This window comes from Ovis canadensis, chromosome 13 (genome assembly GCF_042477335.2).
Source record: "Ovis canadensis isolate MfBH-ARS-UI-01 breed Bighorn chromosome 13, ARS-UI_OviCan_v2, whole genome shotgun sequence".
In the NCBI taxonomy this organism is placed as follows: Eukaryota; Metazoa; Chordata; class Mammalia; order Artiodactyla; family Bovidae; genus Ovis; species Ovis canadensis.
The window spans coordinates 75,143,324-75,204,618 of record NC_091257.1 but is presented as its reverse complement, the minus strand read 5'-3'; the positions used below and the strand labels follow the sequence as shown (position 1 = coordinate 75,204,618).

Below are 61,295 nucleotides of genomic sequence, written 5' to 3'. Positions count from 1 at the left end.
GGCTCCCAAGGCTTCCTTGCAGCTGTGGGTGTGCTGAGCAGGTGAGCAAGTGGAAGGCGCAGCCCACGGGATCCCTGGGTGACCTTGGACAAGTGCCTTCTCAGCCTCAGTCTCCTCAGAGGTACAACAAGCAGGAGGAGCTGGAGGGAATGGAGTGGCCTAGAGAATCTCGAAGTTCCTTTCAGCCTGCATGGCCTCTTCTGGAATGAGCTGGGACGCAGGACATAGGTGACCAGGGGCTCGGGAAGCAGGGCCCAGGGCACCTTGAGAGGGAGGGTGCTGAGGGAGCACTGCTGCGTGCAGCAGGCAGCTTCCAGAAGGGTGGACTCGGTACAAGTTTGGCTGTCTGGCCAGAGGCCCCATCCCGGCTCCTCCATGGCCAGCTGGGGTATCCAGAAGCCCGAGGAGCCTCTTCCAGGGGCTTCCCAGGGAAGCTGGGGGCTGTGGAGATGCCTCTAGGGATTGACTAGAGCTGGAGGCACCCATAACTCTGGGTTCCGGAGTCTCCTCTGGAGCGGAAGTAGGGACTCTCAGGACTCAACAAGCCTGCCTGGGCTGTGGCCCGGGCCTCGCTCTTAGAAACACCTTCTCTGCAACGGGGCTGAGGAGGGTCCGGGAAAGACCTAGAAAAAGAGGTGCGCTTTCTTTAAGGAGGAATAGAGAGTGAGGAGTTGGGGAGGGGGCGGGGTGCACAGGAGTAGGTCTCTGTCTTAGTGTGTGCGTGGTGGTGCTGGGGACACAGTGAAGAAAAACAGGAGGAAAGGAAAAGATAAAAGGAAAGCCAGAAAAATGAGAAAAGGAAGGGTAGGAAGGAGGGGAAAACCAAGGTGGCAGAAATGTAAGAAATGCAGGAGAAAAGAGAGAGGAGATGTGAGCGAGAAAAAGAGAACAGGGAAGGGAGAGGAGGGGGAACAGCCAGAGAGTGAAGGGGTGAGAGCGAACTCTTGAAGTGGCCCACGCCTTGGCTGCGGGCTGGGCGCCTAGGCGGGCGCTGGCCGGGGCCTCCCATCCCCCCTGCCGTCCAGCTTCCGGTCCTTGCGCGGGCGCCGCCCTCTCTGGCCCTTCTTCCGATTGGGGTTTCTCTCTGCAACAAGAGCACAGAGTATTGTTGCTGAGGCCATCCTGACAGACGAGGGGTAGCCCCACTCCCCGCAGCAGGCTCCGAATGACACAGGGGTGCTGACCTGACAACCACTCCTTTTGAGCGTTGGGACGGCAGCATCACATACCCTAAACCGGACACTCTCAATTCCTTAGGGGCTGAAGAGGGCACTGACTTGTGGGGCACCACCCATGCTGGGCATCTGCCTCATTTAGGGCTCGAGGTCCATGTGGGGGCCCCTTTGTCAAGAGCTAGGGTGGCTTCGAGGGCTGGAAGGAGTTGGGGAACAGGATCCACCCACGTGCACTCATGGCAAGTTTTACCTGGCTCTTTGCTGGAGACGCAACACCTTTCACCAGGGTCTCAGCACCAACCTCCCCACTTTGCTCCCGGCCCAGCTCTGCCCTCAAACAACAGTGACAGCGGCATCTGGCTGATGCTTCCGCTGTTGCCAGCTGTGGCTCCAGGTGCCCTGTGAATCTCATCTCCAGGATATCCGCGAGGCAAGGGCAGCCCGGATGCCCCATATGATGCTGTCACTGGCGTCTGTACCCACTGGCTCTCCCGCCATGGGGAGTGGATGAACACCCCAGACCTGCCAGGGAATCCTGACCCCACTATGCCCCCCGCCCCCTATGGAGCTGGTGTGAGTGTCTAACACAAACACACAAACAAGTCCCATTTCTCAGGTGAGGCAACTGAGGCCCAGGAGGGCCCTCACTTACTCAGAGGCACAGCCTAGGCTGGAGTTCTGGGCATTACTTTTGAGTGACTCCTGGCTCACCTGGAGCAAAAGACCACGTCGTCTCCATGGCCTGTACCCCAACCCCCGCCCTTGTTCACACCATCCTGGTCAGTGGCAGCTTCATCCACTGCCACACCCTCACACTGGCTGTGCCCTCTGCCTGGAATGCTGTTCCTGTTGCGAGAGATTATCAACAAGCAAGAAGACGGAGGCATGGGTGGGAGCAAAAAAGTGAAAGTTGCTCAGTCGTATCCGACTCTTTGCATGCCCATGGATTATACAGTCCATGGAATTCTCCAGGCCAGAATACTGGAGTGGGTAGCCTTTCCCTTCTCCAGGGGATCTTCCCAACTGAGGGATTGAACCCAGGTCTCCTGCATTGCAAGTGGTTTTTTTTACCAGTTGAGCCACCAGGGAAGCCCAAGAATACTATCCCTTCTCCAGCAGATCTTCCCGACCCAGGAATCGAACTGGGGTCTCCAGCATTGCCGGCTGATTTTTTACCAACTGAGCTATCAGGGACTCTGGTGGGACCAAGGACAGCCCTAAATTTCTGATTTAAAAGCGTCTGCACATCCAGGCCACCTTCTTGCATCACTGGCCCCACACTCTTCTACAGGAGCTGTTGGGGGCGTCCCCAGGTCTGGGGTATCTTCGTTTCTCTGGTCCCATCTCAAACTCATCCCCTGTCCCCAGCTGCCCACCATGTATGGGACAGTCCCCCCGGAAGAAGGCTCATCCCATCCAGTTCCCTAGCGGCTGCCCTAGCTTCACGTGGTAAGGAATCAGCTCGCTCAGAGCTGAACTCTGTCTCGTGTGTGAATGAATGCCAAGTGCTGTGGAACACTTGTCCTGTTGCTGACTATTCTAGGGCCACCAATGTGCTGTCAATCAGGAGGTGAGACAGCTCTGTTGGACTTTACAGAGAACTGGTCGCCATTTGGGAAACTGCGTCTCTGATGGCAACATGGTGGTGACTGAGGCCCTGACTGTGGACGGCTACCGCCTTCACTGTGATGTTACTTCAGTCAGTACTCTGGTGTGTTGGACCCAAGCACGGCCATAATGAAATTTGTTTCTCCTTATAGTTAGGCACTAGGCGTGGGTGCATGCTAAGTCCCTTCAGCTGTGTCTGACTCTTTGTGACCCTATGGATCATAGCCCACCAGGCTCCTCTGTCCATGGGATTCTCCAGGCAAGAATACTGGAGTGGGTTGCTGTGCCCTCCTCCAGGGGACCTTCCCTACCCAGGGATCAAACTCTCATCTCTTACATCTCCTGCATTGGCAGGCACGTTCTTTCCCACTAGTGCCACCTGGGAAGCCCAGCTAGGTACTATACTGATTTTTATTTTTTAATGACCAGTGCAAATGGGTCACATTATTCATAACTTTGTTTCAGAGTGTCAAGGGGAGGTCCCCAGTCCTTTATTATAGGAGGTATCAGTCTGAAGGGGTCTCAAACCCCTGCTGGAAAGGACAAGCTTGGTCTTCCTAAGGGGTCTGAGGCTGACCCTTGCAGGTGGATGCTGGGGAGGGCAATGCTCAACACACAGGAAGCTGTGGCTAGTGGGGGCCTTCGGGCTGTGCTGTGCTGAGTCACTCAGTTGCCTCCGACTCTTTGTGACCCCATGGACGGTAGCTCACCAGGGTCCTCTGTCCATGGGGATTCTCCAGGCAAGAATACTGGAATGGGCTGCCATGCCCTCCTTCAGGCGGTCTTCCCAACCCAGGGATTGAACCCAGGTCTCCTGCATCGCAGGTGGATTCTTTACCATCTGAGCCACTAGCGAAGCCCTCAGGCAGCCCTACAGGGACGCTTTGTGGGGTCTGGTCCTGCAATCACTACGCCCTGCCTGTTGCCCACCGTGTCCACCCTGGTGCTCACCTCCTGGGCAGGGCCTCCGGATGGGGCATTTCCTTGACTCAGACAGCACCTGGCAGGTGGCTGCCTCCTCCCGCCCGGCCCGGCCGGTCTCCCGCACGCGGGTCTCCAGGCCCCAGGCCGAGCCGCAGGTCTTCCCGTTGTGTGTACAAGGGCTCCAGCTGCCCCAGGGGCTCAGCTCACACTCCTCTGGGGGAGGGGAGGGGAAGACAGACAGACGGATGGGGTCAGTTGGCAGTGAGTGTCCCTCAGATCAAGTGCAGGGTCTGAGGAGTTCAGCTCCCTGAAGATACCATCTCCAAGTGTTAGAGTCCCAGGCTGTCATTAAGGAGCCAAAGGGGAACGTTTAAACAGCTACTTATGAGATCCTGGGATGAGAGTGGTACTAATGCAAACACAGGCCGTGGCGGGCCGGAAGCCTGAGTGACTGACTGTGTGGCTTTAAAGGGGAAGGCTTCCCTGAGGAGGTGACATAGGAGCCAGAGGAAGAGCAGACTTATCAGGCAGCAGCGGAAGGAAGTGCATCCCAGGTAGGTGTGCACAGCCCTGGAGGCCTGGCCATCCTGTGTGGGGCACGAGGATGCTGTAGTGAGGGGCAGAGGGAAGGTTCAGGATGGGAGGGACAGGAGACAGGCTGCAAGGTTGGCTGGGAGGCCCTCAGGGCCAAGACCTGGTTTCTGAACCTGATCATGTGCCCCTGATAAGTTTAGGAGGTGGGAGTTACGCTGTGCTGTTGTGAGGAAAAATGAGGTCATGGACAGAAAAGGCAGGGAGTAATTTTTTTTAAATATATGAATATATAATATATAGTATTCTTTCACATTTGGTTCTTTTAAGAGCCCTGGAAAGGTAGGCAGAGAATAGGGAAGCTCTTAATACCTCCACTTTGCAGATTAGGACACGGAGGCCTAGAGCAGGTAAGGGGTAAGCTGAAGCTCCAATCCTTTGGCCATCTTATGTGAAGAGCAGACTCATTGGAAAAGACCTGGATGCTGGGAAAAATGGAGGGCAGGAGAAGAAGGGGGCGACAGAAGATGAGATGGTTGGATGGCATCACTGACTCAAGGGACAGAGTTTGAGCAAGCTCCAGGAGATGGTGAAGGACAGGGAAGCCTGGCGTGCTGCAGTCCATGGGGTCAGAAAAGAGTTGGAGACGACTGAGTGACTGAACAACAACTAGGGAAAAGAGGCGCTTGCACAGCAGAACAGCAAGTGTTTACGATCCAGCAGGGCCCAGTAACCAGGTCTCCAGATCCTGGAACTACGGTCCTTCACAGATGCATTCATCTGGGAAGCACAGCCTGATACCTGCCATGTGCCCCCTGCTGTGCGGGGTGCCCGGGTGAGGCAGGGAAGGCATAGCCCCGGTCTGCCTCCCAGAGCTCACCGTCTACAGCAGTGGGGCTGGAAGGGCAGGGTGCTTGTCCAGACCTGGGGAAGCCCCGGCAGCAGTAGGAGACCAGGGGGCCCCATCCCTAGCCACCTGGTGGGCTTCCTAGAGGAGAAGACTCCTGACCTGAGTATTGAAGTGGGCATGGGGAGGTCAGCCAGATTCAGGGAGGGGCAGGAAGGACAAGTGCTCCAGCTGAAAGAAATGAAAGTGAAAGCGTTAAGTTGCTCAGTCGTGTCTCTTTGTTGACCCCACGACCATAGCCCGCCAGGCTCCTCTGTCCATGGGATTCTCCAGGCAAGGATACTGGAGTGGGTTGCCATTCCCTGCTCCAGGGGATCTTCCTGACCCAGGGATTGAACCCAGGTCTCCTGCATTGCAGGCAGATTCTTTACCATATGAGCCACCAGAAAAGCCCATAGTTGAAAGAAACACCCCAAGCAAAATCCCCAGATGACTCTGCCCTCCGTGGGGAAGCTGGAGCACAGACTCAAATGGGGGAGGAAAAACCTGATAGGGTTGGAGAGGTGGCAGACGGGGACCACATTGCCCACAGCCTAGGGAACAATGGGAGCCACTGAGGGGCCTGGAGCAGAAGAGAAACCTGATCGGACTGTCATTCTCAAATCATCGCTCTGGCTTCTGGAACGAGAGACAGTGTGGGCTGCAGGCAGTGAGACTGGAGGCAGGCATGTGGGCAAGAGTCTGTGGCCAAGATCCTAGCAAAGGGTAGAGAGTGGGGAGAGAAAGGGATGTTTGGGAGTAGGGTGGGGAAAAGGGAAAGGAAGGCTGGGGCAAGTTCAGGAGATTTATCCTGCTTCATTTCCCCCAAAGTTGTTTTTTTTTTTTTTTTACCACCTAACATCTGTATTTATTCTTGTGCATCTTCTGTCTCCCCTGTAAAATGTCATGTCTACAAGGGCAGAAACTTTGTCTGTTTTGTTCACTAACATGTCCTCAGCAACTTGGAAAGTTGCCTGGAGCATAGACAATGCTCTAGCAAATATTTCCTGAGTGGATGAAGGAGATTGGATTGGATGCAGGATGACAGGCAAGAGTCCACAGTGATGCCCATGCTTCCAGGATGGCCAGCCTGTGGGTGGTGGAGCAGGTCATTGACGGAGGAAGCCCAGAGGAAGCACCAGGCTGGGGGTGGGCACGGAGGGAAAAAGGCACCCACAGGGCAGGTGAGGATGTGAGTCTGCTGCCTGTGAGAAAATGAAGCTGAGGAGAGCGAGTTAGGAGCCATCAGTGTTTGGAATGACCGTGAACATGAGCCCAGAGAGACTGTGTGGGCAGAGATATGTGATTCAGGTGAGAACGCTGGTAAAGAGCCTCATAAAAGGACAGATCACAGAAGCGGTCCTCACACAGGAATCTGAAAGGAGTAGGGGGAAAAGAGAGCAGTCACGACGACTAATATGACAGGCAATAACAATGACATATATTGAGCACTTACTGTGCCAGCTACTGTATTAAGTACTTTAAAGTGTATTAATTTACCCCTTACAACAACCCTCTCCCATGAAGTAGATTTTATCTCCTATTGTAATTTTCTTAACATTTGGAGAAACTGAAGGACAGAGAGCTTAACTGACTTGCTCAAGTTCACTAATGGGTGATTTTTAGAGACAGCATTTGAACCCAGGTCTTATTCCAAAAGCAATACTCTTCTTCTGGGCTCTGCAGCCGCCCTTGGCAATAATAATGATGTAGATGTTGATAGTAATAGTAACCATCACAGTGGTGCCTATGATGGGTCTAGTGTATTGAAGGGTTCCTGTGTGTCCCTGACATTGCATTGGGTTTCCCATCATCAAGTGACATTCTGCTATGGTTTCTTCCAGGTCTCCTGACACCCCTCACCAGCCCCTGCTCCAGAGAGGGAGGGGACAGGGCAGGGCGAGGATGCCCCCACTCACCCTGGCACTCCCGTGTGCTCTGCTGGGCGGCAGTGCCTGGCGGGCAGGTGGGCAGACACTTTCCCTTGTACAGGTAAAACCGCCTCTTGCATTGGATGCAGAAGTCCTGGCTGAAGCAGCTTTCACATGTGGCTCCGCATTCTGTAATACAGCCAGGACCAGCCTTGGTGAGGGGAGCTACCTGGGGAGGGGACCCTCTGGGACTGCCCAGGACTGGGGAGGGCCTCTGAGTGACCCAAGCTCTGTAGCATTGGGGTCCAGATTCAGTGTGTCTCTGGAGAAGGGAATGACAACCCACTCCAGTTTTCTTGCCTGGAAAATTCTATGGACAGAGGAACCTGGTGGACTACAATCCATGGGGTCACAAAGAGTCAGACACAATTGAGTGACTAACATCTCATTTGAATCCCAAACTTGTCCACAAATGGGGCTGCATTTCAGAACTCCTTTTCTCATTTGAACTGAGGCTCAGTGGGGGCAGGTGTCATGTCCAAGGTAACATAGTTATTTTGATTCTCTTTATCATTTGAACTGAGGCTCAGAGAGAGCAAATACCTTGCCTGAAGTCACACAGTGAATCTGGGCTGCAAGCAAGGACTCCCTACTCCATTTCCACCAAAGCTCAAAGATAGTCATGATTTGCCCAGCTCACAGTGAAAACCAAAGTTAGGAGTTAGGACTCCTTTTCCCATTGAGCTAGGCCCAGGGAGAGTGAGTAGCATGCCAAAGGCCACAGAGCAAACAAGTGTAGAGGTGGAAGTTCCCTGCCCTGTTGTTAGTGTTGAGCTCAGAGAGGGAACTGACTTGCTTAGGGCTTCAGAGCCAGCCTGAAAGCAAGCATATATCCGAGTCTGGGCTCAGGCATACACTACTTCCCCAGGGGCTATTGTGTTAGGTGAGAGGTGGGATGTGGACCAGGAGTGCGCAGCAGCGCAGTGCTAGCGTAAGATAAGGAAGGGGCCACATACTTTTGCACCTGTTGACTTCCTGGCCTCGGACGCCGAAGTAGCCGGGGGGACAGTCGTGCACACACTTGCCGTACTGGCGGATACCTTCCCGACGGATGAACAGGAAGAGCCTCTGCTGGCAGGTTGAGCAGCCGTTCTCCTCTGAGCAGATAACACAGCCTGTGCAGTTGCCCCCCAGACCAGTGCCCGCTGCCAGCCAGACCAGGATGGAGAGTGGGGAAAGGGAGAGAGAGATAGTGAAACCACAAGTGTCAGCAGCTCAGACTGTCTCATTGGGATAGAACAGTAATTGAGCACGTGGCTGTCCAAATGACTGCACTTCCGATGCAACTATATCATGTGACTTTGGTCATGTGACCAAACCCTGGCTAGTAGGTTATAAGGTAAAGCAGTGTGTGTGCAACTTCTAGAAAGCTTAAAGGGCAGGGGCGTGCCCTTTGTCATCCCCTGATCCTTCCTGTTGTGTGGAATGTGAACACAAGAGCTGGAGCACAAGCGTCTCTTTTGGATCATGTGTTAAAGATGTTGGAGAAATAAGATTAGAAGTCGGTCACTCCCTGGCATAGTTAATCTTCACTAATACAGTGTGTATTTTTGAGTGTGTTTCTGGTGCACATGCATGAGAGGGTGGGAGAAGACCCTCGTCTCCCTGCTGCCTTTGTGAACAATACCCCATTCCTCACTGACACCATTATCAAGGGCTCCCAACATCCTCAAGTACAGCAAGAAAAGGGAAGGAACTTTTTGTTCCAGAAGTGGCAGCCAAAGCTGGGGAGAAAAAGGTGAGAAATACCCTAGGAAGAAAGCTCCTCCAGGGCTTACAGGGAGTCTCTGCAGTCCGATTACCTCTGATCATGCTGACACCAAGACAGGAGGACTCAGGAGAGTTAGGAGCTGTCAACTTGGGGAAGATGGGGTTGCTGTGGCTTCCTCTCACTTTCCAAACCCCCAAACCAAGTGAGAGGAGATGCAAGGGTACCTCTCACAAAGACTGTTGCCTGCATAAAGGGGGTGACCAGCACCTCACACCCCGGTTGGATGTTAGCTTGTGTGGCTCTGCTCCTTCCAACACCGCTTTGAGCACAGAAAAGAGACCAGGAGAGGGAAGGGCCAAGCTGAGGGGGAAGGCAGCAGAAGAAATTGCACATCCTTTATGGCCAGCATGAGGGGTTCTCAGTGGCAGGTCTCCCCAGGAGTAGTCAGGCTCAAGAAGCCTCACCCAAGAAGGCTGGTTTCTGGCAGGCACCTCAGCAAGAGGCAGGACGGTAGACCACTGGGGGTAGGTGGAGCTGGGGAGAGTCAGAAAGTAACCGGGTGTCATTAAGGGACAGGAAAAGGCCAGGCAGCTTCATAGAGGCAGAGATTAGGGAAACATGAAACTGTTGCATGTTCATAACTCACCAAGTTCAGCTTGTTTAATAAACTAGTTACCTTGGCACTATGTAAGCCCACTGGCCCTGCGATGTGACCCCACCAACAAAGGGCAAAGAGACCCTCTGTTGGCTTGAGGCGATCTCTGCCACCTGGCAAAATAGGACTCAGATTAGAAATTATATTCAATGACAGAGAAACAGAAGGGTATTTCCTGAAAACTGAGTTTGTGGTTGGAGACAGCCTGACACAGGCGTGAGTGGTATTACCCATTTTGGAACTAAAGAAACAGAGGCTCAAAGAGGTGAAATGACACACCCAGCATCCCCCAGAATCAGTGGTGCAGGGACACACGTCAGTCAGCACCACACTGCCACTCAGCGCATTTGCTCGGGGGCCTCCTCTGTGTCAGGCAGAGCCTGGGGCTGTAGGCATGAGCAACACGTGGCCCTGCTGTTCTGGGACCTTACAGCCTGGTTGGGAGGGTTGCAGCCCACAAAAATGACTGTAATAGCAATGCAGATGGTGACAAAGCGAAACCCTTATTAACTGTTGTCTCTTGGAAGAGTTTAGGGATCACGCAGCCCAATCCCTGCAGCTTCCCTGGGGACTCAGAGGCCAGAGAACATGGAGCCTTCCCCAAGGTCAGGCAGCCAAATAGCATAGAAATTCCAATTAGAGCTACTGCAGTGTTTGTAGAGTGAGATTTCAACATGCTGCAGAAAAAACAACCCAACAAGGACTCACCTCTGACCTGGGAGGGTGTCAGTGTGTGCATGCATGCCTGTGTGTGGACAGGTGATGGATCTCAACTACCATCATTCATCACCACCTCTTTCAACAGCTGTTGTCTCTGCCTCTTGCTGCATCCCTGATCCCAGCCGTTGGTAGGGTGCCCTCTAGTGCCTTGCTGTTGTAATGACACCCCTGACTTTTTGAATCTGATGGCCTCACTCTGGCTTTCATCACATCTCTATAACTCATAGGAGATTAGTCCTGAATATTCTTTGGAAGGACTGATGTTGAAGCTGAAACTCCAGCACTTTGGCCACCTCATGCGAAAAGTTGACTCATTGGAAAAGACTCTGATCCTGGGAGGGATTGGGGGCAGGAGGAGAAGGGGACGACAGAGGATGAGATGCCGACTGAACTGACTGACTGACTATCAGTTCAGTTCAGTTCAGTTCAGTTCAGTTCAGTCACTCAGTTGTGTCTGACTCTTTGTGACCCCGTGAAACGCAGCACACCAGGCCTCCCTGTCCATTACCAACTCCCAGAGTTCACTCAAACTCACGTCCATCGAGTAGGTGATGCCATCCAGCCATCTCATCCTCTGTCACCCCCTTCTCCTCTTGCCCCCAATCCCTCCTAGCATCAGAGTCTTTTCCAGTGAGTCAACTCTTCACATGAGGTGGCCAAAGTATTGGAGTTTCAGCTTCAACATCAGTCCTTCCAAAGAACACCCAGGACCGATCTCCTTTAGAATGGACTGGTTGGATCTCCTTACAGTCCAAGGGACTCTCAAGAGTCTTCTCCAACACCACAGTTCAAAAGCATCGATTCTTCGGCTCTCAGCCTTCTTCACAGTCCAACTCTCACATCCATACATGACCACTGGAGAAACCATAGCCTTGATTAGAGGGAACTTTGTTGGCAAAGTAATGTCTCTCTCTGCTTTTGAATATGCTATCTAAGTTGGTCATAACTTTCCTTCCAAGGAGTAAGTGTCTTTTAATTTCATGGCTGCGATCACCATCTGCAGTGATTTTGGAGCCCCCAAAATTAAAGTCTGACACTGTTTCCACTGTTTCCCCATCTATTTCTCATGAAATGATGGGACCAGATGCCATGATCTTCATTTTCTGAATGTTGAGCTTTAAGCCAACTTTTTCACTCTCTTCTTTCACTTTCATCAAGAGGCTTTTTAAAAGTTCTTCTTTACTGTCTGCCATAAGGGTGGTGTCATCTGCGTATCTGAGATTATTGATATTTCTCCTGGCAATCTTGATTCCAGCTTGTGCTTCTTCCAGCCCAGTGTTTCTCATGATGTACTCCGCATATAAATTAAATAAGCAGGGGACAATATACAGCCTTGACGTACTCCTTTTCCTGTTTGGAACCAGTCTGTTGTTCCATGTCCAGTTCTAACTGTTGCTTCCTGACCTGCATATAGGTTTCTCAAGAGGCAGGTCAGATGGTCTGGTATTCCCATCTCTTGAAGAATTTTCCACAGTTTATTGTGATCCACACAGTCAAAGGCTTTGGCATAGTCAATAAAGCATAAATAGATGTTTTTCTGGGACTCTCTTTCTTTTTCCATGATCCAGTGGATGTTGGCAATTTGATCTCTGATTCCTCTGCCTTTTCTAAAACCAGCTTGAACATCTGGAAGTTCACAGTTCACGTATTGCTGAAGCCTGGCTTGGAGAATTTTGAGCATGACTTTACTAGCATGTGAGATGAGTGCAATTGTGCAGTAGTTGACTATAACTCATTAGAAAGGGCAATGCTGTTCCTCCCATTTTCCCACGGTTACAGATGTAGAGACTTGAGTGCTAATTTTATGAATAATAAGTGATGACAGCTAGAGTTTGTACCATGTTGCTTTAGAAAGATCCAGACTTGATGGCTTCTCAACTTGACTATGCATAAGAATCTCCAGGGAGGCTTGTAAAGCCTCTAGGCTCAGGAATGTACATTTAAACAAGACCAAAATAGACATAATTGGCATTTTGTGTGTGTCTTTTCTTGCTCACAATCTTCTTTCCCTGAGAATCAGACCTGGCAAGTATGCTTGTACAGCTGTACCAAGGCCTGACAAGTCATCCATGCTGGGACCATTAGACCATCTTTCTAGAGAATTTTGACTGTGGGTGGACAGACCATGGTTTAGGATGGCCTCTTGACCTAAGGACATTTGCAGGAGGGCAGGGTGGCCTGTTCCAGTGTATAAGTGTGAGAAGCTTTGGTGGGCACTAACACTCTTTTCTAGCAAAGGCCCATCTCTGACTTTGAGGTTCATGTGGTACCACCTCTGTCCAGATGCATTTAACGTGGGCTTGAGCAATCAGCATCAGGTCCCCTTGACTGCAGTGATTGGTTCAGACACAGGCACGTGTTTCGATAGAAACTAGTCTTAGGATTGTGTGTGTGTGTGTGTGTGTGTGTGTGTTTACACTCTATTTGATTAGAGAGGATGTAGACCAGAGTTGGTGGACAACGCATGATGGGAGAGGGTCCCAAGAATGGAGGCCATACAAGAGATTGCCTGTGCATCTGATCTACTCCTGAGAGGGTCCATAAAGTCTCTTCTCTTCTAAAACCATTTTGAGTATGGTTTTCTGTCTCTTGCAGACAAAGGCTCCTGACTACACAGAAGCACAAAGAGAGAGAGAAATAAATCAAATGCAGAGGGATGGGGGGGGGGGAAGAAAACTTCATGGGGCCCAGATGGTCAGAGTTTCTGAGCATCTTCTAAGTCCAATTTCTAGTCCCTGAAGTCTGGGCTCACTCCATAGTCCCAAAGAAAGTCACTAGTTAACATGAGGTAGCTCTCCTCATGTCAAATTACAATATAGAAAACTATAAAACACTGGCGAAAGAAATCAAAGAGGACACTAATAGATGGAGAAATATACCATGTTCATGGATAGGAAGAATGAATATAGTGAAAATGAGTATACTACCCAAAGCAATCTACAGATTCAATGCAATCCCTATCAAGCTACCAACAGTGTTTTTCACAGAGCTAAAACAAATAATTTCACAATTTGTATGGAAATACAAAAAACCTCGAATAGCCAAAGCAATCTTGAGAAAGAAGAATGGAACTGGAGGAATCAACCTGCCTGACTTCAGGCTCTACTACAAAGCCACAGTCATCAAGATAGTATGGTACTGGCACAAAGACAGAAATATAGATCAATGGAACCAAATAGAAAGCCCAGAGATAAATCCACACACCTATGGACAAAGGAGGCAAGAATATACAATGGATTAAAGACCATCTCTTTAACAAGTGGTGCTGGGAAAATTGGTCAACCACTTGTAAAAGAATGAAACTAGAACACTTTCTAATACCATACACAAAAATAAACTCAAGATGGATTAAAGATCTAAACATAAGACTAGAAATTATAAAACTCCTAGAGGAGAACATAGGCAAAACACTCTGACATAAATCACAGCAGGATCCTCTATGACCCACCTCCCAGAATACTGGAAATAAAAGCAAAAATAAACAAATGGGATCTAATTAAAATTAAAAGCTTCTGCACAACAAAGGAAACTATAAGCAAGGTGAAAAGACAGCCTTCGGAATGGGAGAAAATAATAGCAAATGAAGAAACTGACAAACAACTAATCTCAAAAATATACAAGCAACTCCTGCAGCTCAATTCCAGAAAAATAAACGACCCAGTCAAAAAATGGGCCGAAGAACTAAATAGACATTTCTCCAAAGAAGGCATACAGATGGCTAACAAATACATGAAAAGATGCTCAACATCACTCATTATCAGAGAAACGCAAATCAAAACCACAATGAGGTACCATTTCACACCAGTCAGAATGGCTGTGATCCAAAAGTCTACAAGCAATAAATGCTGGAGAGGGTGTGGAGAAAAGGGAACCCTCTTACACTGTTGGTGGGAATGCAAACTAGTACAGCCACTATGGAGAACAGTGTGGAGATTCCTTAAAAAATCGCAAATAGAACTGCCTTATGACCCAGCAATCCCACTGCTGGGCATACACACTGAGGAAACCAGAATTGAAAGAGACACATGTACCCCAATGTTCATCACAGCACTGTTTATAATAGCCAGGACATGGAAGCACCCTAGATGTCCATCATCAGATGAATGGATAAGAAAGCTGTGGTACATATACACAATGGAGTACTACTCAGCCATTAAAAAGAATACATTTGAATCAGTTCTAATGAGGTGGATGAAACTGGAGCTGATTATACAGAGTGAAGTAAGCCAGAAAGAAAAACACCAATACAGTATACTAACACATATATATGGAATTTAGAAAGATGGTAACAATACCCCTGTATGTGAGACAGCAAAAGAGACACAGATGTATAGAACAGACATTTAGACTCTGTGGGAGAGGGAGAGGGTGGGATGATTTGGGAGAATGGCATTGAAACATGTATAATATCATATAAAAAATGAATTGCCAGTCTAGGTTCGATGCAGGATACAGGATGCTTGGGCTGGTACACTGGGATGACCCAGAGAGATGGTATGGGGAGGGAGGTGGGGGGGGGGGTTCAGGATTGGGAACATGGGTACACCCGCGGCGGATTCATGTTGATGTATGGCAAAACCAATACAGTATTGTAAAGTAAAATAAAGTAAAAAAACAAAAATTACAATCAGAATGATGTAGGTCACCAGGTAAGTGGAACCCAACAGGTCATGGTGCAGCAGCTCAGCTTTAGCAAGGCTGAGGGCCTGAAGCTCTGCCCACTCAGCCTGACCACATGGCACACTAAGGGGCCCTGGGATTCTAGGGCACATGTTTTGAAAACCCTGGCTCCTTCTGTACCTCAACTGGATGCTGGCCTTCATCACTGCCCTCTCTCCCCTCTGAGGCACATTTCTCATTGAAGTATCAGTATTTGAGCTCTGATTGCAACCTCCCTGAGTTTTCCTGGGGTATCACGGTGGATGACATCCCATGTGATCTCTCTTAGTAAGTATTTCCCTTCATAAAGACCATCCTCACGCAGTCAAAGTACCAATGGCCCTGAAAGGATGATCTTGTGTTGCTCCGGCATCCAGAAGGGCTTGGAATGACATTGGAGTCACTTTGTCTTTCCTCAAGCAGCCAGGGGATAAGTTGAGACTTGGATGTCCATCTCATGGAGAATGACAGTGGACTTTTTATCACATCGGTGTAGGTAGTTTACTAAGGGATGCAGGCTTATAACAACTCTGAGCACGTGCATTAGACCAAGGTTCAGTAATCCATTATCCACCCAACCATTCATTCAACAGATAGCTAGTGAGCCCCTACTCTCTGTGAGGTCCAGTGCTAGGGACTCAATGGTTACGAAATGTGGCAGTGATCATGGGAAAAGTACTTCAACTCTCTGGGCCTCAGTCATTCTAGCTGTGAAAGGGGGTGGTACTTAACTTGCAGATGTGATGAAAGCAGATGGTATAATACATTGGAAAGTCTTAGCATAGAGCCTTTCACCCTTGGGATGGTGAAGGGCTCAGGGCAGAGACAGAGGAGGCAGCTTTGGTCTCAGGTGGAGGGCAGTTTATTCTTTCTGTTGGGATCAGAGAATGACCTGTGTTCTTTGAAACAAGGATTCCCAATCTCAGGGTCACTCACATCCTGAGAATGACCGCAAGCCCCTTGTTTTGATGGGAGTCGATGGTTCAGTGTTTGCAAGTGATCACTATATTTTCTTCATTTAGGGATCTGAGTGGATTCAGAGTCATCTCTGCATTATCATGCCTCCTGCCCACCTTTCCTTGAGGGGGTCAGAAGGCACAGGGCGACATCTAGGATCCTGAAAATTACCTGGTCTCTCAGGCAGGCCCATCTCCTTGGCAGCCCACAGTGAGCCTGAAATTGACAAATCCTCAATACCCAAGCCAAGAACTTCAGCTATACACTTAAAAAAAAAAAAACTAATTTGCTAACAGTTAAAAAATCAGATTTCACATAAGAAGCTGGAAAAGTTATGAATACTTGCCCACACGCTGGGCCTGCATTCCCGCAGGGCAATGCTTGGCTGGAATTCCACAAACAGGGCCCATGCTCTCTGATTTGCCAAGGTCCCCACCACTTCCTTTTATTATCCCTGACACTGAGGGCAAAGGTCAACTGCCATGTATTATCATCCTTGGGTGCCATGTATTGTCATCCATGTATCTTACAGCTGCTTCATTCATTCACATTAGAAGGCAATGCAGAGTAGAGGTTCCCAAACTTGGGCATGCATCAGATTCACCTGGAGGGCTGGTTAAATCACTGATTGCTGAGCCTTCCCCTCAGTCACTGATTCAGTAAGTCTGGGTAGGGCTTGAGAATCTGCACTGCTAACAGGTTCCTACTTTAAAGTGGAGCAGGGTTAAGAGCCACACTGCTTGGGTTCAAGCAGCTCTGCCCCTTATCCTTGTTCACGTCCCCTTGAACTAGTGCCTTAGCTGCCCTGTGCTTCAATTTTCCCACCTGTAAAATAGGGATCACACTGACCAACCTGAGAGAACCCTGAGGACCTGAGCAGGCCTGCCAGTTAACGAGGGTCTCAGTAACATTGCTATCACCACCCGCCATGCCTCATTGGCTTTTGTGATCTCAGACTTGCTTTGGCAATCAGTGCAGAACTTTTCATTTGATGTCAACATTTTTGAGGTAGAGTTTCTTCACATTTGGGGTGTGCCCAGGGAAGTGTGTCTTGCATGAGAACAGTGTGTGTCATGGTGGACTACAGGATTTAACACAGCTGTCCCGAAGGACTCCCTGGAGGAGAGGAGGATGGAGAAGAAGAAAAAGAGACCACCATCGCCTATCCCAAGGCAGGGCAACCTGAGGAGGGCCAGGCCCTTGAGAAGGATCCAGAACCATGTGTGTGTGTTGGGGGGGGGACCCACACACAGAGAGTGCTGGATGGTGCATTCTCCTATCCTCGCCTGGCAGTGGAAGATGCATGTCACCGATGACCAGAGGAAATAAACAACATCTGGGCTCCCATCTGCCTGCTCAGATCGCCACATATGGGAGGCAGTCTTTGCCACTGGAGGCTGGCTCAGAGGACCCCCAGGCACATTCCTGCCTTGGGAGCAGATTTCATCATCCCCAGCAAGGCATGGGCCCTAGAGATGACTCCTGATTGGAGAGACCGGGGCGGGCGGGTGTGGGGACACTGTCTCAGCTTCCAGCCCACCTTCTGGCTGTGTGATCTTAGGCAAATGGCTTCACTATTCTGAATCTGAGTCTCCTCTTTTGCAAAATGTGGACAATAGTAGCAACCACCTCCCAGCACTTGTGAGCTCATCCATGCCGAGTACTTAGCACAGCGCATGGCAGATAAATGAGCACTATTTTAGCACTTGACTGATGGGAGGTGCACAGGAAGCACCCCAAAGGGCTCCCTTGAGAGCTGGGGGTTCAGCTTGGCTCATTCTCTTTCAAATTTCCACAGTCTTGCACACTGCAGGTGCCTGCTATTTCTTAAATGAATGAATGATGGCTTGATAAAAGTTCTCAAAAGCTGTTCTCAGGGAAGGTGCAGTCTATGGGGGAACTTGGTTCATACATTGCCAAGAAAGCTGATGATGTCTGCCCAGCAGAGCTCAGAGCTAAATGAAGGACCCAGGCAGCCAGGAGCTGGGTTCAGACTGCAGTTCATCAGGGATGTTTTTCTGGAGAGGTAGATGTGGGAACTGGAGCAGGACTGGTTTGTGTCAGAAGAAAGGTTTCCTAAGAAAGGTGAGTTTATGACAGTACAGGAAATACCCTACATACGAACCTTCAGGCTGTGAACTTTCAAAGATGCCAGTGTGTCCAGAGAAAGGATGAAGAGAGACAAGGGGAAGAAGAAGTAACTGAAGAGCTGAAGAGGCTCATAGTGCAGGAGATGGCAAGGGGATGTTCTTTATTTGAGAAGATTGTTTGTTTTTGAGAAATAGGACCTGAATGTAGAAAGGTCCATGAAGTTTGCAGCAGCTGTTCAGAGTGTAATTCAGTGCTACCGTGTCATCTATGACGAGAGAAAAAGCTACTATCCAGATGTCACTGGGTCAGTTCTTCAAGAGGGGCAAGAGGATTGAATCCAACAATGGATCAGAAACTGTGCCATCAGCGTCAGGCGTGAGTGAAACTGCGGCTTGCCCCCGTCTCCTATGGCTATGACTCTTCAGTTGCACCGTCTCCCAGCTCCCCTCCCTCCTCGTCAGTAACCCTTCTCGCCTCTTCAGTTGATTCCAGCCCCTGTGTGCCAGATGTAGCACTGTACTACTGTGCTTTTCAAGGTACTATACTGGAAGATTAAAAATGTTTTTTTTTTGTCTATGTGAGTTTGTTTTTATGTATTATCTGTGTGAAAAGGATAATAAACCTGTTACAGTACAGTACTATATAGCCAATTATGTTAGTTGGGTACCTCGGCTAACTTTGTTGGAATTACAAACAAATTGGACTTAAGAATGCACTCTGAGAACAGAACTTGTTTGTATGTAGGGGACTCACTGTATATAAGTTGGTGGCAGGGAGGGAGCTTGGGCAAGAAGCAGAGAGCAAATCCTTGCTACAGTGTCAATACACGAGGGTTTAGTGGGTAGAACCCTCAGAATATAGTAATAATAGGCACACATCCAAAATGGAAACTTTTAATACTTTCCTCCCCCTGCCCACCCTAAACTGCCCCTCCTGTCCACATGGGTCAATGGCTACTCCACTTGTGGTCAAACATCTTGGAGTCACTCTGACTCTTCTCCTTGTGTCCTATCCCTCATACAGTCTATCAGAAATCAGTCTACACCAAAGCCAATTACATTCCCTTCCAATAGCCACTTGCCCTGCTCCGGCCATGCTGGCCTCATTCATCTTTGCTGTCCCTCAAACGTGCCAAGACCACTCCCAACTCAGGGCCTTTGCACTCGCTTGCCATTCCCTCTGCCTGGAATGCCCTCCCTACATTCATCCACAGGGCTCAACCCCCTTGGGGTCTCTACTGGAATGTCCTTCCCCATGAGACCTCCCTGACCACCTTGCCTGAAATCACACCCATCGCACATCCCTGTCTCACCCTGCTTTGTTCTTCTTTGGCACTTATCTCCATCTGATATGTGAGGGGTTGGTTTGAGTTTTTGTTATCTCTTTCCCACCACTGAAAGGTGAGCTCCAAGAGGGCAAGGATAAACCACAGTGCTCTGCACAGACTCTTCAGCACCTTGCTTTGCTCACTTGAAGTATCCTGGCGAATGCTGCACATCACTGCCTCGTCCTTTTTTACAGCTGCTACCCCCTCCATGTAGAGACGCTGCATGGTCCACTAGGTACAATGATCGTATCCACTTCAGAAAAGAGGAAACTGAGGTCCAGGGCAATGCTGCTGCTTGCTCGATGTAGAGACGCTGCATGGTCCACTAGGTACAATGATCGTATCCACTTCAGAAAAGAGGAAACTGAGGTCCAGGGCAATGCTGCTGCTTGCTCGAGGTCACTTACTAAGAGATAAGCGACTTACTAAGAGGTATCTGACTGGATAGTCTGACACAGGCAGTGTGACTGCAGAACCTGAAGGCTTACCTCAAGGCCACACTGCCTTCCCACTGCCAGTGTATCCCAATGCCTCCTTTAATCCTCCACACAGAGTAACAGGTCCCCTTGCTAAGGCTTTGCTAGGTTTCCTGTGCTGTGCTAAGGCTAGTCTCCTTCAATGTCCATTTGACCTTGATAGGGACAGGAAATTAGCCAGACAGTGGCAGTATAGGTTGTCCCAGGACTGATCCCGCCCTTCTGCATCTCATTCAATCTCCCTTCATCCCATGCTCATCTCCCCTTATCTCCATGACATGGAGCAGATCAGTACCTATGTGTTCAATCAGGGGGCCAAATGACTGTTTCCCTGTCCTTCAGGTCCCCTCCAGGCTCTCTCTGAGTGATTCTCTTGCCACCACCTGGCTTGGAGGAGTGGGGAAGTACGCTGCCCCAGCCCCTGCTTGAATCCTTCTTAGACATTGGTTTCTACCAGCTGGGGAAGTGGGGAGACAGAGGCTGGTAGTGGAGCCAGGGCTCACACCCACATCTGCTGTTTCCCAGCCAGTGGTGAGCCTTAGAATGAAATACACATCAGAATCCCCTGAGGCTGTATGCATTTTCCTGTTAGACCCTGTATCTCCAATTAGTCTTTTAAGAATAACTGCTCATTTTACTGCACGTGTGCTCAGGGGCTCAGCCATGTCCGACTCTTTGTGACCCTATGGACTGTAGCCCGCCAGGTTCCTCTGTCCGTGGAGTTCTCCAGGCAGGAACGCTGGAGTGGGTCGCCATTCCCTTCTCCGGGGGATCTTCCCGACCCAGGGATTGAGTCTTATGTCTCCTGCATTGCAGGTGGATCCTGAGCTACCCGGGAAGTGGTTATTTTGTCAGTTACTACCAAATAGCTTATCTCTTTGAAGATATTTATTATGCTTATTGAAAGTTTAAAAAAAAAAAAAAAGAATCACCTGGGTCTGCTTATTTAAAACAGAGGCACTTCCATCCCTCGATGTGTACTGTTGGTTTAACGCTTTACGGTGGTTCACCTGGTGTCACGTGTGTATGAACTCATGTGATTTTCAAGAAACCACTCTGTGAGGTCAGCCAGGGCTTCCCAAACTAATGAGCATACAAAGTGCCTAGGGGTCTTGGGTTCAAATGTAAATGCTGATGCTATAGTTCTGAGGTGAGGCCTGAGAGTCTGCTTTTCGACAAAGCTCCCCAGGGATGCTGATGGTGCTGGCTTCCAGACCTCATTTTAAGAAGCAAGAAGGCAGATGCTGTTATCACTTCTTATTTTATGGGAAAGGAAAAGTGAAAGTGTCAGTTGCTCAAGTCATGTCAGACTCTTTGCGACCTCATGGACTGTAGTCTGCCAAGGCTCCTCGGTCCATGGAATTCTCCAGGCAAGGATACTGGTGTGGGTACCCATTTCCTTCCCCAGGGAATCTTCCTAACCCAGGGATCAAACCCAGGTCTCTCGCAATGCAGGTAGATTCTTTACCGTCTGAGCCACTAGGAAAGCCAAGAAACCTGCCTTTAGATCCCAGTTCCATACTTCATTCCTTAGGCTTGTTATTGGACCTCAGTTTGCTCACTGTAAGCTAGAGGCAATCATCACTGAGACAGTGACAGTAAGTGAATGAAAGGAAACAGAGTGAGCAGAGGAGAGGAGGGTCCGGCCACAAGACAGGACTCGCTGAGACATACAAGGAACGTATTCCTGGCAGAGGAACCAGCAGGTACAAAGGTCCAGGGGCTTAGCATGGAAGAGGGCAGTGAGGCCAGAACACAGACTGGTCAGAAAGGCAGGTCAGCCCAGAGTGAGGTGCTGGGCTCAGAAAAGGCTAGTTCTGGGCTTTCCTGGAAGCAAGATGGGAAGACCCTGCGAGGTGCAGGCCAACAAGAGTCTGTATCTCAAGAGGTCCCTTTGGGGCTGAGCAGCATGGATGGGAAGGGGCAGCAGTGGGAGCTGGGAGCCTGAGTTGGAGGCCTGTGGTCATCTAGGGGGTTTGGGCCAGGCTATTGGCTGTGAGCAGCAGATGGACAAGTCTTGCTCAAGGGTAATTATGAGAATTAAAAGGTAAGCAGTCTAGCTCATGGTGCAGCAGGTAGCTGGTGTAAGCTGCTGTCAGCTCCCTGTCCTCAGCTCTAAAGAGACCTGATCTGAGAATCCCATGATGGGTATCTAGTCCGCAGCCTCCTCCAGAGGTGCCTGAATCCCTTCTGCTCCTTCACATCATCGGCTCTGCTCGTGCTTCCATGACCTGCGCTGGCCTCTTGACGTTCACAGGCCACTGGGACAAAGTCTCACTCACATCTTGCTGTTCAGTTGCTCCCTACACCTGCTGCACACCCGCCACCTCCAAGCTGGGCTGATACCTGAGGCCCTGTCTGGATGGCTCCCCCGGTCATTCTCGAAGGTGAGAAAAACAGAACAGGCATCTGCCTGCCCAGGCCTCTAGACCAACTGCCCAGCTCAGGAAGTAGGAGATGAGGGGAGGCAGCGTGGGGCAGGCAGGAGTCCAGGTCATATACATCTGAATTTGAATCCCAGCTCTGCAACCTTGACCCTGAGGGGTCCCTCTCACTTCTCTGAGTCTCACATCTCAGCTGCAAAATGAAAATGATGCTACCAAAGGGTTGTCTGGAGGATGAAGCGAGGTAATAACCTACAGAGCACCTAGCAGCATGCCCGGTTCATATGCCAAGGACTCACCAAATGGGAGTCAGCTTTATCCCCATTGCTGCCCTGGGTTCAGCTCAGTAATTCCTGGCATGGTGAATAACAGCTCTGGCTTCGGAGCGCCAGCTTGGCTTCCAACCCAGATGGATGGGGGCTGTGGAAACCTGGGCATGTGGCCTCACCTACCTGGATCCTACTTTCCTCTTCTGTAAAACGGGTCCTATCTCCTGAGGTTATAGGTAATTAACGCACACAAATCATCTGGCACAGAGTAGGTGCTCAAAACTGGTATGATGCCAGCAGGGAGGAGCTGAACGGAAGAAGGTGACACAGGCTTTGCCTAGGAAACCTCTCATGGTCCTGGGGTACTGCCTCCACCACACCAAAACCCAGTCAGTTGGAGGGACCTAGGCTTGCAGGGCAGGGAAATTCCACACCCACTGTTAGCTGCTATCAGTTTTCTCATCTGCAAAATGGGGATGGTAATCCTTCTTATCCATTTAAAGGCAGGATTAACGACTAGAACCAAGACAAACAGCCACAGCCAGAGATATACTGATCTCTATGAGCTCCTAAAGACCCTCTGAAGGACCAGGTCTGCAGAGGGGCAGAGCCAGGCTGATGCCTGCTGAATATCTACAGCATCCAGGACCCTGTGCCATCAGGTCCTTCTGTTAAATCACTGCAAACCCATCACAGCCTTGCAAAGCTGGGCTATATTTACCCATTTTCTCAGATTGAAAACTGAGGCTTAGAAAGGTAAAGTGGTTGACCCGAGTACTCACAGCAAAGAGTCAAGTGGGATGCAAACCAGAGCCCTAGCTCCTAACTGCTGCGAGCTGTACCTCCCTGATGGCTTGTTGGCCCCCTCCTGCTGCTTCGCGCCTGGTGGCTCTCCAAAGGTAGAAAAGTGCCACTGAAAGTCACACAGCCCAGAGCCCAAGGCCCACAGAGAGGGGCCTGGAGCTGTGTGGTGCAGGGTCGGACAGGAGGAGGAGAGAGGAGGCCGCAGGAATGACTCAGTGGTCTTACGCCTGAGACCACCTGCACTGCAGATGGAGCCCTTAGCAGCATCCCCAGACCTTCAATCCTCAAGTCTGCATTACTCACAGACGTCCTGAGTGCCAGTTTCTTTCTTTTTCCTTTAACAGGGAGGGGGCTGGAGGGAGGATTGTTGATGCAAGAGAATAAGATGGTCCAAGAATTGAAACCATTCAGAGAAAGCAGCCCTGGCAGAATGTCAGCCATTGGTGGGACGCTTCACTCGTGGAAAACATCAAGCCAACTCCCCCTAACCCGGGGCTGGTGTATCCAGCTGATGCTTCTATTCACTCTGTTGAGCCTGCCACCTTCATCAGTCTGGGGCCCTCAAGGACAGAGTCTGGCTGACAGCAAGGGTTTAGTAGACGTGTGCCGGCTGAAATGCAGTGACCCAGGGACAACCAGGAATGAAGGTGGACAGAGAAGAGTCACCTGCATTTGAGAGTTCCAGGAGTATCCTCAGGGAAGGCCCTAGGGCTGCTGCATCAGGACTGAAAACACTTGTCAAGGAAGAATTGCTCACAGGAAGGGGGATCTGCTCAAAAGACAGAGAATTGGGAACTCACACCCTTCTCATGAGACCTTCTTACGAGGACATTTTGTAAGACCAAACAGCCCAGACCATAAGGTAGAAAAACTCCTCTCCTACCAAAAAACCTTCAAACCTTTTCTTGAACAGTATTATAAGTAACAATGTCTATTCTCCAAAGGACATACAAAGTTAGCAGTTGGGATAACAGATTAAAGAAAGATATCTTCCATGTGAAAACCAACAGAGATTAATATGTAGGTAATACAAGGAAGTCTTATAAACTGATGGCTTCCCAGATGGTGCACTGATAAAGAATTTGTTTTGCCAGTGCAGGAGACGCAGAAGACATGGGTTCAATCCCTAGGTCAGGCAGATCCTCTGGAATAGGAAATGGCAACTCACTCCAGTATTCTTGCCTGGAAAATTCCATGGACAGATGAGCCTAGTGGAGTACAGTCCATGGGGTCACAGTCAGACATGACTGACCGACTGAGCACACACATACCTATAAACTGATGAAGAAAATTCAGGAAACCCAATAAAAAAGTGGGCAAATAAAAACACAATAACATTATTTAAAAAGAAATTAACCCAAGCAGTAAAACTGAAAGATTTAAAATAAAACATAATTTAAACTAATAAAAATTTAAAATAAAAAGGCATTTTAAAAGTAAAAGATAAAAACAAAAAGCTTAGAAAAATAAAATGTAACAATAAAATAAAAATACATTTGTAAACTTAAATAAATTGCATTAACCCCTTGCAAGAAAATTTGAGAGCAATTTCATTTGATAGTAACAACCATTTAGAATGCATCAGACTGTTTCTGCAAAAATGTTCATCATATGAAATTTTTACCATGTTTGTTCATCTGAGTTTGACATTTCTTGGGAGAAAGATTAACATTTGATACAACCCTAATAAAATCATTTTTTAGACAAGCTGAACAAATCCACAAAAGACACTTAAAAGGAGTTCATATAAAGTATTTATTTATAAGTGCCTAATTCACTAATCTAAGGAGATATGATATCATGCAAATAACACAGTTTATTAGCTTTTTACCCACAAGATGATGGCCAGAACAAAGACAGTAAATTATAAAGTGCTAAGGCACTATATGGCACCCCACTCCAGCACTCTTGCCTGGAAAATCCCATGGACGGAGGAGCCTGGTGGGCTGCAGTCCATGGGGTCGCTAAGAGTCCAACATGACTGAGTGACTTCACTTTCACTTTTCACTTTCATGCATTGGAGAAGGAAATGGCAACCCACTCCAGTGTTCTTGCCCGGAGAATCCCAGGGACAGGGGAGCCTGGCGGGCTGCCGTCTATGGGGTCGCACAGAGTCGGACACGACTGAAGCAACTTAGCAGCAGCAAGGCACTATATATAAAACAGACAACCAACAAAGATCTACTGGATAGCACAGGGACCTATACTTAGTACTTTGTAATGACCCATAAGGGAAAAGAATCTGAAAAAAAAAAATATATATATATATATATAGCTGAATCACTTTGCTGTACACCTGAAACTAACACCACATTGTAAATTAACTATACTTCAATAAAAATAAACTAAATACATTAAAATTAATAAAAATAAGATGTTTAAGTAAAATGAAAATTTTAAAATAAGTAAGTAAATGTTAAGAGTAAAATTAAACATTGACAATTTGTAACCTTTTAAAATGGAGAAGGAAATGGCGACACACTCCATGGGCAAAGGAGCCTGGTGGAGGCACACAGAGCTGGACACGACTTGAGTGACTAAGCACAACCATTGAAAAAATAGGGAAAAAATAAGATAATACAAAATAAGAACATTATCAGCTTGACTGAGGCTGATAATGTGCTATGAATTAAGTCTGCTGGACTCTCATGTCTGCCAGAAGCAGGCAAGGGGGGAGGAGGAAGGAGAAGTATGTCTGAAAGGCAGCATCTGACTGCATTTTTCCAGCTGCTGTGGGCAGAGGGCAGGATGTCAGGCCTCGTCACATCATTTATACATTTATAAAGTGCTAGCAACACACACACACACTTCTATCTTCACTGCTGTTCTCTGAGGTCCCCCTTCATAGAGGAGCGAGCAGAGGCTCAGAGAGGGTGAATCGCTGTGCTATAGACACACAGCACTTAGGACCTCCCTAGCCTCTGAATCTGGGCTTCCCCAGATAACGTTCTTTTGAAGAGTTAGGTCTGCCAAGGACTTTTAAACCCAGGCAGGGGCATGTCTGACATTAGGCTGGAACGTCCTGGACACTAGAGCAAGCCAACTTTCCTACGACGCATGACTGGTATCACCATTTATTAGCACCTACTGTCTCCCAGGTGGGTTACATGCACAATTTTGATCTTCAAGACAGTCCTATGATGTAGATGCTACTATTGTCACCACGGTACTGACAGACGACACTGAGATTCAGTAATGAAATATCTTCACACGAACATGGCAGTAGCAGAGCCGGGAGCTGAGCCCAGGCCTGTCAGAGCCCAAATCCCGCACTCCCTGCCCGGCACTAAACACTCTTCACAGTCACCAACTGAGCACTCACTATGTGCCTTTTGTGCCCCATCTTGCAAATTAGACACCAGAGGCACAGAAGGGAGAGGTGACCTGCCCAACATCACTCAGCTGGCGAGCAGCAGAGCCCGTGGCCTTCGTGCCAGTCAGTCGACCTCCCACCGCTCATCTGGGACACGCTGGAGACAGCCGTGCCTGCCTGCCAACAGCAGAGCAGGCTGCAGAAGAGCAGTTGTGACATTCCTTTCTGGGTGTCCCCACCCTGCGGATGTGGGCACCGCAGTTGGTCTGCAGGGAAAGTGGAGGCTTCTGGCGAAAGGGAGTGGTTTCCCTACGTGGTCTGGGTCCCCCAGGCTTGCGCATGCCTTTCTTCTGAGCTAGTGAAACAGAACCCCCCCCCCACCCACAAAAACCCAGAGAGGCCCCCACGAAGGGCTACAGAGCAGGGGCCCCGTGAATCACGCAACATTATAAGAAATCATCCCAGGGCGGGCGGGGGTGGCCTGGCCTGAGGCAGCAGTGCCCAAGATGAGGACAACGGGGACCAGACCATGCACTGCGGGACCCTGGAGGAATCCCCAGGGTGGGGCCGAGGGTGTGTATGTGTCCTGGGTGGTGCTGACGGCTGCACAGAGCTGAGACAAGGAGGCTCCGGCCAGGGAGACCTGGAGTGGGGGGGCACATTCCAATCTCTTCCCATCCTGGCTGTGTGACCCTGGCAAGTTGATAGCCCTCTCCATGCTTGGAAGGCTTCTGTAGAACAACAGGATCCAACTACCTCGTGGGCTATTATCTGGATGTACTGGGAGAAGGCCAGGCAGGGTGGCTATGGACCCAACCTTTGGAATAAATCATCTGGGTTTAAATCCTGGCTTTGCCAAACTTACTTGCCAAGCTAGTAGACTGGAACATATGAAATCACTAATATTTGGCTTTTTTCAGCCTATAAAAATGGCAGTTTCACATTCTTTAACTAATGCTCCTTTCTCTCTTAATTCAGTCTCCTCGTCTGTGAAATGTGGATAATAACATCCTTTTCCAGGTTGCTGCAAGGACTAAATAAGGCTGGGAGGCAACTGAGCTTGGTAATTGGAGTCTGGGCTCCGGGACTAGGAAGGATTTGAATTTGGCTGTGTGACTTAGGGAAAGTCACTCAACCCCTCTGTGCCTCAGCTTTCTCATATGTAAAATGGGGATGATAATAATACCCACATCACAGGCTTATTAGGAGAATTTAGTCAGTTTATATGCATAGTACCTGACATTGGTAAATAAAACAATACAGGTAACAGCTGGCATAGAGGAAATAACCATAAAACGAAATCAAAAAGAGACTTTCTAAACCTTTATTGCAGTGAAAATTAAGTACCTTTAAAGAAACAAATAAATGTTTTTAGGAACATATATGTGTGTGGATATATACATGAGGGGCAGCGGTAAAGAATCCACCTGTAATGCAGGAGACATAAGAGACATGGGTTCCATCCCTGGATTAGGAAGATCCCCTGGAGGAGGGCATGGCAATCCACTCCAGTATTCTTGCCTGGAGAATCCCACAGAGGAGCCTGGTGGGCTACAGTCCATGGGACTGCAAAGAGTCAGACATGATTGAAGCGACTGAGTAAGCACACTTAACCCTTTCCTTCTGGCTAACTGAGATGTGTGTCCCCATGAGAACCCCTTTGACACATACACGAGGTATGTGTCCCTGGGTGTTCAGAGAACCTGGGGCTGTTCTACGTCCTAACAGTGTCCACAGAAGGACTGGCTTCAAGGGCATGGAGGTTCTGCGTGGGTCCCAGGCCTCCACCAGGTGACTCTCGTGGAACCACACAGCCAGGCCACAGACCCCGTGTGGCACTCAGGTAACCCTGGAGGCCCTTACAAGGCTCCTGGACCTGGGCTGGCCTCTGGTTATTAAGAAACCTCTGCAGAGCTGTGCAAGCCCTCTCAGTTGCACCCTCTCGTCTAACATTTCTTCTGGGCCTGGGAGAAAGACAAAGCAGATGGAGCATTCCCAAGTGACCCGAGAAACTGAGGCTCTGAGATGCTCTAAACCAGACTGCAGGCTCTGGAGCAAGCTGCCTTCTTCTGCCTATCCAAGGCCACCCTCGCTGCCCTGCCCCCTTTCCTGCATCCTCACCTCCACCCCAGCTGGGTGATCTTGGGTGAGGCACTTCCTCGCCTGAAGCTCCTTTTTTTTTTTTTTTTTTTAACACAAACACGGGTCTCCAAGGTCTCAACTGGCCTTTTCAGCCCTAGCATTCCATCATTCGATAAACTTTCTCCAGAACTCCAGAAAGAAAATGGAAGTTGAACTGTTCTGCAAACTGTGAAGAGCTATATGAATGAGTGGGTGGGTATTGGCAGCATTAGATGGACTTTCTAGAGCACTCTTTAGTAGGCGGGACCTGCTCCCATGGTTCTGGAATCAGGAACATTGGCTATGTGACTTTGGATAAGTCGGTTTCCCTCTCTGAGCCAGCCTGCTTCTTCTGTAAAGGAAGAAGGGTAACCATATCCACCCAGCAGGGGTGGGGGAGGGTCGATGGGAAAGGAACATACAATGCCCACTATTCACCAGCTGCTTGGGGATGTCTGATGCAGGAGGACATTTAGACCCCGATGGATCATTCCATTTCCTGGGGCTAAAGTCCACCTTAAGAAAAGAAAACATCTTGGGAAGGACATGGCCATCACATTCAGGGCCGTCAGAAACAAGCGTAAGGACAAATATGTTGAGGGCGATTGCTATTTTAAAGGCAATTTAGCCTCCTGTTTGGAACTCCAGAGCCAGACTTTTGGGGTTCACATGCCTACGGCTGTGTGACCCACGGGGCCTTCAACTCCCCATCTGCAATCCCAGGATCCCCTGGAACCCTCCTCTCAGAACTGTCGAGAGGACTGCACTGGGCTCAGCTGACACAGTGGCCTCCATACTTTTTGGACAATAGTAAAAATTACATTTTTATGTCAGCACACACACAGTACACAGAGTACACACACCCCCTCATCCACACTCACACATACCCACATCCACGTGCATACACATCTACATACGGGTACACACACGCACCCACACATTCCCACATACATGTAAGCAAAAACCCGCTTCTCAAAATGATAACTCATCTTAACATCTGCAATGCATTCTGATATTTTCCATGAAGGGGGTTGGCAAACTATGGCCCATGGGCTAACTTAGTGGAAACAGCGTCAGACTTTATTTTTTTGGGCTCCAAAATCACTGCAGATGGTGATTGCAGCCATGAAATTAAAAGACGCTTACTACTTGGAAGGAAAGTTATGACCAACCTAGATAGCATATTCAAAAGCAGAGACATTACTTTGCCAACAAAGGTCTGTCTAGTCAAGGCTATGGTTTTTCCAGTGGTCATGTATGGATGTGAGAGTTGGACTGTGAAGAAAGCTGAGAGACGAAGAATTGATGCTTTTGAGCTGTGGTGTTGGAGAAGGCTCTTGAGAGTCCCTTGGACTGCAAGGAGATCCAACCAGTCCATTCTGAAGGAGATCAGTCCTGGGTGTACTTTGGAAGGACTGATGTTGAAGCTGAAACTCCAATACTTTGGCCGCCTCATGCGAAGAGTTGACTCATTGGAAAAGACTCTGATGCTGGGAGGGATTGGGGGCAGGAGGAGAAGGGGATGACAGAGGATGAGATGGCTGGATGGCATCACCAACTCAATGGACATGAGTTTGGGTGAACTCCGAGAGTGCTGGACAGGGAGGCCTGGCGTGCTGCAATTCATGGGATTGCAAAGAGTCGGACACGACTGAATTGAATTGAACTGAACTGAATGGCTTCTTTATGTATGGCCTGTGAGCTAAGAATGGTTTAATATTTTTTTGTTAAAAAAAAAACAAAACAGGAAGAGTATGTTCTACAAAGCTTAAAATATTACCTATCTGGCCCTTTGCAAAAAATGTTTGCTGACTTCACTCTATTTTATCCTACTCTATACTGTTCTGTTTTATTCTATTCTACTCCATTTCAGCATTCTAAAAGCTAGTTGCATTTACTAAATTTATTTCCCAGATCTGCTGAATGATTGTAAACATCAGTTTGAAAAGCTCTGAATCAGCATGAGCTTCAGTTTTTTTCACTAAATGGAAGGATGGAAAGATGGATGAAGAGACAGCAGACTAATAGATGGATGAGAGGAGGCAGGCGAACAAACTGAAGAGGGTCCCCTTATCCTGTGACACCTCAGCTGAGCAACAATCCCACCTCTGAGTCTCAGATTCCTCAGCTGAGATGAGGACCACCACCGACCAGCCTCTCTGGGCTATACTGAGAAGCAGCAGGATCCTGTCTGTGCCGTTTTTTTCATGATGGATTCATTTCTGACACCTCTAGGAGATGCTGAGCTCTCAGCAGGGACTGGAGTAGGAAACTGCTCCAGTAGTTCTTGACTACTGGAGTACTCTTGCCTGGAAAATCCCATGGACAGAGGAGCCTGGCTGGCTACAGTCCATGGGGTCGCAAAGAGCCAGACACGACTGAGTGGCTGAGCACTGACAGCAGGGATGATGGAGCACACCTCTGCTGTCCTCGTCAACACCTCATTTAGGGCCTGACCCCCAGGAGGGGCTCAGTAAACATTTCTTTGTGACAATGGTGACAGGCAAATGGCATCCGAGGCCCTCCATGACAGGATGCTGGAACTGTCTGCAGTCAGACCTCCACCCGCTCTGCCACACAGCCCCTTTGGCCCTTCCCACTGGCCAGACCCTCTGCTCCACCTGCGAGAGTCCCCAGCTCCTATGCTACTGCTGCTCCTGGCTGACAAATTCCCAAGACCTAGCCCTCTGATGGGGCTCCCCTCAGATGCCTCCTCCTTGCCACAAGTCTCTCTCTGAAGATACTAGCCTGGACATGCACGTGTCCCAGACGCAACAGATTAACTACTGTGGGAAGGGGCACCAGTAGCCCCCTCACAGGGGCCATAGTGGGTGCAGCCACGCTCGACCTCCTCACTGAGCAACTGGGGATAGGGGAGGGATTGGAAGTCTTCATTTTCTTTCTGTGTGTGTGTGTGTGTGTGTGTGTGTGTGTGTGTGTCTTTTGGAACTGAGAAACATCTCAAGGATCTCCTAAACCAGCTCCTCTTCAGATGGGGAAAGTGAGGCTCTGAGAAGGGAAGACCAACAGAGCTCAGGAGACATCTTCTCAGAATCATGTCAGACTGACTGGGATTTGAGCCTGTTTTACTACCAACCCTCCTCCTTGTATTGGGGGTAGAGGTCCGACTGCAGACAGGGCCAGCGTCCAGTCGTGGAGGGCCTCAGATGCCAAACTCCAATAATTTGGCCACCAGATATGAAGAACTGACTCATTTGAAAAGACCCTGGTGCTGGGAAAGATTGAAGGCAGGAGGAGAAGAGGATGATAGAGAATGAGATGGTTGGATGGCATCGCCGACTCAACGGACATGAGTTTGAGTAAACTCCGGGAATTGGTAATGGACAGGGAGGGCTGGCGTGCTGCAGTCCACGGGTGGCAAAGACGTGACTGAGCGACTGAACTGAACTGAACTGAACTCTTCCTTGTAGCCCTTGGCAAGTCTCTGATGGGATTCACTTCCTTTTCTATGCACAGACTTCGGAGCCTCCAAAACTCTGGGCCCACCTCCCAACTCAGCTGTTGGGAGTTCCTGGGCAGCTCTCTGCCTCTTTTGGAGCCTCAGACCTCTTGTCTAGGAAACAGGAGTAATGCAGGCAGCGCCACAGTCAGACTTCACAACCCACACGCAGAGTTCCTGGCACGTGCTCGCCCTAAGGGTCTCCTTTGGTGGCTGGGCAGGGGTAGGCCTATCTCCACCCAGGGGAGAGGGAGGTGAGATATACCTTGCTCTGTGCCCAGCCATGGCCCTGACCTGGAGACTGGAAACCCAGGTCCTCCTCTATCACGGCCAGTGCCTTCCGGGTCTCAGTCTCTCTGTCTTTGGGCAGGGGACAGTGCTGCCTGTCTGGACATAAACACAGGGGTTCTCAGTTTGGAGAATTATTATATTCAGTCCACCTAACAGGCCTCTGGAGTGGGTACTGCCATAGTCCCTGCACAGATAGTTTTATTTGTAAAGAAATCTCTATTTCTAGAGGCTCAGAGAGGGGAGAAGGGCAGAGGTGAGATTCAACCCACATGAGACTCCCTCCTCCCAGCCCAGGGAGCATCGCTCTGCTGTAAAATGGAGGGGGAAGTGGTTGAGTACTTATGAAGCACCTACTGTATGCCTTCGGACACCTTTCCCTGTGACTGTGGTGAATCGTCCCAAACGCCAAAGAGTTCCCATTTCACAGATATGGAATTGTGAATTGGAGAAGGTATGTGGCCTGCCCCAAATCACACATCCAGGGCAAGAGAGGGCCCTGAATTCCAGAGCTCCTCCCTCTGCCCTTTGCTGTCCCAGGTCCAGAAGGATCTAAAGGCACCATGTGAACATGGGGGACAGTTGCATCCACAAGGTCCCTCCCCGGCAGGCCACAGACACTGAGGAGAGTCGGGCATAGCCTATCTTCTCCTCATTGACTAAATGAAGCTCCACATCAAGGCAGGGTTACAGACCAGGACCCCTCACCCTGCCTGTCCTATTGCCGGGACACCCCAGCATTTCGAGAGAAACGTCCCCATCTGGTTCTGATTCATTTATACTTAATTAATCAACATGTTGTTTTGTAAGAGTCACTTGAGCTCTGAGAACCATTCTCAAGCCTTTTCTTTTCGTCTTTCTTGTCTTGGAAACAGAAAAATTAGGTTTCATCAAAAAACAGTGATGTTGGAGCTTTACAAAGCACGGGTCTGTGGGAGCCAGGCCCTGAGGGTGACAGCTCAGCCTCAGCGGCTGCTGGGCCCAGAGAACATTCCTCTTGACCTCGCAGAGCAGGTCAAATGCTGGATGGGAGGTGGGAGAGGACCAGGGAAGGGCATCCCTCCACACTAGCTACTCCTCAAGGGCAGGCCCCAGGTCCGTTTACCTTGACACTCCCAGATTTCCCAACACAGAGCCTGGTGCAGGGTCTGCCCTGTAATGCTTATTGAATGAGCAAGGGAAATAGAGAGAGGAAGGAATTAAAGAAGGAAGAGGGGCTGGGGAGGAGGGGAAAAGAAAGGAGAGGAAAGGAGAAAAGAGGCATTGCTAATATCTAGGTGCATTCAGGACACATTCTCTTGCCAAAGTTAGACCAGAATATCAAAGCTGGGAAGGCCCTTGGGGATCTTGTGTGGAAGTTTCCAAGCAGCTGTCTTATGAAAAATGGTCGCTAATCTGTAACTGGTTTGGGAAAGGTCCTATTCTCTGTCCTCCGCCTCTTCACCACGAATGCTCTGATAAGTCCTGCCATCAAGAAATCTGCTGAAGCCAGCAACGCTCAAAGCTATTTGGCCAAGACTCCTATGACCACCTTGCAGAACAGGCTACAGGAAGCTTTCTGCTACCCCCCTACCTCCACCCTAGTGCCAGTGGGGAAACCAAGGCTCTGAGTAGGAGGTAGGTTGGGGGAATCCACTCACCCAAAAGGAGTGGGGGGTGGGGTGGGACTAAAATCCAAGGCTATCTCCATTGCACCTGACAGGTAAACTGAGTCACAAAGCCTCTCTCAGAAGATGCTGCCCTGGACATGCATGTGTTCCAGATGCAACATATCAGCAACCATGGGGAGGGCCGCCAGTAGCCCCCTCACCAAATAGTGGCCGTGAACGGTGCAGCCATGCCTGACCTCCTCACTGAGCAACTGGGGTTGGAAGAGGGACTGGAAGTTTTCTTCGTCTTGATTCTGTGTGTCTGTGTGGCATGTGTTTTAGAACTGAGAAGCATCTTAAAGCTCTTCTAAACCAGCTCCTCTTCAGATGGGGAAATTGGGGCTCTGAGAAGGGAAGATCAACAGAGCTCAGGAGACATCCTCTCAGCATCATGTCAGACCGGCTGGGATTCAAGCCTGCTTTGCTACTAACCCGCTAGGCAACCTTGGACGATCAGTTTTTCTCTCTGAATCTCAGTTTCCTCATGCAGAAAATAAGCATCCCCCCAACCTCCCCTGGGCTGTTGTGAGTGATCAATGACATGACGGGCAGGAAAGGAGAACGTCTATTGCATTTGGCTACTCACTTAACAGACACGCTAGCTCCCTGAGTCTTACCCACATCTGCCCTGTGAGTTGGATATGAAGATCATTATTCCTATTTTAAACAGGAGTTACTGAGGAGAGAGGTTTTTTATTTTTAATTTTTTTTTTTGTTTTTCTGAGAACTGAGAAAATCTTAGAGAGCTTCTAATAGACCCTCAGTTGGGTAACCTGAGGTTCAAAGAGGCAAAGTGATGTCCCCAAGGTCACTCAGCTGGTAACTGAGGAAGCAGAGATTTGAAAAAGGCAGGCTGACTCCAGAGGCTATGAGCTTTACCATAAAAGGGCCGTTCACAGACCAGTGTCCTCATGAGGTCGCAGACTCCCCCCAGCTCACCTGAAGTCCACCCGCCTCTCCCTTCCCTGGACCCCTCTGTCTAGTCACGCCTGGACCTGGAGTCCTTCAGGCCTCAGTCTCTCTGTCCCACCCAAGCCCACCCCTCCATTCTCCAACAACCACTCTCAGCCTCCTGTTTCACTCCAGAAGCGATTTTGTCTATTCAGGGCTTTTTACTAAAAGGGGCTAGAAGCGCCCAGAGAGCAGTCTTGTTCTCTTTCCCATGTAGACTTGCTCAAACCTAACACCAGAGCTGGAAAGAAAGACGACACAGGGTCTTACTCACCTGCTGGTCAACTTAGCAAAGTTACTTAGCCTATCTGAGCCTTGGCACCTGGCTCTATGAATAGGATGATCCCTATGTCATGAGGATGTGGTGGGGACTCCCTCCATGCGTGGAAAACCCTGGGCACAGAGGCTGGCATTTGGCCCTCAACTCTCAGACTGCCAGCTGGACAGAGGTCGAAGGGCTGCTGGCTCAGGTGTGGAACTCGCTCACCCTCCTCGGCCCCACAGACTCTGACAACCCTGGCTCTGCAAGGACAACCTCAAACTTACCTCCTGGGACATTCTGACTCCTGCAGGGAGGGAACATGGCAAAGAGTCCCAAGGTGAGAGTGCAAGGGGCCCCCGGCTTTGTGCCCCAAGTACATTTATAATCTGAACCTTGGTTCATCCTCTTAGTGGCCCTAGGAGGTCAAGACGGAAAAACTGAGGCTCTTGGAGGATGTAGATGTCTTCCAGGTCATCCCAGAATAAATGTTGTCCAACTCCAGTCTCCCTGAGCTCACGCAGCTCAGGGCCTCACCCAGGGGGAACCTACGAGAAATCACTGCCTTCTGGAAAGTCATGCAGAGATTCAGGGTCTATACTGGGACTCAGACCGGGGTATCAGGGCTCTTTACCTCACCTCCTGGCTCAGTACAGATGCTTGGGATGATTTCTGAGCCACTGACTCTGTCCCCTAGTTCTTTCCACCCCTAGCCTCTGTCACCTGAGGCTTCCTGTCTCTGCAAAAGTCACTTTCCTTCCTCCCAGCAATACTATTATTACAGGGAGTGAGCATAAGGAGTCAGCCCTGCCAGCTCTTTCCTTCCCTAGAGAGCCTTCTTGGTCCAGCTTGCCCCACAGTATCCTGGGGCCTCAGTCTCCCCATCTGTAGAGTGGGGTTGACAGCAGTCTGGAAGAGCTAATGGCTTGGGGAGCCGGGCACCAGGCAGATGCCCCCAGAGCCATCCCTCGATTATCCCGCTGCACTGCCCGGCCATCCTGCCGGCTGCCCCTCATACCTTGCTTCTTCCTTCGGTTCAGGGGGAGCACGTCCACGGCGTGGGCGACAAGCAGCAACAGGCAGAGTGGCGCCCGCATCTGGGCAGCCTGGTTCAGGCGGGCGTGCTGGGCGCCCTGGGAGGACTGACGACCCAGTGGCTACCCTGCGGCGGCGGTGCGGCGGGGCGCCGGGCATCCGCGGGCGCGGGGTCAGTCCCGCCGCCAGGGACCCGCCGTCCTCCCGGGGCCCGGCCTCCAGGTCGAGTGAGGGCGTCGGCAGAGCCCGGACGCGGCGGGCTGGGAGGAGCTGGCGCTTCGGGGGCGGCGCGTTAACCCGCTCGGGGCGGGCGCGCGGTGGGGGCAGAGGGGGTCGCCAGGCCAGGGGCCGAGAGGTCGGTCTGTCCGGCTGTGAGCGCTCTGGCGTCGTTCCTGCGCTGCCCCGTGGCGGACACAGGTATGGTCCCCCACGCCACACACACAGGTACACACGCTCAGACGCCAGGTGACCCTGTCCTGCTCTCAGCGTCTCCCTCCACCCCACTCTCTGCCTCCGATTTTCTTTTTCTTCTTTTCTCCTAAGCCTCAAAGTGACCGGCACCTCATAAATTCGCCAGGGAAGGGGCCCAGGGCCTGGACTGTGTTTCCTCCAACCTTATCTACAGGTTGGGAGCAGCTGGCCCAATTTTAACCCTTTCAGGGTAAAATTCCTCCTTCTTCCCAACAAAGGGTACGTTTCTGCATCCTGCCACCTTGCCCACTGAAAACTGTGACAGTAATTACTAATACTGCCTGTCACTTTTGAGGCCTATGTGCTTGGCATTGTTCTAAGCACTTTATACAGAATACAGTCTTCAAAACAACCCAGTGAGATTCTGTTCTGATTAATTCCACTTTACCAGGGAGGAAAGGGAAGCTCAGAGAGGCTGAGTGACTTATCTAAGATCACACAGCAGGTCACTGGTCTGTCTGGGTCCCATGTCTGTACCTTTTTAGCTACTACTTGGGGAACTTACCCTTGACAGTCTGTTGCTGAACCGTTGTTCTTCCTTTTACCTGTGTGTGTAATTTGAGTTAAAAAAAAAAAAAAAGGTAAATGCCCGCATCTCCTTCTCCAGCCCCTTATTTTCGTCCTTAGTGAGATCCCCAGTGCAATGAGGACATTTGGGGGCGTGTCAGGGGAAGGGAAACACAGAGAGTGAGGCCCCTCTGCCCTGGCCGGTCTTCTTCCATAGGGTTCCACGAACACCAACAAACAACCTCATAGGGGTCTGGGTAGAATGTCAGAGCCATCCCTCTCAATTGGGCTATTCTACAGATGGGCCACTGAGGCCTAGGGATGGGTGGTGCCTAGGCCAGGAAGCCCAGAAAATCTAGGGCAGAGGTGGGATGGCATCAAGGTGTCCCAGCATGGTCCCCATCCACCAGAGCCTACCAAGTCCTCTTGTTCTCACCTCTTTGATATCCTCCTTCCCCTCTACCTCTCCTTTCACCCCTTTAATCCCAAAGATCTCAACTCCTTGCAGTATTTCACAGATGTCTCCTAGTCTCTCACACCTCTGAGCCTTTCATGAGTGATCTCTTCATGGAATGTTGGCCTACATTCCAGCCCCCTTCCCCACTGAGTAATTCAGGACCCATCCTGAATATACCCTTCATCCAGGAAGCCCTCCCTGATTCTCGGGCCAGTCCAGGGCCTCCTCTGGGCTTCCACAATCTCTCTGTCACAGCTTGGATCACATGAGGTAGTAACTATAAATGTGTCTGTCCCTTCCTCTGAATTGTTAACTCTTTAAGGCCAGAGATGAGGTCATATCTGAATGCCAGAACCTGGCTCATGCTGGACACAGAGGAGGTATGCAACTTGTTTGTAGAATGAATGAATGAATGAGTTCTCCAGGCTTATACATGGATTTGGATATGCAGAGAAATAAGGTGACCCTAGAAGATCAACCTTTAGGAAACTGGAGAGTCAGCCCCTACACATCCAGGTTGCTCAGTGCTATAGAATCCACCTGCAATGCAGGAGACCCGGGTTCAATCCCTGGGTCTGGAAGATCCCCTGGAGAAGGAAATGGCAACCCACTCCAGTATTCTTGCCTGGAAAATCCCATGGACAGAGGATCCTAGTGGACTATAGTCCATGGGGTTGCTAAGAGTCGGACACGACTGAATTACTAAGCGTGTACACACTGCCTGGAAAATTCCTGATATCCTCAGGGCCTGTCTCCACTCTAGGTTACCTCGTCTGAGGGGCCCTCTCTGACTACTCCAGACAAAATAGGATGCCTGTGCCCTTTGTCTCTTGGTCCTGTTTTAATGCCTGTAGTACCAAGCACCACCAGGCCTGTTCATGTTTGAAATTTGCTTGTTTGTGAGTTCCATGAGGGCCGATATCTTCTATTTTATCCTTGCACTGGACACATAAACTGCTAAATAAATATCTGTGAAATGAATAAAAGAATGGAAAAAAATGAATGAGTGAGCGCCCACTCATCCCTTGATTTGTTGTGGGACCTCAAGTACCTCCTATACTCTCTCTTGGCCTTAGGTTCCCAGTTCATTCAGTGGCACAGATGAGATTTTGTGTTTTCTTCCGATCCTTTCAGAATTGGTATTTCTAGGGTTCTAAGAGCCAGAATTCAGGCCCCCACCCAACCTAGAGCTGCTCAAAGGGTCTTGGGTTCTCTGTAACTGTAGTGGGGAGGGAGTCTGGGAATCCCAGTCTGCCATCCAGCCGCCCTCTCCGAACATAGGGAGGACATCAGGGTCAGTGGTGCTGATGGCAGAATAGGAGGTGTACACACCAGGAGCCATCAGTTAAGGAACTACTGGACGCTGTCACAAGTAAATGAGGCTGGCTATAATGGCTGCACCGCTTTATGCTCAGAGTGTGTATTCCTGATCAGCAAGTCCTTCTTTGCAGGATAGCCAGGACCTCAGTTCCTTCCAGCTTGTGCTGTGCTCTTTGTTGTTGCTGTTTAATCGCTAAATTGTGCCTCACCCTATGGACTGTAACCCATGCCTCCTGCATTACAGGAGGATTCTTTACCACTGGGCCACTGCGTGGCTTAAAGCTCACTGTGGAAGGGGCAGGGCATGGAGGACCACCTACGGGAAGTAAAGAGCATGTCCTTCCATGTCTCATTGGTCAGAACTCAGTCATGTACCCCATATACCTGCAAAGGTGGCTGGGAAATACAGTCTAGCCATGCCATGTGCTAAGGAGGAAAAGCAAACGATTGGTGAATCTCTGGCCAGTTTGCTCCATTGGGCCACGCTCACCCCAGTGATGTGGTGGCTCCTGTGTGTGTCACTTCCAGCCCCTATGAGCTCTTCTTCCTAAGCAGCCAGAGGACCTGGCTCTTCTTCCAGGTGCAGCCCAAACTCCTCCTCAGAGCAGCAATGGCTGCTGGCTGGCTCCTGCTTGAGTGGCTAACTGTCCTGGTTGGCCAGGGATTGAAGAGATTCCTGGGATGCAATTTTATCTCCTGTACAGTTTTCTATAACCGTCACCACATCTAAATACCTAACAGGACCATCACAACACTCCCTTACTCATGCTGTTCTTTAGGGCTGCACCCACTCCCTCCCCTCCACCCTAATCCTTGACAAACCACTAATCTGTTCTCCGTTTCTATAATTATGTTGTTACACTTATGTTATATAATGGAATCATGCAGTATGTGTCTTTTTGAGACTGGCTTTCTTCAGTCAGTATAATTTCCTTGAGATTTATGGAGGTTATTGCATGTGTTAATAGCTGCTTTTTACTGCTGAGCAGTATTGCATGATATGGATGTTTTATATATTTTGCTTAGCCATTCATCCATCTAAAGACATTTGAATGATTTTCAATTTGGGGTTAATAAGTATAAAGCTACTATAGACATTTGTGTACAAGTTTCTGCCTATCTTCTTTGGCAAATGTCTGTGAATGTCAGACATATTTGCCCATCTTAATTAGATTTTCTTAATTGTTGGATTTTAAGAATTCTTTATACTATATGTTATTTGCTAACATTTTCTTTTAATCCACAATTTGTCCTTTCATCCTCTTGCCAGTGTCTTTCATAGAGCCAAGGTTTTACTTTTGATGAGGTTCACATGATCAATTTTTCCTTTTTTTTTTTTCCTGAAAGTCTTACAGTAGTGGTTTGTTTATTTATTTATTATTTTTGGTTGTGCTGGGTCTTTGTTGCTGTGTCCAGGCTTTCTCTAGTTGCAGCAAGCCAGGATTATTCTTCATTGCAGTGCACAGGCTCCTCATCGTAGTGGCTTCTCTTGCTGCAGAGCACAGGCGCTAGGAGCATGGGCTTCAGTAGTTGCAGCCCGGGCTCAGTAGTAGTTGCAGCCCGGGGGCTTCAGTAGTTGCAGCCTGGGGCTCAGTAGTTGCAGCTCGGGGGCTCAGTAGTTGCAGCCCGGGAGCTCAGTATTGCAGCCCGGGCCTCAGTAGTTGCAGATTGGGGGCTTAGTAGTTGCAGATCGGGGGCTCAGTAGTTGCAGCCTGGGGGCTCAGTAGTTGCAGATCGGGGGCTCAGTATTGCAGCCTGGGGCTCAGTAGTTGCAGCCCGGGGGCTTCAGTAGTTGCAGCTCGGGGGCTCAGTAGTTGCAGCTCACGGGTTAAGGTGCTCTGAGGCCTGTGGGATCTTCCCAGACCAGAAATCAAACCCGTGTCCCCTGCATTGGCAGGTGGATTCTTAAGCACTTTACCACCAGGGAAGTCCCAGGTTTAAGTTTTATGGATCATGCTTTTGGTGTCAAATCTAAGAACATTTGCTGGTCCCAGGTCTCAAATATTTCCTCTTATTTTTCTTCTGGATGTCATATTGTTTTACATTTAAGTCCATAGTGCATATTAAATTAATTTTTGTATAAAGGGTGAGGTTTAAGTCAAGGTTCATTTTTTGCCCATGGATGTCCAATTGATATGCTGAAAAGACTGCATTACCTCCATTGAACTGCTTTTGCTCTTCTGTCAAATATTAATTGGGTATATCTATATGAATATATTTCTAGGTTATCTATTTTATTCCACAAACTATGTGTTGTCTTGTCTGCCAATACTGAGATTATGGTAGCTTCATAAGAAATTTTGAAATTGGGTAGACTGATCCTACCCATTTTATTCTTTCTCAGAGTTGTTTGAGCTATTCTAGTTCCTATGCCTTTCAATATAAATATTATAATAATTTTGCCTGTGTCTACAAAAAATCATGTTGAATTTGATCAGAATTACATTAAACATGTAGATCTATTTGGGGAAAATTCATATCTTAACGATGTTGAGTCTTTCAATCCATGAATATGTGTCTCTCCATTTTTTAAGATCTTCTCAGATTTTTTTAAAAAAATCAGTGTTTGGCATTATTTTCAGTATATACACACACACACACACACACACACACACATATATATGTGTGTTTTATTAGATTTACACCTAAGTATTTCTTTTCTTTTCTAAAAAAGCAATTGTATTTTTAGTTTTGCTGCCCATTTTTAATCACTGCATATGGTGATTGCAGACATGAAATTAAAAGATGCTTACTCCTTGGAAGGAAAGTTATGACTAACCTAGATAGCATATTCAAAAGCAGAGACATTACTTTGCCAACAAAGGCCTGTCTAGTCAAGGCTATGGTTTTTCCAGTGGTCATGTATGGATGTGAGAGTTGGACTGTGAAGAAAGCTGAGCGCCGAAGAATTGATGCTTTTGACCTGTGGTGTTGGAGAAGGCTCTTGAGAGTCCCTTGGACTGCAAGGAGATCCAACCAGTCCATTCTAAAGGAGATCAACCCTGGGATTTCTTTGGAAGGAATGATGCTAAAGCTGAAACTCCAATACTTTGGCCGCCTCATGTGAAGAGTTGACTCATTGGAAAAGACTCGGATGCTGGGAGGGATTGGGGGCAGGAGGAGATGGGGACGGCAGAGGATGAGATGGCTGGATGGCATCACCGACTCGATGGACATGAGTTTGAGTGAACTCCAGGAGTTGGTGATAGACAGGGAGGCCTGGCGTGGTGCAATTCATGGGGTTGCAAAGAGTCGGACATGACTGAGCGACTGAACTGAACTGAACTGAACCTATAGAAATGCATCTGGTTTTAAAAAAATTGCAATTTGACTGATTTGCAATCCTGTGTTAGTTTCTGAGGTATGCCAAAGTGATTTGGTTTTCTTCTATATATATATATATATTCTTCAACTTGTTCTTTTTTTTTTATTCTAGGTTATTATATGGGCTTCCCAGGTGGCGTTAGTGGTAAAGAACCCACCTGCCAATTCAACAGACCTAAGAGGCATGGGTTCGATCCCTGGGTCAGGAAGATGTCCTGCAGAAGGGCATGGCAACCCACTCCTGTATTCTTGCTTGGAGAACCTCATGGACAGAGGGGCCTGGTGGGCTATAGTCTGTAGGATCGCAAAGAGTCAAACACAACTGAAGCAACTTAGCACACATGCACACACGCGTAAGATATTGAATATAGTTCCCTGTGCTATACAGTAGGTCACTGTTGTTTATTTTTAAGACTTTTTTTTTTGCTGTGCCATAATGCTTTTGGGATCTTAGTTCCCCAACCAGGGATTGAACCCAGGCATGTGGTAGTGAAAACAGAATCCTAACCACTGGATGGCCAGGGAATTCCCCTATTTTATATATTGTAGTTTATATCTGCTAATCCAAAAGTTCTAATTTATCCCACACCCTCCCTCCTTTCCCCTTTGGTAACCAAAGTTTGTTTTCTATGTCTGTGAGTCTCTGTTTTGTAAATAAGTTCCTTTTGTATTATATTTTAGATTTCACAGTAAGTGATATCATATGATATTTGTCTTTTTCTATTTGACTTACTTCACTTAGTATGATTGTACTTCCATTTATGTTGCTGAAAATAGCATTATTTCATTCTTTTTTGTGATTGAGTAGTATTCCATTGTGTATATATACATGAATGTTGAATCAGCCTTTCCACCCTGGAATAAACCCTGCTTAGCCATGGTGTATGATTTGTGTGTGTGTGTGTGTATGTGTGTGTGCATGTGCACACGTGCACACTCAGTTACTCAGTTGCATTTTACTCTTTGCACCCCTGTGGACTGTGGCCTGCCAGGCTCCTCTGTCCATGGGATCCTCCAGGCAAGAATACTGGAGTGGGTTGCCATTTCCTCCTCCAGGGCATCTTCCCAACCCAGGGATCCAACTTGTGTCTCCTCGCATCTCCTGCATTTGCAGGCAGATTCTTTAGCACTGAGCCACCTGGGAAGCCTGTATGATTCTTTTTATATATTGCTAAAATCTACTTGACAATGTTTTATTAAGGATCATTGCTTCTGTATTCTTGAAGGCTGTTGATCCCTGTGCATTTTTGTCTGAGTTTGTCTGATTTTGGTAGTAGGATAACACTTGCACCAGTCGCACCAGAAGAGCAAAGCAGGCCAGACTAGAATTGCAAGGGCTCTGGAAACCAAATAGTCATTGCAACTACAGCCCCCAAAGTAGGTGAGAACCTATATGTACACCTAAACAGCGAAACTGCCTGCTAAAATTGAAGATTTAAAATAGGCCTGGATATAATATAACAGCCCAGATTTCTAGGATGTGTAGAAAATTAACTGTCATACTAGAAACCAGAAAACAATAATTTGAATGAGAAAAGACAATTAACCAATGCTAATACCTGATGATTCAGGTATTGGAATTATCTGACAAGGATCTTAAAGCAGCCATAAAAAAATGCTGTGAGAAGAAATCATACATTCTTTTGAAAAAATGAAAATGGAAGATCTCAACAAAGAAATAGAAGTTAACTAAAAAGAACCAGAAAGAAATTTATAAAACTGAAAAAACATTTGAAACAAAAACGTTGCTAATAGAATCGATAACAGAGTGGAGATACCCAGTGATGGACAAATACCCCAGCTCCCTCCTTCAGCAAGTGGGGGAGCCTGAGGCATGGTCTACACTGTCTCCCAGAACTCCCCAGCAGGGTTTAGCTCCGGTTGTGCCCGGTGGTAATTGTCTTGATGATCCATGGATTGCTTTTAGGTCCTGTTTCACTCATTCTCAGCCCTGTGTTTCTCAAGATCAATTCCCAAGTAAAGTTCTTGAACTCCAGTCTGTGTCTCAAGGTCTTGGCAACCCAAACCAATACAGTATCTTACTAATTCTTCTGACCACTCTTGAGGTGTGCAGGTAAAAGCAATGTCTATTTCAGAGTAAATCTTCACTAATAATTTCCCTTATCTATACCAGTTTCATCATTTATAAATGAGAGTCGGGCTTCCCTGGTGGCTCATTACGATAAAGGATCTGCCTGTGATGCAGGAGACATGGGTTTGATCCCTGAGTTGGGAAGATCCCCTGGAGAAGGAAATGGCAACCCACTCCAGTATTCTTGCCTGGAGAATTCCAGGGACAGAGGAGCCTGGTGGGCTACAGTCCATGGGGTCACAAAGAGTCAGACACGACTGAGCAACTAACACACAAAAGAGAGGCACCCCAGCTTCTTCCACTGAACTTTGTCTTGTTCTCTTAAATCGCAAACTCTGCAACAACCCCTGTCTTCCTTCTTCACTTGGGCTATTTTTTCCCAGGGGAAGGCTAGCAGCCTTGGCCCTGGGATGCTCAGACAAACAAAGGCACTGCTTTAAACCAGCACTGCCCCCCGCCTTGCCAACCCCAGTGGAATCACGGCCTCCATGGTAGGTTGGGGTTATTGTTTTTAATACCAGTGTGAAATAAATTGAAAAATTACCCATAAAATACAGGTTTTCAACAGCTGGCCTGAAATTTCTTTCCATAAACAAACAAGTTTAAAGAGATGCCTTAGTGCTACCCGCCAACTCCTCCCCCAGTCTTTCATGTCCCCCTGTGGGAGTGGAGTCTGCTGAAAGTCTCGCCTCCCAAGCAAAGGCAGGCTGCTGGGGGCCACGGGTCATCCCTAGGCCCTTTGCTAACCTGCATCTCTTACCCTAGTCTGTCTGCTCCATGAAGAACCTCTCAGACTCATCCCCCACCCCTAGTTCCCGGACTGAGCATAGACTTGGAAGCCAAACTATCTAAATTTGAAACAGAGATTTCATAAATATTTTTAAGCAAATTACTTATCTCTGCTTCTGTTTCCTCCTCTGAAAACGGGGGTCATGTTAGTACCTACTTCATAGGGTTGTGTGAGGATTAGATTGAATATATATGAAGCTCTTAGAACAGTGCCTGGCACAAGGCCACTTGGTGTAGCTGTTAGCTATTATTAGTTTTACAGGCAGAAGAGAAAGTAGGATAGAAGATGGAGTAGGAGGCTTAGTGACATTTAGATTTTCCACAGTGAGCCTTGTTTGGGGTTTCCTCTGGGGTGTTTATGTAAACATCTGCCCAGTGCCCTGCAGTTTGGAAAGCTTGCTGACATCTGCTCTTTCATCCCGCCTGACATTTAACTGCAGAAGGATACAGGGCACGGGTTACGATTAGCTCAGCTTACAAAAAGGAAACTGAGGCCTACTAGGTGAACAGACTCCCCCAAAGTCTCAGAAAGTGATAGACACCTGTTTGGTGGTTCGAGGACCCAAGATGAATCCTGATCCTGGTTGTAATGCTCTACCTCAATTCTCATCAAAGACTGAGCCTTGGTCCTTCATCACACACTGATTCTTGACCCTGATTCAGTCTTAGACTGAATCATAATCCTGGTCCCACATGGGGCTCCGACCCCATTCTTGATCATGGACTGAGTCCCAACCTAAGCTGTCATCTTGGGATCAGTCGGAACCTCGAATATTGTTTCACAGTAGATGCTGACTTCAGGCTCTGATGGAACCCTGATCCTGTGACAGACTGAATCCTGTCCTTCTTATAGCCCCAGTCATACTCCTAGCTCCATACTGACATATGATCCTGGTTTCATACTGAGCCTCCGCTCTAGCCCGACAGAGCCCTCAGTGGGGTCTCTAACCTGGGACACTACTTCTCACCTCTTCCTGCATCTGCTCTATGAATCCCAATTTCCCGTCTTCCCCAGGATTTAGTCCATCGCCTGGAAGACAGTGAGAAAGAAAACTGCTCTCAGCACGCTTTGGAGAAGACCCAGGCATCAGAGAAGTATTTCCAACCTATTATAGGAGGTAAGACCCTCATCTCTTTGCCTGTGTTTGCAAACCCCCCTAATCCCACCCAGAGCCAGCCTGGAAGACCCAAGTCCTCCTGATGCCAGAACTCTGAGGAGTTCTATTGTTTGGGTGGCTTTCAGTTCTGATTATTTACTACAGTTGTTCATGGTTTTACACTCACAGCCCTGGTCCGCTGGGATAGGGGTTTTCTTGCTCTTGCGGTTAAAGTTCTAACACTTTTTCAAACAAAGGGAAAAATTTTAAAACAACAGTGAAAATATTTCTAAAACATGTTCACCATCAAGTTGATTTCTCAGTAATTGGCTGGGGGAGAGAAGGGAAGGACAAAAAGTAGTTTTGCATAGTTGGGGGAGGCAGGTCTCTCATGGGCTGGGGTAGAGGTACAGGGACCAGCCTTGGCTCTGGGGAGATGAGGGGGAACTGAGTGCAGAAAGGTGGATGAAAAAGTCAAGGTTCATGCCTCTGAACCTTCCCACTCTGGAAGAAGTTGAGCCTCTTACTTGCTATGCACCCTTGACTGTGAGCCTCATAGTCTATGAAATGAAGATAATACATCTGCCCAAGGAAGACTCTGGAGACCAAATGACAACTGCAGAGTACCCAGCTCAAGTCCTGACCCTGGGTGGGTGTAAATTATAGCAGTTGCTGCCATTGTTATTATTTATACACATTTATATATATATATATAGTTTGTCAGCTGAGAGGCAGTAGAGCTTGGTGGTAAATGGACACCAGCATCAGACCACCTGGGTTTAAGTCCTGGTTCTATTACTTATTTATTACTTGACCTTCCGATGGCTCAGCAGGTAAAGAATCCACCTGCAGTGCAGGAGCCATGGGAGACACAAGTTCAACCCCTAGGTCAGGAAGATCCCCTGGAGTAGGAAATGGCAACCCACTCCAGTATTCTTGCTTGGGAAATCCCATGGACAGATGAGCCTCACGGGCTATAGTCCATGGGGTCACAGAGTCTGAGCATGCACACATGATATGTGACCTTGGGCAATTTGGGGAACCCTTCTGTGCCTTAGTTTCCTCATCTGTAAAATGGGAATGGTAATCAAGTTATTGTGAGGGTTAAAATGAGTTAAGACATGCAAAGCACTTAGAACTTGCCTGGCACATTGTAAGTGCCTAATATGTGTTGTTGTTTAGTCACCAAGTCGGGTGAGCATTTCAGGCAGTGGAAACAGCAGATGCAAAGGCTCAGAGGAGGGAATGAACTTGGGCTCAGGGTAGTGAAGGGAGGTAGAGTGGCTGGGGTGGAGGGAGCAGGGGGTGGTGTGTGGGAAGTGGGGCAGAGCAGAAGCACCTGTGGTGGGCTTGGGACATGCACAGCCTTGTCTGGGTGTATTCCCAGGGAGATGGGAGGGGCGGGTGGTGGTGTGGATAAGGAAGCAGGAGCTGCCGACTTTGAGGAGGACTGGGGACGAACACAGCACCCCACTCCAGTACTCTTGCCTGGAAAATCCCATGGATGGAGGAGCCTGGTGGGCTGCAGTCCATGGGGTCGCTAAGAGTCCGACATGACTGACTGACTTCACTTTCACTTTTCACTTTCATGCATTTGAGAAGGCAATGGCACCCCACTCCAGTACTCTTGCCTGGAGAATCCCAGGGACAGGGGAGCCTGGTGGGCTGCCGTCTATGGGGTCGCACAGAGTCGGACACGACTGAAGCGACTTAGCAGCAGCAGCAGGGGACGGACAAGATCAGACACTGGCATTAGAAAAGCTGGAGTTCTGGGTCCTTCCAGTCTCTCCCTTTAATTCTCACAACAACCCATTTCACAGATGGGGAAGTGGAGGCCCCAGAGAGTTACACAGAGGGAACACAGATCTGGCTGCCACTAGCTCCAGAGCCCTGGCTCCCTGATCTCCCCCTTGTCTTCTCTGGCATCTGACTCCCAGCCCTAAGGATCCTCAGGATCCACAGCCTCCCTCAGCCCACACAATCCTCAGCTACGTTCTTCCTAGCCAGCTCAGCCAAAATTGGGCTGAGGAAGAAGTGACAGGCATCAACCCTCCAGTTATCTTCAGCCCCCTTAATCCCAGCCCCTACCTGGGGGCCTCCCTAGTCTCTCTCCAATTCCTTGTAACTTCGGACCAGTTCAGCTCCTTGGGAATTCTTGGTAAAGATATCCACAGTCCCAAGTCTTCCCCTTCTGCCATTTCTCCGGCTCCATCAGTGGGTGCCCTGCCCATACTATTTGATGTTCACCATTTAGATAGTTGCTGTCCAGACCTTGGGGCTCTGACCACCCACCAGGCAGGCTGGGAGAGTTAGCACCTCGGGAGATGGTAGATAAGCCTCAGCTTCCTTGCCCCTTGGGTGGGATGACTCTTGTCTCCAGACTTCCCAGTAGGACGGAAACCAGGTTGCCCACTTGCTTTCTGGGGTTTGCACCCAAGTAACCCATTTGCACTTGAACTCTTATTTCTGGTCTGCTAAGATAATCACTGTGGCTAGTCAGTTTTACCTGTAAAATAACTCTCAAACCGAGCTCCTTCTCTCCATCACCTCTGTGACTGCCCGCCTAGTCCAAGTGCCCGCACTTCCTGCCTGTATGCATGTGAAGGCCTCCCAGGTTGTCTTCCAGTTTTGCCTCTGCCTCCGACCCCCCAAAAGCCAAAGGGATCTGATATAAAGGAAACCAGGTCATCTCCTTCTCCTGCTTAACACTTGCTGTGGCCCCCGTTTCTCCCCTCATCACAGTCTGCAGGGCCCAAAGGATGTGGTCCTGCTGACCTCTTCTCACCTCTCCCCCAGGCCACACTTGTTGCCTTCCTGCTCTTGAAACACACCCACTCACAATGGTCTTGGGGCCTTTTCTGTTGCTGTTCCCACTGCCTGGAACACTCCCCAGATCTCCCATGCTGAGCTCTTTCTGGTCCTCCTGTTCTCAGCTTGAATGTCACCTCCTCGGGGAGGCCTTCCTTGATCACGCAATCAAGGAGTCCCGATTCTCCATCACCATGCTCCATCCCTTTAGCCTGCTTCCTTCCCTTTAAGCCTTTTCCCACCATCTGAGTTGGCCTTGAGGATTTGCAGTCTTGCTGACTCTGACTGTGCTCCCAAAGCAGGGACCTTGACTGCACACAATGGGCTTCTTGCCCCAGGCCCTCAGCTGGCTTCTGAGTCTAGCTGTGAGTTTGGTGATGTCCCTGCCCTCTTGGAGTTGATATCTGATTGGACAGGGGTTGGGGGAGGCAGACAGATGATGCGCCAGTTGTGGAAAACGCCACAAAGTAAAAGAACTGGGAGAGAGAGAGTAGCCAGCTAGGGGAGCAGTAGTGGTTTAGTCGCTCAGTCGTGTCCGATTCTTTACGACTCCATGGACTGTAGCCCGATTCTTTGCGACCCCGTGGACTGTAGCCCGCCAGGCTCCTCTGTCCATTGGATTCTCCCGGCAAGAATACTGGAGTGGGTTGCCATTTACTTCTCCAGGGGATCTTCCTGACCCAGGGATTGAACCCAGGTCTCCTGCATTACAGGCAGATTCTTAGGGGTAATATTCTCTAAGAGAAAGGGAAATTGGATAATGGGGGCTGTCTGGTGGTCCTTGCCCCAGGTACCAGCAGGAAGCTTACTGGCCCGCACTTGGCTGTTTTCTGCATCCCTGTTTCTTGGTTCTTCTTTGTGTGAGGAGGGAAAGATGCTGCTCCTGGTCCTGAACTAGCCAGAATTCCTACCCCTGGGTCCCACCCCCTTTGCTGGCTTCCTTCTTCTCTTGGTCCAGCTAGCCAGCTCTGCCTCCCCACCCTCCTCCATCTGCCTCCAGTCTCTGGTCTCTGTCCTGTCCACCCCACTTTGCTCCCATCTTCACTGTACTTCTCTCTGTCATCATGAAACATCTTAGAAGTTCTGCCCGTCTGTGTGGTGGCTGCTTTCTCACCCTCTTCTCTCTCCATCCCCCCTGGAGGTTTGGCTTCCATTCTTCCTCTGTGCTCAGCGGATCTGGTCCCTTTTTGTCAGGAGATCCACTTTTTTCTAGGAGTCTGCAGCTGGCATGGGTGGGGGCTTCTGGCTCAGTCTCCCAGGAGGTTGCTGTCCAGATATCAGCTGGGGCTGCCCACACCTGAAGGTTTCGCTGCGACCAGAGGATCTGCCCCCATGGTGGCTCACTCACATGGCCAGCAAGCTGGTGCTGACTGTTGACTGGGGATCTCCATGTGGGCCCCTCAACAGGGCTGCTTAAGTCTCCTCGCTACATGGCAGCTCATTTCCGCAGTGAAGGATTCCATACTAAGCACTTTACACACAATCTCTTTTAAACCTCACAACATCCGTAAGGGCTCCAAATAATGATTATATACATTTCTCAGATGAAGAAACCAGAGTTCAGAGAGAAGAAGTAACTTGCCCAAGTCAAGGGCACAGCTAGGATTCAACTTCAGGTCTCTCTGGCTCTAAAGCCCTACTCCTTACTACTGGGCTGCCTCTCTGAATCATCACAAAGTTCCAGCAATAATCTGTGACTGGGGATCCAGAATCACTTTGATTTGATTTCATTTAGATCTTCTCTTGTTGGTAGCCTGGTCCCACTCACTCCATTGTGGGTGCTGCCCTTTTTTAGACCCTTTATCAATGAGTCACTGGTGTTACCCATTCTTCCTTCCCAATATTCTTGCCATCCCCTTCTTCTCTTTTCCAGCCCCACACTTTCAGTCTTATCTTGGGCCATCTGGTCTTCTACCTGGAGACAAAGTCAGAAGAGGCAATACTTTCTGCTGACATTCCTTGATCTTACCCACCCTCAGCTCTCTTCTGCCCATCCTCTTAGAAGACAGAGATGCAAAGGATGACCCCGCAAGGCAGAATTCATTTTGTGTATTTTGCAGATATGGAAATAGAGGATGAGCTAAGGTAACATAAGGAGTGGGGAGAGGACTGGAACAAAAACACAGGCTTGTCTTATTTCAAACACTATGCTCTTTCCACTCTACCCACTGACCCATCAATTCATCCACCCACCCTCCTATCCTCTCATCCACCCATTGACCCATCCACCTATCAATCAGTCAACCCATCTTCCCATTTACAAACCTATAATCACTCATCTTCTTATACTTCCATTCTCTCATCCATCCATCCGTCCATCTATCCATCCATCCTCCCATCCTCCAATCCACCTATCCACCCATTTATCTGAGAGCCTGCTGCTGCTGCTGCTGCTGCTAAGCTGTGTCTGACTCTGTGCAACCCCATAGATGGAAGCCTACCAGGCTCCCCCATTCCTGGGATTCTCCAGGCAAGAACACTGGAGTAGATTGCCATTTCCTTCTCCAATGCATGAAAGTGAAAAGTGAAAGGGAAGTCACTCAGTGGTGTCCTACTCCTAGCGACCCCGTGGACTACAGCCCACCAGGCTCCTCTGTCCATGGGATTTCCAGGCAAGAGTACTGGAGTGGGGTGCCATTGCCTTCTCCATTTGAGAGCCTACCATCCATCAATCACTATTCTAAGGACTGAAGTTGACTTTGAACTAGACAAAGTTCTGCCCTCTTGGAGTTCACATTTTGGTTGTGGGAGGCAGACAACAAATAAATACACTCTGCATGTGAGGCTTAAGTGCCTCAAAGAAAAGTAAAGAGGAGAGCAATGTTGAGAGCAGCTAAGACAAGTTGATGGTTAAGGAAGTCCTCTTTGACAAGGTGACACTTCAGCAGAAGTCCAAAGGAAGTGAGGAAGCAAACCTTTGTGACAACTGCAGAGAAGAGTATTCTAGGTAGAAGGAACAGCGGTGCAAAGGCCCTGAGGTGGAAATGGGCTTAATGAGCCTGAGAATCAGCAAGGAGGCTGATGTGGATGAAGCAAAATGAGGGAAGGAGAGATGGGAGAGGAAGAGACCGGTTAGGCTAGATGACCTCCACCCTTGTTGGTCACTGTGAAAACAGTTTCCCACACTATCTGAAAGTAGAGCATTCCTATGAAAACTTTTGTAAGCCAAAATGGTGTAGGATGAAAAAACGATTGCCTTAGGATACATCTTGATGCTGAAGCTGAAGCTCCAATACTTTGGCCACCTCATGCAAAGAGCTGACTCATTGGAAAAGACCCTGATGCTGGAAAAGATTGAGGTCAGGAGGAAAAGGGGTCAACAGAGGATGAGATGGTTTGATGGTATCACCGACTCAATGGACATGAGTTTGAGCAAACTCCAGGAGATAGTAAAGGATAGGGAAGCCTGGCGTACTCACAAAGAACCGGACACGAGAGCGACTGAACAACAAACAACATCTTGCTGATGGATATGCACAGTATAAATTGAGATAAAGCACAGATGCTCACAGACACAATTCAAAGCTATGGTGGTTTGATACTGAGATGCTGAGTGTAGTTCTGGGGGAATGGAGCTGGATGCGGCCCCTCTCGCTGCCCAGGCAGTGTGCTGCCTTGATAAGCACTTCCTGCAAAACAAACGCTGAGGGCTATTTTGTCTTCACTTTTTTTTTTTTTGTAAAAGTGAAAATCCTCTTTGGATTTATTTTGGTTAGTGTAAACAGGTACTAAAGTAGATGTCTCATAAAAGCAGAGTGGTCTAAAGTGAACTTTCATAAAGTGGGGGATGCCTATAAATGAATTCTGTTTCCATTGAGTTAGCCAACAGGGTCACTCCAATAATAGATTGATTCCTCATCTGCCAGGGAAGGGGCCACAGAGCTGTGGGCACCAATACTTCCTGATCTCTCTTTTCAACCAACCAGCCCAGTGCCTTTCACAACTGCCACTGGAGCTGGCGCCAGAGACGGGTGCCCAGGAGGCTGAGTCCTGTGCCTCAGTTTCCACAGGAGATGAGCCTGTCCTTCACTGGGTGAGGAAGGAGAGGGACTAACCATTCCTGAGCACTATTAACATCTCTCAACCTATTTCATCTTCACTACTTTCCAAAGCTGGTATCATTGAATCCATCTTATAGAAGAGGAAATTGAGGCTCTGAGAGGTCATGAGCTTGCTTGAGGTCACATGGCCAGGAGATGGCACCACACTCACCCATATTTCTACTTTTTCAACTCTCCTCAATTAAATCTTTCAAAAACTTAGCTTGAGTTCCTACTGGGTGCTGGACTCAGCGTGAGAGACACTTGTAGCCTTATGGCCAATTTTGAAGGCCAACTTCATAGTCACCTGGCACAACCCACCACTCTCTCGATGGGAAACAAGAGACCCTCTGAAGGTACAGCCTGCAGGTCACACAGCTTAGAGAGGAGGAGGCTGGGAGAGTAAAAGCTTATTTTATTACACCTCTGAATGGTCAGAAGGGGAAATAACCCATATTTTCCTCCACAACTTTAGTAACTTGACTTGGAGCTTGACAACAGATGTGTTCCCAGACTGTTGTCTATAAAACAAACCAATTTTCTCTACCGATTGTCATTGTGTTTGGGGGCATAGAGCCTAGGACATAGTTGTGCCTATTCTGGGGTAATAATTCCATCAAACAAGCACATTTGATAAAAGGGGGAATTTATTCATCAATAGATTTCTTAACTGATCGATCAATTGATTTCTATGTCCCTATTGCACAAAGGGTTTGAGGCAGCTTAGGAAGAAAGTAAAGGGTGGAAACTGGTCATCTTCTGTGATTCTTACATTCCGCTCATCAAGAAATTAAAGAAAAAAAAATCCAGCTGCTACATTGCTGGGGAACAAATTCTTGGTATGGAAGTAATTCTGCTAAGGCTAGTGTCCTCAGAGTACATTCCAAATGCTTTTCCTATTTTCAAATTTAATTAGGAGACGTTTCTGTAGTGTGAGTCATCTTTTAATAATGGGGGGTGTTTATTAGGGAGTGGGTGGGAAGGGGACAGGATAGTTGGACAATCTGAGCTCCCTGGGTGTGTGATCTTGGGTGAGCCACTTCTCTCTCTGAGCACCAGCTCCTTTGTCTGTAAATTAAGATTTAGGTAGCAGAAATTTGGGGAATGCTAAACTAGCTCATACGGGCTTCCCTGGTAGCTCAGCTGGTAAAGCAACAGCCTGCAATGCAGGAGACCCCGGTTTGATTCCTGGGGCAGGAAGATTCCCTGGAGATGGGATAAGCTACCCACTCCACTTTTGATGGGCTTCCCTGGTGGCTCAGATGGTAAAGAATCCACCTGCAGTGCGGGAGACCTGGGTTCAATCCATAGATTGAGAAGATCCCCTGAAGGAGGGCATGGCAACCCACTCCAGTATTCTTGCCTGGGGAATCCCCATGGACAGAGATGCCTGGCTACTGTCCATGGGGTTGCAAAGAGCTGGACACGACTGAGTGACTAAGCACAGCACAAACTAGATCATACCTATGAAAGACACTTCCAGCACTGTCTTCTCTTCCCATTCCTCTTCTCACTTAGTCTACTAATCAGTCTTGGGGACCATGGGAGGAATGTTGTTTTCTTCCTCCAGCGTGAACTACAGCCTTCCAGAGATCATTCAGCCGCTCCTCTGAAATGGCATTTCAGATCAAGTCAGATGTACCTTCTTACACTGGCACATCTTTATCTCTCCACATAGAGCCAAGCACATAGCTGTAAAAATGTCTTTGGATAGGGTGGGAAGTTCATTCACAAGAGGGAAAAATATCCTGGGTTGGGAAGGAGCCCTAGAAAAGAAGTGCTAAGATTTGATTAAAGGGTAAGAAGAGGGCATCTGGGAGTTGCAAATCACAAAAGCCAGAGTATGGAGGCAGGACTGAGGTGAACAATGCTGTTGTTGAAGGTGATGGGGGTAGATTACAGTCAAAGAGAGGGAGAGAGCACAAGAGCTGGAAGGGAAAATGTGAGCTTCCATTGAAGACAAGGGATTCGCTGGCTGATTCGTTTTGGGGATGAGCATCTCTCTTCCCCTGTTGGAGAGATCTCTGCTTTTCTGGGACAACAGGCATTGGTGAGTGCAGGGTTTGCCCATCGTGCTTTCTCACCCCCTCTCCTCTGTCTCTGGGGAACTCTTTTCCAATTCTGGGAGTCTGGATGGAGATGTCAGTTAAGATGCCTGTCATTCTGGCTGCAAGAGGGGGGGCTTTCTAGTTAGAATAGAACTGGAGCCAGTTGGAATCTTTTCTTTCTGTTGGGGCTACAGAGAGGATCTCCCTCTTCAGGCTATTGCAATGTAATCTTGGGGCTATTGTTTCATTATTTATACCACATGGAGCAAAGCTTGTCGGAAGCAGAAAAAAAAATTATGCTATCCAATAGAGACACAGAGAGAAGCAAAGCTAAGTGTAGGGGGAGGGCTGCCAATATTGTCCATGTAGGCATCTCACCATACCTGCAGCCCATTGGATGTGACCTTTTTGTGGATTACTACATTCCCTTTGTTCAACAAGATTTCTGAAATAGGGAACTGAAATACTTCTGATGGATACAGTTGGCAAATCAAGACAGACCTCCTCTTTAGAAATAGCCAGAGTGGGAATGGAATGCAGTAGGCATGGAGGGGCTGAGTGAAGGTCTAAGATGTTGCTGACTCACTGCAGCCCTTGTTCAAATCACTGCCCCTCTCTGGGCCTCAGATTCATCATTGGTGGTGAAATGAGCAGGAAATAACATCATTTATTTATGCCTCATCTTGTTGTGATTATATTTTAAGGCAGCTTACAAATATTAAGAGATGGAGCCAAAGCAAGAACGGTACCCAGTTGTGGATGTGACTGGTGATGGAAGTAAAGTCTGATGCTGTAAAGAACAATATTGCATAGGAACCTGGAATGTTGGGTGCATGAATCAAGGCAAATTGGAAGTGGTCAAACAGGAGATGACAAGAGTGAACATCAGCATTTTAGGAAGTAGTGAACTAAAATGGACTGGAATGGGTGAATTTAACTCGGATGATCATTATATCTACTACTGTGGGCAAGAATCCCTTAAAAGAAATGGAATGGCCCTCATAGTCAACAAAAGAGTCTGAAATGCAGTACTTAGGTGCAATCTCAAAAATGACAGAATGATCTCTGTTCATTTCCAAGGCAAACCATTCAATATCACAGTAATCCAACTCTATGCCCCAACCAGTAATGCTGAAAAAGCTGAAGTTGAATGGTTCTATAAAGACATACAAGACCTTCAGAACTAACACCCCAAAAAGATGTCCTTTTCATTATAGGGGACTAGAATGCAAAAGTGGGAAGTAAAGAGATACCTGGAGTAACGGGCAAATTTGGCCTTGGAGTACAGAATGAAGCAGGGCAGAGGCTAACAGAGTTTTGCCAAGAGAATGCACTGGTCATAGAAAACAGCCTCTTCCAACAACACAAGAGAAGACACTACACATGGATATCACCAGATGGTCAACACCGAAATCAGACTGATTGTATTCTTTGCAGCCAAAGATGGAGAAGCTCTATACAGTCAGCAAAAAAAAACAGACCAGGAGCTGACTGTGGCTCAGATCATGAACTCCTTATTACCAAATTCAGACTTAAATTGAAGAAAGTAGGGAAGACCACTAGACTATTCAGGTATGACCCAAATCAAATCCCTTATGATTATATAAGTGACAAATAGATTCAAGCAATTAGATCTGATAGACAGACTGCCTGAAGAACTATGGATGGAGGTTCATGACATTGTATAGGAGGCAGTGATGATCAAGACCATCCCCAAAAAAAGAAATGCAAAGAGGCAAATGGTTGTCTGAGGAGGACTTACAAATAGCTGAGGAAAGAAGAGAAGCTAAAGGCAGAGGAGAAAAGGAAAGATATACCCATCTGAATGCAAAGTTCCAAAAATTAACAAGGAGAAACAAGAAAGCCTTCCTCAGTGATCAGTGCAAAGAAATAGAGGGAAACAACAGAATGGGAAAGACTAGCAATTTCTTCAAGAAAATTAAAGATACCAAGGGAACATTTCATGCAAAGATGGGCACAATAAAGGACAGAAATGGATGGACCTAACAAAAGCAGAAGATATTAAGAGGGGGCAAGAATACACAGAAGAACTATACAAAAAAGATCTTCATGACCCAGATAACCATGATGATGTGATCACTCACCTAGAGCCAGACATCTTGGATCATGAAGTCAAGTGGGCCTTAAGAAGCATCACTAAGAACAAAGCTAGTGGAGGTGAAGGAATTCCAGTTGAACTATTTCAAATCCTAAAAGATGCTGTGAAGGTGCTGCATTCAGTATGCCAGCAAATTTAGAAAACTCAGCAGTGGCCACAGGACTGGAAAAGGTCAGTTTTTATTCCAATCCCAAATAAAGGCAATGCCAAAGAATGTTCATCCTACCATACAATTGCACTCATCTCACACACTAGCAAAGTAATGCTCAAAGTCCTCCAATCCAGGCTTCAACAGTGTGTGAACTGTGAACTTGGAGATATTCAAGTTGGATTTAGAAAAGACAGAGGAACCAGAGATCAAATTGCCAACATCCATTGGATCATAGAAAAAGCAAGAGAGTTTCAGAAAAACATCTATTTCTGCTTTACCGACTATGCCAAAGCCTTTGACTGTGTGGATCACAACAAACTGTGGAAAATTCCTAAAGAGATGGGAATACCAGACTACCTGACCTGCCTCCTGAGAAATCTGTATGCAGGTCAAGATGCAACAGTTAGAACTGGACTTGGAACAACAGACTGGTTCCAAATAGGAAAAGGAGTATGTCAAGGCTGTATATTGTCACCCTGCTTATTTAATTTCTATGCAGAGTACATCATGAGAAATGTTGGGCTGGATGAAGCACAAGCTGGAATCAAGATTGCTGGGAGAAATATCAATAACCTCAGATATGCATATGACACCACACTTATGGCAGAAAGCAAAGAAGAACTAAAGAGCCTCTTGATGAAAGTGAAAGAGAAGAGTGAGAAAATTGGCTTAAAACTCAACATTTGGAACACCAAGATCATTGCCTCCGGTCCCATCACTTCATGGCGAATAGATGGGGAAACAATGGAAAGAGTAAGAGACTTTTTGAGGGGGGGGCCTCCAAAATCTCTGCAGATGGTGACTGCAGCCATGAAATTAAAAGATACTTGCTACTTCGAAGAAAAGCTATAACCAACCTAGAGAACATATTAAAAATCAGAGACATTACCTTGCCAACAAAGGTCCATCTAGTCAAAGCTGTGGTTTCTCCAGTAGTCACATATGGATGTGAGAGTTGGACTATAAAAGAAAGCTGAGCGCCGAAGAATTGATGCTTTTGAACTGCGGTGTTGGAGAAGACCCTTGAGAGTTCCTTGGACTGCAAGGAGATCCAATCCCTCAACCCTAAAGGAAATCAGTCCTGAATAATCATTGGAAGGACTGATGCTGAAGCTGAAGCTCCAATACTTTGGCCACCTGATGCGAAGAACTGACTCATTGGAAAAGACTGTGATGATAGGAAAGTTGAAGGGGGAGGAGAAGGGAACGACAGAGGATGAGATGGTTGGATGGCATCACCAAATTGATGGACATGAGTTTGAGCAAACTCTGGGAGTTGGTGATGGACAGGGAAGCCTGGCGTGCTGCAGTCCATGGTGTCACAGTGTCGGACACGACTGAGTGAATGAACTGAACTATAGATATTATAAAACCACAAGATGAGTAAAACGGGTAATGAAATTGACAGAAGGAAAAAGAATGTAAGCTCAAGGATGAGACCAAGTTCCTGAATGAGTGCTGTGAGGTTCTGAACAGATGTCAGAAGTGTCTAGCACAGTTTGTTCTGAGCTTTCTTACAGTCAAAGTGAAGAAAGAAAAACATGATTACATGGTTTCATGGGGGGAAACCCCCAAGCCAGTTCCTGAGCAGAAGACCAACTTTTCCTGGAATAAAAATTTAGACTAAATTTCCTGTTTTTCCCCATTATAAAGACTTTGTGAAATACCATGATCAAGGAGAAAAGACAAGTAACAGGCTGGAGAAAATCTTAATAGTTGCAACATATATAAATCAGAGGATTGAAATCCATAATAAATCAAGACCTCATTCAAGTCTGTAAGAAGAAAACACATCATCCATCATAAAATAGGCAAAGGGGAATAAAGAACCAATTCACAGCAGAATTCACACAGATCAAATAGCTGTCAAATCAGCAAAAACCAGCAAAAGAATGGGCAATACCAGTGTTGTTGAAGGTATGAAGCAATGGACCAGCTCAGACACCTGTTTTCTTTTAGAGAATGAGATGGCTGGATGGCATCCCCGACTCAATGGATATGAGTTTGAGCAAGCTCCAGGGGATGGTGAAGGATAAGGAAGCCTGGTGTGCTACAGTCCATGGGGTTGTACAGAGTTGGACACGACTGAGTGACTGAACAACAACAACATCATTTGACATATATATTTATGTGTTTATCTGTTTGGGACAGTTTCCCTGACCAGACTGTGAGTTCCATGAGAATGACTATTGCCTGTTCACTGTTAAATCCCCAGCACATAGAACAATATCCCAGGAGACAGTCATAGGTGCTCAATAAATATCTAGCAAGGAGCATGAGCAAGTGACATGAATGAACGGACAGCATGTAAATTAGTGTAGCATATTTTCGCAGGTGATCTGGCAGCATCCATTCGATTTGAAAGCCTCATTCACTGATTCGGAAATTCCTCCGTTGGCCATCTTCTCAATAGAAACACACAAATTCTCAAAGGAATGGATCGAAGAATATTCTCACTACAGTCCATGGAATTCTCCAGGCCAGAATACTGGGTAGCCTTTCCCTTCTCCAGGGGATCTTCCCAACCCAGGGATCAAACCCAGATCCCCCACATTTCAGAGGATTCTTTACCAGCTGAGCCACCAGGGATACCCATGGAATAACATATGTACTTCTTTTAAAAAAGCAAGAACAGATTTATGATACTTAATGTGGTCTGATCTCTAGGACACATTACTCAAAGAAAATAGCCAGTCACAGAGCAACAGTAGGTAGTATCTATGGGAAAAACAAAAACTCTATTTCTCATCTACCTATGTATCTATATATCTATTCTGTATATCTACCCCTGTGAACAGTTTGGTCAGTCTATCAATACAAACAGACAAATATCTTAGAAAGAAAGACCAAACTGTTCACAATGGTAGCACCTGGAGAAGAGAAAAAAAATGGAGGTGGGGGGCAGTGTGCAAAGGACTATGTTTACTTACAATTCTATTTAAGTATAAAATGCTTTTAAAATGAACACACATAGGGGTAAAATTTGATAACATTTCACAAACTCTATGCATCCCTCTAACCAGCATTCAGATAAAGAAAGAGAATATTACCAGCACCCAGGGCCCCCTCTGCTCCTCATCCTCTCAAGGGTTGTTATCTGTATCCTCCTATCACCTTTGTCACCTTAGATTCATTGGTCAATTTTTGAACTTTATATAAATGTGATCCTAAGATGGATACAACTGTGTTTGGGCACCCAACATTCTATTTGTGAGTTTCACTATTTTTACTTTTTGATTGATATATTTGTGTACATTTCAACTGTTTTCAAAGAGAATGTATCACCTGTATTCTACATATGTGAGTTGGATAATTATGATTTATTAATTAAATACATCAACACAGACAGTGTGTGAGCACCAACAATTTGCCTTCAGCATATACAGCAGGGAGTTCCCCAAGGTAAGAGTAGAGAAATGAGATCATAGGCTGCTGTTTCGGACCCCTCCTCCCAGAGCTGGTGGCTGGGATCAGGGAATCTGTTTTGTAGGCTTTCTTTGGCTGTGGCTAAGGCTTTCCTGAGAGTTAGAAGTTTGGCTTCCCTGGTAGCTCAGACTTAACGAATCTGCCTGCAATGTGGGAGACCAGGGTTCAATCCCTGGGTAGCAAAGATCCCCTGGAAAAGGGAATGGCCTCCCACTCCAGTATTCTTGCCTGGAGAATTCCATGAACAGAGGAGACTTGCAGACTGTAGTCTATGAGGTCGCAAAGAGTCAGGCCTGACTGAACGACTAACACACACACAGAGGTTTGGCAGATGGTGCTCATTTTTCATGATAATACAGCTTCCCTGTGGTGGCCCCACCTCCCTGAGCTTGAGCAAGATTCCCTGCAGGCTGGCACAACCCAGAGAGGAGATGGAATTTGGTGTGGCACGGGCTGAACCCA

At 48.0% G+C, this 61,295-nt stretch overlaps 1 protein-coding gene across 1 annotated transcript; it reads right to left on the bottom strand.

Annotated features, from left to right (window-relative positions):
* Positions 1-980: 980 nt before the first annotated feature.
* RSPO4 (R-spondin 4) lies at positions 981-36,246 on the bottom strand. Its single transcript, XM_069546352.1, has 5 exons — positions 36,168-36,246; positions 8,012-8,200; positions 7,044-7,184; positions 3,735-3,920; positions 981-1,084 (listed from the first exon to the last, which is right to left on the bottom strand). The coding sequence occupies exons 1-5, from the start codon at positions 36,244-36,246 to the stop codon at positions 981-983; spliced, it is 699 nt and encodes a 232-aa protein (XP_069402453.1).
* Between the last annotated feature and the right edge of the window lie 25,049 nt (positions 36,247-61,295).

Excerpts from the sequence above, each read along its gene's own strand:
- RSPO4 (XM_069546352.1), bottom strand. The coding sequence starts at position 36,246 with ATGCGGGCGCCACTCTGCCTGTTGCTGCTTGTCGCCCACGCCGTGGAC. Across the intron at positions 8,201-36,167 it reads GAACCGAAGGAAGAAGCAAG|CGGGCACTGGTCTGGGGGGC; the intron begins GTATGAGGGGCA and ends TCTGGCTGGCAG. Across the intron at positions 7,185-8,011 it reads GGAAGTCAACAGGTGCAAAA|AATGCGGAGCCACATGTGAA; the intron begins GTATGTGGCCCC and ends GCTGTATTACAG.